General features: G+C 37.9%; 3 protein-coding genes across 4 annotated transcripts; 1 reads left to right on the plus strand and 2 right to left on the minus strand.

Moving 5' to 3' along the window:
• Window positions 1–19,834: 19,834 nt before the first annotated feature.
• On the plus strand, window positions 19,835–21,274 carry LOC137732830 (uncharacterized). The gene is made up of 2 exons (XM_068472091.1): window positions 19,835–20,156; window positions 21,051–21,274. Exons 1-2 carry the CDS (start codon window positions 19,835–19,837, stop codon window positions 21,272–21,274), a joined length of 546 nt encoding a protein of 181 aa, XP_068328192.1.
• A 24,346-nt stretch (window positions 21,275–45,620) lies between these two features.
• LOC137731150 (probable pre-mRNA-splicing factor ATP-dependent RNA helicase DEAH5) lies at window positions 45,621–48,724 on the minus strand. Its single transcript, XM_068470255.1, has one exon. The coding sequence runs from the start codon at window positions 48,686–48,688 to the stop codon at window positions 45,815–45,817; it is 2,874 nt and encodes a 957-aa protein (XP_068326356.1). The 5' UTR covers window positions 48,689–48,724; the 3' UTR covers window positions 45,621–45,814.
• Window positions 48,725–49,585: 861 nt separating this feature from the next.
• On the minus strand, window positions 49,586–56,386 carry LOC137730942 (lysine--tRNA ligase, cytoplasmic-like). Of its 2 annotated transcripts, none has more exons than XM_068469960.1 (17): window positions 56,206–56,386; window positions 55,927–56,002; window positions 55,321–55,389; window positions 55,049–55,211; window positions 54,856–54,958; window positions 53,692–53,777; window positions 52,803–52,915; window positions 52,657–52,719; window positions 52,018–52,143; window positions 51,614–51,896; window positions 51,417–51,513; window positions 51,169–51,328; window positions 50,600–50,743; window positions 50,445–50,513; window positions 50,220–50,363; window positions 50,055–50,106; window positions 49,586–49,932 (listed from the first exon to the last, which is right to left on the minus strand). In XM_068469960.1, exons 1-17 carry the CDS (start codon window positions 56,280–56,282, stop codon window positions 49,925–49,927), a joined length of 1,833 nt encoding a protein of 610 aa, XP_068326061.1. In that variant the 5' UTR covers window positions 56,283–56,386; the 3' UTR covers window positions 49,586–49,924. The 2 variants fall into 2 exon arrangements, with proteins under 2 accessions (XP_068326061.1, XP_068326060.1); XM_068469959.1 differs by having other exon boundaries at window positions 49,594–49,932; window positions 52,797–52,915.
• Window positions 56,387–72,089: the final 15,703 nt, after the last annotated feature.

Genomic DNA, 72,089 nt, shown 5'->3' on the forward strand with positions numbered 1-72,089 from the left:
CCTAAAGATGTATTTATACAAAACAATTTTTTTAGTCATAAAATCTATTGCCAAGGTTGTCACATCTCGACCCGAGCTCGACTCCGTTGTAGCACGATATTATCTGCTTTGGGCCCCGACCACGCCCTCAAGGTTTTGTTTCTGGGAACTTACACGAGCAGAACTTCCCAGTGAGTCACCCATCCTGGAATGCTCTGGCCCATTCTCGCTTAACTTCGAAGTTCCTACGGAACCCGAAGCCAATAAGCTCCCAAAAAGCCTCATGCTAATTGGAGATGGGCATGTACATATAAGGCATAGAGGATCCTCTCCCCTGGGCGAAGTGGGATCTAAGAATCCACCCCCCTTAGGGGCCCGACGTCCTCGTCAGCACACTTCCGGCTAAGGATTGGCTCTTATACCAAATTATCACATGTCGACCCGATCTCCACCACATCCCGGGCTCGACTCTGCTGTAACACGATATTGTCTTCTTTGGGCCCCGACCACGCCCTCACGGTTTTGTTTCTGCGAACTCACATGAGCTAGACTTCCCAGTAGGTCACCCATCTTGGGCATGCTCTGGCCCATTCTCGCTGAACTTTGAAGTTCCTACAGAACCCGAAGTCAATGAGCTCCCAAAAGGCCTCATGCTAATTGGAGGTGGTTATGTACATATAAGGCATAGAAGATCCTCTCCCCTGGGCTATGTGGGATCTAACAAAGGTAGAATAAAATTTCTTTTAAAATAAACAATAAATAACGGCCAAAGACAATCAATACATAAATACTTTGCATGCATATTGAAACTTTACCACTCGGTAAGCAAATCCTATCTACGTCACCTTTGCAATAAGAATCAAAACCTATAAATCTACATTATCTATAAATTCAGTATCAAACTCAAATACATTATCTACACATTCAGTGTCAAACTCATCCACATTACCAATATATAAGGTTCAAATAGAATAACTTTTGTTTAACAGATGATATTATCTACATTAAGGGCGAGGGGGTAGGCTTAGCCTCACAATAATGTGGTTCAAATTCACTTTTGGTAAAAATCGAACCTAAGACCTCTCACTTACAAGTGAAGAATAATACCACTAGACCGTAGTACCAAGTAAATAATCTAATAATTTTTAAACCCAAAAATCAATTTGTTCAACATCAATAACATTAAATTAGAAAAATGATGTTGACGAAAAAAGAGAAATCTAGAGGATAAAATAGGCATGAAACAAAATGAAAAATGAGAACCATAACTATTAACTAACCTTACAAATTCACTATGGTAATTTTTTAATATTAAATGATAGTCAAAAGATGATTGGGTTTTTATTAGGGGATTTATTACTCTAAAAATCTCATTCTACACTCCTCATAAGTATATTTTTCTTTCCAATTATAGAAATCTACTATTCTATATTTTTTATTTTGAGAGATACTTGGCTTCACAAAAATTTGGAGGGATTTTGACCCAAATCATCATGGCAAATTTGCAAGACTTCATGTTTGTAATCGGAACCATTTATATTATATACACATTGTTAAGATAGACAATAGATAGATAGTTTGTAATACTTTTACAGGTTCAACTATTTTGTTTTTATACAGTTTGATGACTCCAACATACTCCACAAATGTCACTTTTTGCTAAATTTAAAGTGCCATGTAGGGATTTTTGCCAACAGAGTTTATAAATTCACTCTACAAACTTAAAGCGTTTCTCCAATCTCTAGATTTAAAAACTCTATAAACTCTATCCCACTCCACAAACTTTTTTTTTCAATTGTTAAAAAATGTCTTCGTCAACTTGTTCCTTAGACCAACTCCAAGGGTTGGGTTAAAACTTAAAATTTGAGTTTTAAACTCCCCCAAAGCTTCTCCAATCATTGGTCTATATAAAGGCTTTGGGTTAAACACTTACTTTTGGGCCAACCCATTGTGGCTATGCTTCTCATTGTGGCTATGCTTCTCATGCGAACCCACAAGACATCAAACATGCTAAGCCTGAACCCATGCCCCCTTTTCTGCCTAAAATTGAAACCCAGTTATGGCAAGGGTTTCTTCCATATCCCTATGGCCTGCAGCTCACTCTTGAGGCCTTTTAGGGCCCTGCCTTTTACTCAAAGCACCCAACCCGAGCCCAATTATTTTTGGGGCATTATTTTCGACCCAAATGCTATTATTTTAGCATTCTAAATAATTTAAACCCATATATGAATATTATTTTTCCTTCTACAACCAACCCCGTATGATCCGATTTATTGAATTAATTAAAAATGAACTGTAGTCCATTCATCTAATGATGAATCCAAAATTATTGACCTGAAGATCACTTTTGGACATTAACAATTCAATAATTTAATTTTATACTTTGAACCATTGACACACTTTCGTAGTAAGGAAGCTCTCACACTTGAGTTCCTGAAGAACCTCAAATCTACTATATTTAAAATTCGTATATTGCATTATGTGTTTCTTACAGGAACCTCTCCTTATGAACTAATTGTTCATAAAACTAAATTGACCTTGTATTTCAAATTTAGTGCCTTTGAAACCTGAAGTTTTCATTCAAAACATACCATATGAAACTTGTAGTTTTCATGCATAAATTAAACCAATACATGTTTATAGAACCTGTATGTTCTACAATATATGTCTATGGCTTACCATATGACTAATCACGTCTTTCCCTCTGTTTTAGGGACATGTCGAAACTTGAATAAGCTCGATTTCTCTGCTCTAGAAGTCTCTAGAAGAAACTATCTAAAGTGCGTTCAAGACGTGAAGCTCTATCTGACTGCAAAGGGTATTAGAGCCACCATCTGACTGCAAACCTGTTGACAAAGCTCAGAAGGCTACTACAATGATCTTCATTCGAAGCCACATCCATGATGCACTGCAGATTGAGTATCTTGCTAAGGAGGACCCACGCACCCTCTGGCTTGCTCTGGCCAACCATTTCGATCACTAGAAAGACATATACTTACCTGAAGCAAGACACGACTGGCAGCATCTTCACTTCCAGGACTTTAAGGTAGCGTTTGGTACGCGGACGGGACGGAACGAATGTTCTATGTTATGTTTAGTACGCGCAGGACAAAACAGGACGGTTGTTCCGTCCAGCGTTTGGTAGCACATGGACGGAACAGAACCAAAAGATTAAAATGGCTAAAATACCCTTGTTCCGTCTGTTGTTTGGTACAATTTTATGCGCAGAACGGGACAAGACTCATTTTTTTCTATTTTTTTAATTTTTTTATAAGTTGTTCAAATTTGAACACTATTATCCATTATTTGTTTTTCTTGGTCCAAATTTTAATAGGTATATGTTGTGTTCCACATGCAAACCCCTTTAAAATTTGTAATTTTTCCCGTTTTCTACACCTCGATTTGAATTTTCACCACAAACCCAAATACCCATAAGATCAGTATCTTTCACTAACTTCATTGAAATTCTTAGCACCTGATCGTATAGGAGACCCATGGTCTGAAGCTCAGAAGGTAGTCTAGCTTTCGCTTCTCTAAAAGTAAAACTTTCACCTAATTTCTTCATTTCAGTAACAACTTTATTCCAACCTTCACTGATAACAGATACAATATTTGCATCACCAGCATTCCTACTCCTCTTCCTCTTCCTAACAGGTTGAGAAGCACTAGATGTAGCAACAGAAGGAGATGGGGTAGGTGAAAGCGGAGGCATCTCAGAAGTCTCACAATCCTCACTTTCCAAACCCATATTTTCAATTGCATCTGCTGCTGATTTAGCCATACTACCCGTGGCTCAGTCTTTCCCAAACACCATACATAACCGTGGATACAACGGGAATGGCTTATGTGGTTTGCAAGATGCATTGGGATGTTTCTACAATAAGAACCCAAAGAAATCAAGGTTAAGACTTTCAAAGCAACTAATTGATAAAGAATAAGAAAAAAAATTTACCTTCACCCACTCCTATAGTATTTCGTCACTATCCACAACAACACATTTTTTCTCATCATCCCAACCAAATCCAGATGTATTCATCATGTCATATGCAGACGAATACTTTTCTTTCAGACGCTTCAATTTGTTTTGTATATGCTTCGACTCTATATTAATGCCAGGAATCTATTCCCTCATCTTGGAGGCAACCGTTACAAAAGTACAACCTTAAAATTACCAGTCTCACACCTAACACCATCAGCAACCATCTCCTCGAGGATGGTAAGTAGTACATCATCCTCATGATCAATCCAATTACGTGTGGTGGCCATATAATCTATCAAAGAAGCCATATATTACATAAGTAACACAAATAAACATAGATATAATGAATAGAAAACCACATTCATGTGTTGTTGTTTCCATTGAAATCTTTAAATTAGAAACACAATCAGATGACAATGACTAAATTTATATTAGTTGTACTAATCAATCCATGATCAATCCAAATCAAAATTATTTATTAGCTTATTAGCTATACAAATTGAAAGCCACCAAATTACCACATCAAAATTATTTATTAAAATTTAGTAACACAAATAAACATATCAAAGAAGCCATAACATCTAGATAACTCCCAATTACCATATTACAATAACAAACATCTCAATAGTCTTGATGTTACGAATTTTCAATTACAACAACTACATTGAGTCCACATCTCAATAAAAGACAATTACAACAACAACCATGTTAACCAATTTTCAAGCCCTCCTTCCTCTCCACTCATCATGTATTTCTCTTGCAAGATCATCCCTCCATTGAGTCCATATCTTGCTTGACTCAACGGTTTCAATGTAGGCTAATACTTCTGGTAAATCTTCCCCTATAGGTAATTCATCAAATGCAAGCCTTGCATTTTCCTCAGGATCAACTACCATATACATTCTGATAAAATTATGAAGTAAACTACATGCGGTGATCATTTGTCCCTGAATCTTGATTGGATAGTGGGAAGGACTTCGTAAGATAGCCCAACGTCGTTTGAGGAAGCCAAAACATCTCTCAATGACATTCCTAGCACGTGAGTGTTTCATATTAAAATATTATTCATGATTCCTAGGTGCACATGAATTGTCTTCCCACTCTTGCAAATGGTATCTAGTGCCTCTATACGGTGCTAGAAAACCCTCACCATTAGTATATCCGGAGTCAACCAAATAGTATGTACCTATATTAGTTGATAATAAATTTTAGTTGTTGGCCAACAAAGGTAAGGAAAAATACTAGGTGCTTGTCTATCTTACCAGTTGGGACCTTGAGACCATTAGCTCTAGTAACAGCGTCACCAAGAACTCTCGAATCAATAGCTGATCCCTTCCAACCGGATAACACATATACAACTTTGAGGTCGTGTGTGCATACGCCTAACACATTAGTTGCTATATGACCCTTCCTTGTTCTATATCTTGGTCTATCGACATCAGGCACAGTGACCCCTATGTATGTTCCATCTAGCGCTCCTAAGCAACCCTAGACAAAAGAAAAACTTATATTAATTAGCAACTACAAATAATTATGTTATGAATGATTATTACCTTAAAGCATTTCCATCTCGATTCCGTGCAATCCTCTGGGATAGGGGTTGGTTTTGCAAACAACACATCTTGCAAACTGAGCAACGCACGCAATACTCTACGGACATACCGACTAATAGTTTCACCAAACCTAATGAATCTAACTTGCATTGACCTATTTTTATTGTGGTGGGCTAATATGTTAACAAAAGTAGATACTTGCTCCTCTATTGTAACATGACCATCCTCTACCAATCCATCACGAGTTTGTAGTAAATCACATAAAATTGCAAATGCATTCCTATCCATTCGCAACTCCCACAAACAGTTAGTATCACTCAATTGCGTGATACGATTTATTTCCTCTCTCCTAACATGGAAGTCTAACAAATGTCCTTTGCTCTAAACTAGCTATTTCCCATTGTCTCTTTTGTTGTTGTCTATACCTCAACAATTGTGCATTCATAGTAAAGACTTGTGCCATTATAATCCAAACGTTCAAAAGAACAAAGAATTGAGTCTCATATTCATCCATACCTTCACATGCAAAAAAACAACACATGAATGAGTGGAGTATCAACATACGCTAAATTCATTTTGGATACTTGGACTTGGTAAAATTAAGCAAACACATACAAGAGCTTCAACACGAAAAAACCCTAGAAACCATCACAGAGCAAAGCACAGCAGGTATATAAACTTGAAAGTGATTTTAAGAAATAATCAATCACATAGGCTAAATGTTAGTCTATTGAAGACTCATCAAATTGTGGAGGTAATAATGATAATATAATGTATAATAAAAAGCATGGCCCAACAACCTATACAACGCAAAATAGTTCACTTGGAGGGTTTGGTTTAGACTAATGAAGTAAGTCATTGCTATAAGGGGTTGTTCGGTGGCTGAGACTGGACAAGATTGGAAATGAGTATGAGCGTGTTCTATGGAATCTCGCTTTTTGAACAAGACTTGAAAGACACAATTTATTAGACTGTTTTCCAGTTTATAAAGTACGGTTAAGCTCATCAAATAATGGTGAGGACAATAGTTTAATTTTGTTAAAAGTAACAATATATAATGTTTATGGACGTTGCTTTCTTAGCCTGAAACCATTGAGCCATATGATCATCATGAACTCAAATGCTCAGTGAGAAACATGACAACAAGGTCCCACACTTTTTGCGAGGGTAATGGTCTACTCAACAACATATCAAAATTTCTCTAACTTCAATTTCTATTCACTTTTCCATCCATCTAAAGAATTATGAACACATAAAACCGATAATAAAATTTTGATCAAAACAAGAAATGGGAACGCCATAGTAAACTGTATAAATGCAACCTACTACTTATATGTCTTCTATAGTAGACAGATTAGAACTAAAGGCTTGGACCATTTTTTAACAAAATACTTTGGAGAAAGAAAAATTCGAATGAGAGCAGTCGCACGCAAATAGAGAGGATTCTCTTTACATCAAACCCCAAACCATCTGATTCATGCAGCTGGGATTTCTATTCCATGGAATGGTAAAATGTCGAACCTAGATCAACAACAAAAATCTTTGTTTCCTCTTAACACATATGGAGAAAACTTCTTATGGACAGATAAACTTGGTTTGAGTGGCACTAAAAATTCACCATGCATAAAAGTGAATATTAATTTTTCAGCCATAAAATAAATCAAAAGCAGTGCTAGCCGCAGAGAAACATAACTGGGAAACATAACTGTGCTGGCCATAAAATGAATCATGGGTGTATATAACGAGGGAAACATAACCGGGGCAATTCATATATGTACGACCCTACATGACCCCCATCCTAAACATGTATAGCATTCCAAACCCAAACTGTTCTGTTATCTATAACAAATAAAAAGTACCCATCTATAGAAAGGAAGAAAATAGAAGGGTGATGGAGTGAAACCTTGAGCAATTTGAGCACGCTGCTTTTGTTTGGTTGACTCTTGATAAGCCTGTTATAGATAACAAACCTTAAGTTTTTGAGAACAAATAAGATATTGATTGCATAACAAAAAAGTTGACATGAGATTTATATTCACATATCTAGCTCAGTTCCTTCTGCGTGGGATTAAGGTTTTACGATTCATCAAATATGCACTTCTCAAAACCTAAAAAGCATTTCTAAATAATGAATAAATATAGCAACAGTAATATGGAACTACAGCAAAAGCAAAACATAAAATTTCCAAATGAATGTTCATGTTTTCCTAAGACCTCATTTGTGATGAGTTAGATATGGTTCTTGTAGAATGTTACAACCTCTTAGTTTTATGGTTAGAATTCAAAACTAAATATTAGGCTTTATAACCAAGTTAGTGGTATTTCCATACAATTTATGAATTGATTCTAAAGCCTTCTTCTTTTATAGCTTCCTCATATACATAGACAACTTTTATGTCTTCCTTTTTAACAATTTTGAAAAGAAAGACAAAGAGTACAGTCAACCAGCATTGTGGAGTTTGTGTTAACAAAAGAGGTTCTTGGTTCAAAGGAAATATTTCCAAACAGAGTTGAACTAACAAACAAGTACTACCACTGCTACATAAGAATGGTTACCAGAAAAATATGAAAAACAACAAAAAGTGCAATAAATACAGATATACAGCACCTGCAAGTTTCCTGTACAAAATGTATGGTTGAAGTTCCTCTTTTCAGCTTTCAACATACCCTTCACATTAACCCCTTGACGCTTTAAGAGTGCTGTAAAAAGAATGAGAAACAACAGAAGTGAGATTTTGCTTGGTTATGATCACAAGAACAATATGCTACAAGCAAGAACAAGAAAAAGAAAAAGAAGAAGAAAAGTCAGAATCAAAACAGTTCAAATTAGGGAAGAAAAAAATAGATACTTTGAACACATTTGAATGACTAAATTAAACAGAGAGAAGAAAAAAACAGAGAGAAAAAATTGAATGACTAAATTAAACAAATTGAAAGAAAAAAAATAGAGAGATAAAGAATAATAATAAGAAGAAGACGACTGGGCAGTGGAAATGTCAACCACATAAAGCCCTTACAGAGAACAAATAAAAAACATTTGAACAATTGGTTTTCACTATAATGCCATCAAATTACAAAGAATTTTTTTTACAAAGAAAGAGAGACCGAGAACTACACAAAAACAAATCGAACCTGGAACAGAGATGCAGAGCTGAAGATGCTACGGAAGAGGATGAGGAGGAAGGTTCGCAGAGCTGCTACACGGAAGAGGACGAGGAGGAAGGTTGCGAAGGGGAGATGCAGAGGTGAAGAGGCTACACGGAAGAAGATGAGGAGGAAGGTTACGAAAGGGAGATGCTAAGGTAAAGAGGAACACAACGGCTGAGAAGAAGAGAAGATAGTTTTTAGGGTTTGTTGTATGATTTTGATGATGTAAATTTTCAAAAAGACAAGGGGCAATTTTGTCTTAAAATGTTGGAAATTTCTGTCCCACGGACGTGGAACAACCCATTCCAGGGGGGAGGTGGAACAAAAAATCATCCAAAACTTGTTATGTGGAAGAACGCGTTCCACTCATTTTAGGCACACCAAACGTGGGACGGAATGCCTCATCCCACTCTGTTCCGCCACGTCCCGCGTACCAAATGCGACCTGAGTCCATAACTGAATACAACTCTGAAGTTTGTAGAATCCGTTCACTGTTGAAATTCTGCAAAGTGGAACTAACCGAATCAGATCTCCTGGAGAAGACCTATTCGACCTTCCATGCCACCAATATTGTCTTGCAGCAACAATATAGGACACAAAAATTCACCAAGTTTTGCGGATTTGATCTCTATTTTACTTCTCATTGAAAAGCAGAACCAGCTTTTGATGAAGAATCATCAATCTCGACCCACTGGCTTGAACACCGCGCCTGAAGCGCATGTGACCAATTCTAGCAGACATAAACGACAAAAAAATCGTCATGGCCTTGGCAATAGGCAGCAAGCCCCACCACGAGCCTAAGGTCAACATAGTGCTGCACCTAAGGGAAGAAATGTGACCTAGCAGCGTCCAGCACTCGCCCCTAAGGCCCTAAACTTCAAGAACAAGGGCAAAGCTCCCGTTTCGCTTTGCACATGTAAAACATTCGAAAGATGCAACTACATCAATAGAGATATCAGATTTTCAGGAAGTGTCAGCTCCTATGGATGAATAGATTAGACATGTTTTTAGGGTGCTTACCCCTAATGGCCGAACCCACTAGGAGTGGCCGGCCCTACCCCCTCCTATTTTTCTAGGTTTATGGTTTAATTTTGAATAATTTTTCTAAGTATTTGGAATAATTTGTTTGGTTTTGGTTGTTTTGAATTATGGATTGTTATTTGAATGGATATTATTTTCTCGAATTGCTTAAGTGAATGAATGGACTTATATTTATGCATGTGACCAATTCAATCAATTTATTTCTAGGTATGTCTAATGGGGAAGTTATTTGTCTAGCAGATAGTGCAACCACACATACCATCTTGCCTGAATGACATTATTTTACTAACTTAATACCCAAGAAAGCTCATTTGACAACTCTCTTAGGTTCATCCAACCTAATTGAAGAATACATAAATGCACGTATCATGTTGTCCAATGGTACTGTCTTAACCATTAAGGAGGCACTACATTCCAGAAGAACGTTGCTGAGTTTTAGAGATATTTGAGATAATCAATATCATATTGAAACCACTGAAGATACTGGTTCTGAATTTCTTTGTATCACTTCATACGAGTATGGCAAGAAACATATTCATGAGAAGTTGGAATGTCTGCCGAGTGGGTTGTACATCACCACCGTTCGTGATATAGAAGCCCACAGTGTAGCTGGTCCTATTCATGAGTTCCAGGACACTTTGTTGCTTTGGCATTACCGTTTGGGACATCCTGGACGTGACATGATGCGCCGTATCCTCAAATCTTCACACGGGCATAAGTTACATCCCTATGTTGGAATTCCGCCATGAAAAACGTGTTCTTTAGGGAAGTTGAATACTCAACCCTCATATACAAAGATTATTCATGACCACCCGCCTTAAATTTCTTCAGAGGATTCAATGAGACATTTGTGGATCTATCCAACCAACCTGCAGACCTTTTAGATACTTTATGGTGTTGGTTGATGCATCGACATGATGGTCATATGTTTGCCTGTTGTCCACACGCAACGCCGCGTTTGCTAAACTCCTAGCTTAAATCATTAAGCTAAGGGCTCACCAACCTGATTATCCGATTAAGTCGATTCAACTAAATAACGCTGGAAAGTTTACGTCACAGACTTTTGACGATTATTGCATGTCAATAAGGATTGATGTGGAACATCTGTTCACACCCAAAATGGCCTGGTAAAAGCTTTCATAAAATGCCTTCAATTGATAGCTCAAACTTTGGTTATGAGAACCAAACTACCGGTATCTGCCTGGGGCTATGCAATATTGCACGCCACTATGTTGGTCCGCCTAAAGCCCACCGCTACCCAACCACATTCATCGTTACAATTAGTTACTGGATACGAGCATGATGTCTCGCATTTACAAGTGTTTGGGTGCATCATTTATGTCCTAATAGAGCCGCCACTAAGTACCAAAATGGATTCTCAGAGAAAAATGGGAATCTATGTCGGTTATGATTCAGCATCAATTGTTCGCTACCTTTACTGCACATTTTCTGCATTGTCACTTTGATGAGACAATCTTCCCGTCGTTAGGCTAACGTTCCTGTAGAATGCCACGAATTGTCGTGGTATGCTCCCACTATGTCTTATTTAAATCCCCACACTGCCCAGTCTGAAACTGAGGTACGTTGAGTTATAAATCTTCAGAGCATTGCTCAAAGTGTGCCGGATGCTTTTAATGATCTAGCAAAGGTGACAAGATCACATATACCAACTGCAAACACACCTGTAAAGATATATGTACCCTGCATACGTTAACAACTAGCTTGGGAAGGTCGGACCATCCCCAAAGGTGGGGAGGCTGCACCTTCTACGTGGCAAGGTACATTGGTAGCCAGCCAATCATTGGCTTTGACCTTGAAGCATCGCAAACCCCTTAGTTTAAAGGATTCACAACCCCGGAAGAGGAAAATGACACCAACTAGTAACCCTAGTTTGAATCCGACCATCGCTTACTTAGCCATTCCAACGCATGAGGTTATTCTAGATTGCAGTGATATTTCAAACGAAACATGTCGGCCTTTCGAGAATCGTGAGATTTTTGTCCATTACACAGTATTAGATGAGGTTTGGAATAGGAATGAGATGATCATCGATGATGCATTTGCGTACTCAGTAGCTACTGACATCATGCTTAGCAATGACATTGAACCACATTCCGTCGATGAATGTCGACGTAAAATCGATTGGTCAAACTAGAAACAAGCAATCTAGGTCGAACTCGATTCGCTCGTGAAACGTAAAGTGTTTGGACCTAAACAAGCAATCCAAGTCGAACTCGATTCGCTCGTGAAACGTAAAGTGTTTGGACCTATCATTCCTACATCACCACATATAAAGCTCGTTGACTACAAATAGATTTTCGTGAGGAAGTGATAGGAGCATATTCATGCGACTTAAATGGCTTGTTCTTGTGCATTTACGTTATGTTTCTTTAGTTATTTTAGTCCTTTATGCTTCTTTTGTGTGTTTTCAGGTTCTAAGGGCAAAGTATGCAAAAGGATGCCTTTTGGAGCCTTTTGGAGCAAATTAGAGATTGGAATGGATATCATATGCTTGGAGCCAAGAGGATGGACGAAATTGAAGACCAAAGGAGACAATTCCCTTATGTCGTGCCAACCACATATCATACACTTCATCACACAACACACCATCACAATCACACAACCAATGCCGTGTAAATCCATTCCACTTCATTGCACATGCATCTTCATAAATCAGCACATGCTCTCACCATTGCCGTGGCCTACCCTCCCTTTTTGTTGTTTTTCACATTCATTTCCAGCACATCCTTGGTGTGCCGTGCATCTCCACAATCCCACTTCATCATTCTAGCTTTCCAACCTAATTCACATGCATTCCATCCTTTAAAACATTGCACATGCACTCATAATCATTCACACCTTGCAGCCACATGCACTCCCTTTAATTAGTTTAACCTAGCTGTCATTCCACATGCACATTCACTCCCATTTCAGATTGCATTCCCATTCACACACCAACAACACCACTCATTAGCCGTGCATTTCATTTCCAACCTAGCAGCATTTCCACATGCATTTCCCTTTCATTTCAGCCAAGCCACATGCACTCCCACTCTTTAATCACATGCACTCCCATTCTTTAATCCAATCCAGCCACTTAATCATTCAACCACATTCACATATCATCCACACAATCTGCCATCATTCACACAAACAAAGCCCTTTGCCGTGCATAACCTTGACAATTCCAACCTAATCCACATGCATTTCCACTCACATGCACTTTAATCATTCAACCATGCAGCCACACATTCACCCACATACACTCTTAAACATTCAAATTCCCATTCACACATCAAAATCTGCCAATGTCGTGAGTTCCCATCCCATTTCCAGCTTTGCACATGCATTCACTTAACCTAGCTGTTTTGCACATGCATTCACTTAACCTAGCTGTCATGTTCCCTCTTCCATCCATTCATCTCCCTATAAAAATCATACACATTCATTCACGCCAGAAATTCATTCCCTCTCTCTAACACTGCCATACTTCACCATTCTTCATATTTTCTGCCCAAAAACACTCCTTGCCTTCCCCTACATCCATCCCTACCCTAAACACATCATTCTACATCATCCATAACCCCCAAAACTCACAAAAACCCCTTGTGCTGCAGCAACTAGAGGATAAGAGGCCTAAACGTTCATACAATTCAAGATTGAGTTGTTGGAATTTTTAGGTGTTCTTCGTTCTTGTTTTCAATGTTTACTTTGTTATTACTCTCTAAGTTTGTTGTAATCATGAGTGGCTAAACCCCTAATTAGTTAGGGGAAAGTTTGAAGCCATGGACATATGTTGGTTATGATTTGATTTACTCCAGTTATGAATTCATGAACTTTAGATGTGGTTTACTTTTCTGTTTTGATTAAGAACTTGTTTATGTATGTGGTTTGAGGGTCAACACTTAATTTGCATGCCTAAACTTGATGCTAGGATATAAGGGAATTTCACCTAATCGTTATGAACTTATATTCATGAGTAGTAAAAATCGCTAGTCACGATTGTGTTTAGTAAACCCTAGGCTGGATTAACATGCGTATTCCATAGTTATGAATGCCTAGTCGATGTTTATGATTTCCGTTGAACTTAATGATCTTTGTTGAATGTCTCTATCATGCGTATTCCATAGTTAGGGACTTTGATTAGGAATAATTTGGTTGTAATGCGTATCCCATTCAATCCAATGAATCTAGGGAAATCTGAAAGTTAATTTAAGCGGACCTAATTAACTTGGAGCTTTGTCATTCATCGTTTGTTGAAGTCATAACTGGGAATCAAATTATATGCATATGTTCATGTGTGGATAAGGAACCCTCTAACTAGCTTTATCATCATTCTATTTCATCAATTTCGTTTTTACAATCTATTTTAATTAGAATCTGTGCATTTAGTTTAATTTCGTCCAAAACTCAATCCCCTTTACTTTATTGTTCAATTTAGTTAGAAATCAATTTAGTTTGTGTTTTGATGCTGTTTTGAGTCTTTTGGTTTGTTTTGGTGTTTTAAAGTTTAGTTTTGCATTCTTTGAGTCTAGTATAGTGTTTTATATTGTGTTTTTACGTTTTTGAGTCAAATCCAAGTGATTAACAATCCCTTCTAATCCCCGGTCCAGAACGATCCCTACTTACATACTTACTACAATTTGACAAAAAGAGGGTTTAATTTGTGTGCGTTTAAATCTTGCATCAGGAAGTGTAATGAGAAGAATGAAATAATGCGATATAAAGCATGTCTCGTAGCGCAAGGCTTCTCTCAGTGCCCTGGGATTGATTACTAGAAGACCGAGCATTATTCAGATAGAATCCTAATGCATCGATCAGACTACACCCAAAAGGTGTTGTGTCGTTTTAATGAGGATAAAGTGAAGCCTTGGAGTACACCCATGGTCGTTTGGACTCTAGATGGTAAACGAGATCCCTTCTGTCCGAATGAGGATAAGGAAGAGATTTTGGAACCCGAAGTTCCTTACCTAAGGGCAATCGAGGCTTTATTGTACTTGGCACAATGCACTAGACTTAACATCTCCTTTGTTGTTAATCTTTTGGCAAGATACAGCAATGCGCCCACACTCAGGCACTAGAATGGTGTTAAAGACATTTTCCGCTACCTCAAGGGTACTATGGATTTGGGCTTGTTTTATATGTGTGAATCTTCAAGTGTTGCCACCCCCTATGGTACTCGGATTGATTCTCGCCTTGTTGGTTACACAGATGCTGGATATCTGTCTGACCCACATAAGGCACGTTCTTAAACAGGTTATGTCTTTACCATTGGAGACATCGCTATATCTTGGAGGTCTACCAAGCAAACGCTACTCGTGACTTCGTCGAACCATACTGAGATTCTCGCCTTCCATGAAGCATCGCGTGAGTGCTTTTGGCTGAGAGAAGTTATGAAGCATATTCGAAGCACTAGTGGTCTTACATCAGTCGTTGACCTTCCTACAACGATCTTTGAAGACAATGCAGCATGTATCGAGCAGTTAAAGAAATGATACATCAAGGGAGACAACACCAAGCACATAGCGCTGAAGTTCTTTTACTCACACCAGCAACAGCAACATCAAAACATTAAAGTCAAGCAAATTCGTTCCCAGGACAACCTGGCTGATCTCTTCACCAAATCATTGCCTAAGTCTACATTTCAGAAGATCCTCCAAGGAATCGGTATGCGTAAATTATCTGAGCTCAATCACTTATAGTTCTCTTATTTAGAAGTTATGTCTAACTTTGGGGAAGTATCTAGAAGCATATGCACATGATCTTAATGTACTCTTTTTACTACAATTAGAAGCATTTTTCCCACTGGGTTTTTGCTACCTGACGAGGTTTTAACTAGGCACCCATCATGGGATGATCATACTCCATTGAGTTCACTACTTTCGTCCTGTTTGACATTTTTAGACATTTTTAGACATTATGCATACTTCTTACTTTTTTCCTTAGACTATGGGTTTTCCCCATTCCTTGGGTTTTATCATAATAAGGTTTTGTGAGTTTTACTATAAATGCATACTTCCTTAAATTGGAGACTCGCGATCACCTATTGTGCCAATGACTTCATCAACTATTCTACCTTATATGTTGAAGATCTGATGCGATAGTTTGTTGAGTATTTACACACTCAAGGGGGAGTGTTGCAGTCATATTTAGAATGAGAATGTGATTGTGTAAATCCTAGGGAATCTAGGAATGTATCTTATATTCCTATTAGAAGTTGATTACCTATTAAATGTTATAATCGTAAAGGGAAAGGTTTTTACCTATCCTACTATTATAAATAAAGGCACAATGGTGTGAATAAAACACACCTCACAATTAAATCACTCTCTCTTCTCTCTAATTGTGGCCGGCCCCCTCTCTCTCTCTCTAAACCCTAGATTGTTCAATCAAATAGGCCTACAACATTCCAAATATTTTGTTGAGCCAAATATCTCTCAAATTTTTCAATCGAAAAATAAACATTATTCACTGATGGACATATTTCAGGACCCTAGTGTTTGCACACCGCCGGGGCGTTAGTTATGTTAAACACAGTTCGCCCGCCGCTAGTAATAATATGCATAGCCAGTTAACGTGGGGAGGTCGATGCTAATAAAAAATAAAACCGCACTCTGGATTGGATATGTTTCTAAAAACCAGGCAGGCACATCACGAGATAGTTGAGCACTTAATTTGTGACCCTTTCATTAGCAAAGGGGTATAAGATTAATTTAGTGCCAACTCCCCACGAATTAGTCATAGCCAATGACAGACAATTTTATGTGACCCTTTGATTAGCGACGCCTCTCTCTCTCTCTCTCTCTCTCTCTCTCTAGATTAGAATATCGTTATATAAAGAAAAATTTATCGGTGATGAGTTGCATCGTCCAGTGTCATATAAAGTTAATTATATAGGTTTTGTGTAAAATATTATATCATTTCTCTCGCAGCACAAGTGATTTCCTGCCCCAAATATCAACACATTTTGACAGCTTTCCAACTGGTTACGCGTTGACAAGTAAGAAGAATGCAGGTGCCTCGAAAGCTATTTAATCACAAAATTGGCCCTTTGGGATCGATAGCTAAATGGTAAACAGTATGGATGTGACATGTCGTTTGTTTTGTCCCTTGGATGCATGATACTCTTTAGTTTGCTGGTCTGCAGGTACATGTGTGAGTACAAATTGTACTATCCAAGTGGCTAACTAGTTGTTTTTACAAAAATAAAAAATAAAAACAAAAAGGTGCCAAACTAACAAATATCAGCCTGCCGACATTTCCTAATAGGTTAATGTTGTACAAAAATTAAACCTTTATTGTAAACATTTCTAGTTTAGGTGTGATTATATAAATATTATTTTAGATTTAATTATAGTTATTCTTTCCTATATGAATTTGCATTCCTTGAGGATGAAAAATTTCTTCTCCCTCTTATTACTATAAATAAAGACATTACGTAAGAGGGAATAACACACACATTCCCTTACGATTCTACAAACACATCTCTCTCTCTCTCCCTCTCTCTCTCCCTCTTCCCTTGCCGCCAACCATCTCCCCTTAGTCAGATAAAATAGGCTACAACACGTTATCAGGACGCTCCTACTGCTGTGCTTAGGAATCTGATCAGGAAGCTTTTCTGCATCAAACCAGTTCGTTCATATCATCACGCAATTAGGTTCTTCCAAAACAACAGTTTTTATCTTGATATTTTTGCAGCCCTGATAGCATGAACATTCACCATAATGTATGACCCAACTTTACGTTTTTTCAAATTTTAGATTCTACATAAATTGTGTTTGCATTATATCTATAATTGTTAAATTATGTGAATTTAATATTTGCCATGAATTGCATCAAATATAAGTAAATGCATTAAATTATTGAATTGTATATACACATAATTGAATTTTATAATCTATAAAAAAAAATAAAAATAAAAAAGGAAAACGCCATCTGGGTTCTTCGAACCCGTGACCCCAAGCAAACATAGAGTATCAAGCTCCTTGAAACCCGACGCCTATGGCGTCCAACCCAGAAAACCCAACTCACTTGCAACGAGATCACGGCCTTACCATGCAATTTTCTAGCAAAAACCGACATGATGTCGTGATTTTTTGAACCAATATCATTGAAATTCCAGAAGAATTTCGTCAAATTTGGGTGAAATTCTAGTTTGAATTTCATAGGTTTCCCTTTTCCCCTGATGTCGAGGTACTCCCTCCGTCCCTCAGAATTTGCTCGTCGTCGAACCCATGACCATGCATCGAGAAATTTCTTCCAAAACATTACTACATACAGCGGTGGTGCCAGCTTTTGTCCCCAGCACCCAGCTCCAGCTGGGGTGTTATTGGCTGAAACCCTAAGCCCAATACTTGGGCTGACCTTCTCGGCCTGCCAAAAAAAAAAATTAAATAAATAAATAAATAAAGTTTTTTTTTTCTAAAATGGGCTCACATTTTATGGTCCAACACCTGGGGCTTGACCCAACACCAGCCCGTAGGGCTATGGTGTCCCAGCATTATGCGCTGCATCAAATTCCAGCTCCACTAGAGTATTTGTGCTCCCCCGTGTCGCTTCAATCATGATCAACCTTAATATGGGCCTCTTTTTGGCCTAGCTCCCTTGCAGCCGGTTTGTTGTTATAGGTCTGTAGCCCACTATCAGTCTTTGGGCTTGATCCACCCAAGCCTATCCTCACCCATTCTTGGGCTTGGGCCGCATGGCTTTTATTTACTCAGCCCATCCACAGGCTTTGGCCCAATTTTTGGGCCCCGAGTTCAATTGCCTAATTATTTTTAGGTCCGATGGGTTTTATATTTTTTCACTGACACTTTAATTTGGCCCGAAGTCCAAATAATTAATTCAATTATAATTTTAGACCTAAAGTTCTATTTGCATATTTTCTTGTTGCATATTTCTGTATATAAATTTGCGTTTGTCCGTAGAAACATATGAACCTGAAGTTCATAATTATTTTGAAACCTGAAGTTTCTATAAACATGCCTTGTTTGAAAACCAAAAGTTTTCATTACAACCATCACCCATGAAAACTCGAAGGTTTTTCATGCGAATTTTAACCAATACATGTCTATTAGAACCTGAATGTTCTACTCCTATGTGAATGGATTGATTCTTTTTCTCCATTGCACTAATCACATCTTGTCCTTTATTTTGTTATAGGAACATGTCAAATTTAAACAACTCGACTTCACCACTTTGGAGGTCTCTAGAAGGAACTACCTCAAGTGGGTCCAAGATGTGAAGATCCACCTCACTGCAAAGAATTTGTGTCCCACCATTAAAGATGAGACGGACAACCCTGATGGCGAAGCTGAGAAAGCCATCGCTATGATCTTCATCTGAAGACATATTCATCTGAAGTTCACTAAGTTCTCAGATTTGATCTCTGTTTTACTTCTCGTTAAAAAATAGAATCAGCTATTGATGAAAAATCATTAAGCTCGACCTACTGGGGCGACTGTTGTGCCTAAAGCACACTATAACACGAACTAACGCCCGAAATGCCAAAAAAGGCGTGGTAAGGGCGGCCAGAAGCCACCCTGTCAAGGTCAACAGAGCCAAGGCCCATCCAAGGGAGGAAACAAAGCCTCGAAGCTCCCTAACCTTGCTCCCAAGGCTAAACCTGAAACCATGGATGTGAACATGTGTTATCGTTTTTGTTCAAAGGACCATTGGTCCTATGTTTGCTGAGCTCCTCAGAAGGTTGTAGCTGAATATCATTCTCGTCGTAAGAAGTTTGAATCAAACTTTATGCAAGTGGACGAACTGGAGAGTTCGAAGACGTAGATTTCTGACTTTCAAGAGGCCGTTACTCCTATGGAAGATTAGAATCTTCGACATAAACTATTTTTTAGTTGAAATAGGACATTAGGGCCAAATTCCACAGTAGTGGCAGAACCCCCTCCTTGTTTTTTTTGTTAATTTTGAACAATTTTCCTTTATGTTTGGATTATTTGTTGGTGATTTGTTTTTGGATATTAAGTTTTTAATTAATTTCCTTCCTTGAATGCTCAAAATTATTTTGAATGGATATTTGTTTTTCAGAACTTTTATGCATGTGACTGATTCAAATTAATTTTTCATTCTAGGTATGCCTAGTAGGAAAGTTAGTTGTCTGACAGATAGTGAAACCATGCACACCGTTTTGCATGAACGCATATTGTTCACTAACTTCATACCTAAGAATGCACCTCTGACAACCCTCTCAAGCCCATCCAACCTGATCAAAGGATACGGTAAGGCACATATAATGTTGTCCAATGATACAATCTTGACCATTGATGAGGCTCTTTATTCTCCACATTCCGAAAGAACATTGTTGAGCTTTAAGGACATTAGAGATAACAATTCCCACGTTGAAACCCACGTAGAAAATGGAGTTGAATTTCTACGCATAACTTCCTACGAATATGGCCAAAAGCGTTTTCTAGAGAAGATGGAGTGTATCCCGAGTGGTCTGTATAATACGACCATACGCCCCATAGAAAGCCACTATGTGGCCAGCCCTACCTCTGGGACCGCACACAAAATTACACTTTGGCATAAACGTTTGGGACATCCTAGACAAATAGCGATGCGTCGTATCCTCAAATCATCACACGAGTATCCACTAAGTTTAGGTTCAATTCAAGGAATTGCATGTCAAACATGTTCTATAGGAAAGCTTATTACTAAGCCTTCTTATGACAAGATTCATTTGAATCCTCCCATTTTTCTACAACAGATTCAGGGGGACATTTGTGGACCAATTCACCTGTTATATGGACCATTTAAATATTTTATGGTTTTGGTTGACGCTTCCACACGTTGGTCACACGTGTGCTTATTGTCCACAAGGAATGTTGCATTCTCCAAACTGTTGGCTCAGGTTATCAAGCTCTGGGCTCACCACCTTGATTATCAAATCAAATCTATTCTATTGGATAGTGCTGGAGAATTCACATCTAAAACTTTTGATAACTATTGCATGTCAATTAGGGTTGAAGTTGAACATCCAGTACCCCATGTTCACACCTAGAACGGCCTGCCAGATGCATTCATTAAATGTTTACAAATGATTGCTCGATCGTTAGTCATATGTACCAAGTTCCCAATCACTGTTTGGGGTCATGTAATATTGCACGTAGCCATGTTGGTCCGCTTGAGGCCTGTTGTGACCCAACCATATAGTGCATTTCAGTTGGTTACTAGATATGACCCTAACATATCGCATCTGCACATTTTTGGTTATGCAGTTTATGTGCTGATTTCACCGCCCTTACGTACAAAAATGGGGCCTTAGCCAATGATGGGAATCTATGTCAAATATGATTCTCCTTTGATTATTCATTACTTTGAACCTATGACAGGCAATTTGTTTACCGTTCATTTCGCGGATTCTCACTTCTATGAGACAGTTTTCCCGTCGTTAGGGGGATATAAGAACGTCAACGTTCCTGATGAACAACACGAATTATTGTGGATGACCCCCACTTTGTCTCATTTAGATCCCCATACTGCTCAGTCTGAAAATGAATTGCAGCACATATTAGATCTTCAAAGCATGCCATATGCTTTCACCGATCTAGCATGAGTGACAATATCACATATTCCAGCTACAAATGTGCCTACAAAGATGGATGTATCAAATGTACGACAGACTTCCCTCTTAGAGGCCCAAGACGCTAACTTTGGTGATCCACGTACACTAGCGGTTAGCCAATCATTTGCCCTTACACAAAAGAATGGCATACCTCTTGGTTTAAAGGATTCACACCCTCGTAAGAGGAAACCCACGGCTCAGGCCCCTGAAGAGTCTACCGTGAATCCGATTGTCGCGTACTCATTCTATCCAACTCATGAGGAAATTCTAGATTACGGAAACGTCCTTGAAGATATGAATCCACCTCCCGAGAATTATGAGATTTCGGTTTATTACGCTAGCTTAGATAATGTGTAGAGTAGAAATGAGATGATCGTCGACAATGCATTAGCATATGTAGTAGCTACTAAGATCATGTTGAGCGATAACATTGAATCCCATTCCGTTGATGACTATCAACGTATAACCGATTGGTCAAACTGGAAACAAGCAATCCAAGTTGAACTTGATTCGCTTGCGAAACGTAAGGTGTTTGGACCTGTAGCTCATACTCCTCCACTTGTGAAGCCCGTTAGCTACAAGTGGGTTTTTGTTCGGAAGCATAGTGAGAAGAACGAAATTGTGCATTACAAAGCTCGCCTTGTTGCACAAGACTTCTCACAACGCTCTGGGATTGATTATGACGAAACTTATTCAGCCGTTATGGATGTGATTACTTTTCGCCTACTTTTCGCTACCTTATTAGTTTGGTAGTTTCCGAAAAACTAAGTATATAGCTGATGAACATAGTAACTGCATATCTCTATGGGGATCTTGATACATAAATCCATATGAAAGTTCCCAAAGAACTTACAATTACTGGATCAAGTATTTCCAAACCCCGAAACACGCTCTCAATTCGGCTGAGGCGTTCACTTTACGGTTTGAAGCAATCCGGAAGAATGTGGTATAACCGTCTAAGTGAGTATTTGACTGGTCAGGGATATATGAACAACGAACTATGCCCTTGTGTGTTCATTAAGAAGTCACATTTCGGTTTTGTGATAGTTCAATGTATGTCAATAACATGAACCTTAGCGAAACTCCTGAAGAGCTCTCAAGAGCTAATGTGCATCTGAAGTCGGAATTTGAGATAAAAGATCTAGGAAAAACTCGATACTATCTCGGTCTCAAGATAGAGCACCGTTCAGATGGAATCTTAGTACATCAAATGAACTACACCCAGAAATGTTGCGCCGCTTTAACGAAGCCTTCGAGTACTCATATGGTCGTTAGATCGCTAGATGCAAAACGAGATCCGTTTCGTTCAAATGAGGATGATGAAGAGATTTTGGAGCCTGAAGTTCCTTATCTAAATGCGATAGGTGCTTTATTGTACTTAGCTCAATGCACTAGACCCGATATCTCATTCGCTGTTAATCTTTTAGCAAGATACAGTAATGTACCAACACGCAGACACTGGACTGATGTTAAAGACATCTTCCATTACCTTAAGGGTACTACTAATTTAGGCTTGTTTAATCCCTACGGATCCTTAAGTGAAGCCGCACCCCCTATTTCTCTAGTCGATTCTCGCCTTATTGGTTATGCTGACACAAGATACTTATCTGATCCGCACAAGGTGCATTCTCAAATAAGTTATGTCTTTACCGTTAAAGGCGCCGCAATCTCTTAGAGGTTAACTAAACAGACCTTAGTTACCATTTCATCTAACCATACTAAAATTCTCGCCTTACATGAAGCAACTCAGGAATGTTTTTGGTTGAACGCAGTTGTGGGCCATATTCGAAGCTCCTGTGATCTTTACCCCTTTGATAATGTTCTGATGATGATTTATGAAGACAACGCAGCATGCATCAAACAGCTCAAGATCAAAGGAGACAACACCAAGACATTGCGCCGAAGTTCTTCTTCTCACATCAACAACAAGAGCATCAGAAGATAAAAGTCACGTAAATCCATTCACAAGACAATTTGGCTGACCTCTTCACCAAATCATTACTGAAGGCGACGTTTTAGAAGCTTGTTCAAGGAATTGGTATGCGTAAAAGTTTTGAGTTGTAACATTGCTAGTTCTCTTTGGAATTGTGTCAAACTCAGAGAGAGTATCTTGAAGAATACTTGCTTGATCTTAATGTACTCTTTTTTCCTATGATTAGGAGCATTTTTTCCCACTCAGTTTTTGCTACCTAACTAGGTTTTAACAAGGCACCCACCTTGGGCTGGTCATATCCATGACGACGTCTTGTAGACATTTCTTTTGACTTTGCATTACTCACACATTTTTCCTTAGACTATGGATTTTGTCCCTACTTGGGTTTTTGCCATAGCCTTAGGTTTTTTTTAGTGAGACTTAATTACTTATGCAAGTTCCTACCTTATTGAGAATAGCATTGTTCCCATAATCAGTGCCAACAAGTCGACTTCCTCAACTTTTGCATGATGCTAAATCTACCTTGAGTATTTACACACTTAAGGGGGAGTGTTGTAAACATTCCTAGTTTAAGTGTGATTGTGTAAATCCTATATAAGATTTTATTCTTGTTATTATTTCCTACATACACATGTATTCCTTAGGGATGAAGGATTTCTTCTCCCTCTTATTACTATAAATAAAGGTACTACGTAGGAGGGAATAACACACATACTTTCCCCTATGATTTTACAAACACATATATCCTCTAATTTCCCTTGCCACCGGCCCTCTCCCCTTAGTCAGATAAAATAGGCTACAACAACCTTATGGCTTCAGTTTTTTTTTTTTTATTTTTTTTTTTTATCACAAAGTCAACTTTCATTAATATAAAAACTAATAGAAGGCCCAAAAAGGACAGGGTAAACAACTACAGGAAAAGTAAAAAGCTCAAGCAAAATAAGAGTAACAACTCAAGATACGACGGGAGGTCCACATAAGCTTAGGCCCGAAGGCAACAAAAAACAGACAATAAAAACCTCTAATCTCTAGCAACAAATACCACGTCACTATTGCCATCACATCCTCAGAGGAAGCCAAACTCCAAACTGAAAAAGTAGACATTAGATCTAATTCTCCTTCATGAGCCCCTGCAAGTATACACAAACAAAGTATCATACGGGTAAAAGGGTGATGTTAAAGGGCTATGTAAAATATCCAACACTAGGCCTCGATGGGGATACGACATATGTATGCAGTTTGGGGGGTGGGGAATAAATGAGGAAAGTATATTTATATTTGGTATCCCATTCTTGATTGAAACCCGCCTTTCCGAGCACATAGAGGGATGAGAATGTAGTATCATGGCTAAGGAGGAAGGAAGACAGAAAGTTAAAAGATAGAAAGCAGTAAAAGTTGGCAAAAGATGCCAGATAAGGGGCTTGAAGTCTAGATCTAAGACAAGCTCAGGGGATAGTTGAGACCCAGCTCAAGGAAAACTGAGATAAACTCAGAAAGAATTGGGAATAAAACAAAAGAAAGAGACTAGAAAGAGGAAAGGAAAAGATAGATGTAGGGAGGGGGATGGAGTAGAGGAAGAAATGGAGAAGCAAAAGAAGAAAAAGGCAAAGGAAGGAAAGAGAGAAGGAGGGGAGGACAAGGGAAGAATGAGACTAGAAAAAGGAGGAAGTAGCAGGTTGTCACCTACCCTGAGCAAGAGCAAAGGGTGGCAACTAAAAGTTGAAGCTGGATGAGCGGTTTGGATCTAGGTTTCTAGAGAGAGAAACTATTAGAGATGGAGAAAATGCGTTTTTTGCTCTTATGGCTTTGTTTGTTTAATGGGAGAGTTGGCATTCATTTCTTTCTTCAAAATGTCTTCAATATGGTAAATAGTCATACTCAAGACAATTTTCTCTAACAAACGAGGCTTATATGTACTACCTCAAAAACAATATCACTGAACATCAAGGCTAGGTAAAAAACTTTGCCTCTAGTTAAAATGATCCTTTTATGAGATTGTTGTAAGAATAACTTTACAAGGATAAAGATTCAATCAATTGAATCACAATTCTCCAAAGCCAAGATAAGAAAATTGTAAATTTATAAGCATGAAACTGACCTGCAGAACTTGCTCCAGATGATGATACCATTGCAACAAGATGAACTTGAAACCTTCTACCCTTTAACAAGACACAATAGCTCTCTCAATCAATAGGACTTGAAATCTTAATGAACGTCTTTTTGTAAGGGCAGTGGCTCAAGATCTATATAGTACTCCCTTAACCATTCCCTATCAGAATAGGTTTAGGATTCAGACTTAACTACTAATACCGAAACACCAGTCCCAAACTAATTTTGGTACTGAGTTCCAATCCCACAAGGTTTATGCAGAACCTCAATGTACTTTTCCTGCAGAAATACTAATACATAATAGCTTACAGATTAGGACTTTTCATATCAATCTTAAACACCATAGTTAGTTCCATATTCATGCTCATAATCTTACAATTGTTAGACCCCTCAACAGGTTAAAGTATATAACTCAAGGATAGGATCGATCCGTATAACCAAAAATGTGGAGAAACATCTAATTCAGTTAGATGTTTTACATTAATGGATTGGACAAATTAGGGGTTTGGTAATTTACCTCTTCAGTCTCTAATCAGGATTCCTCAAATAAGATTATTAATTTATTAGACAGTTGGGTTGTTGAAATAGGTTATTTGAAAACTGTTCAAGTTGCAAAACTTTATATTATGCGCAATTTCCATTCCTTTACATCATTGGAGATTTCAAATCAAATTTGCGACTAATACTACCATCGGGTGGTATATATTCTTTTTTCACTTGTAATGAAAATGTATTAAATTCGATTCACACAATTGACTTGCGGTATCACATTGTAGAAGAGAGAATCATTAACAAAGGGGGAAGGGGGGAAGGAGGGAGGGGAGAGGGGGGTGGGATTGTGATGATGGTGGTAGTGGTGGTTACTTATTAGTAGTGCTTTAAAAAAAAAGTACTAGTGAAATTTAACCGTGTAAATGGAAAAGTGTACTTTGGTGCCAAGAATTGTACCCATTGTGTTCTTTTTTATTCATTTATATTTTCTGAATATGAAAATTACTAATGCAGCTGAAATGGAATTTGTGCTTTTCCAGACGCACAACAATTGTAAATTATAATATCAATCTAGGATAGTCCAATTTTTGTCTGTTCAATGCTTCTTCCACTCTATAACACACACATATATATCTAGCAACTTCATAGCTTGTATCCCACTCGTTTCAAAGATAGTGTCCTCGTATTGACCGTTTTATAATCAAGTATCGACTACATACTTACGTCTAGAGTCTAAATTTTTTGCCCTTTTTTTAATTCACAATATAAGGGTGCAACAAGTCAATATATAGTTACAAACCAATCAATACAATGACACCACTTATATCGCCCCACGAGCAGTGGAGCAGAATCCACTTAGGAAGGCTGTACAAAAATACATGAGAGCTCCTAATTTTATTTTATTTTTAAAATACAACGATATTATTACATTATGAGTTGAACATAAATTGGTTCGAATTCGCTAATAACAATATTTGAACATACAATCTTTCACTTGCAAGGTAAAAAATAATATCACCCGACTGTAATACTAAACGGCTATTAGTATTCCTATTAAAGGCTATAGATGCATTATATAAAGATTGGGGTTTATAACCATAAGGGGACGAGCAAATGAGAACCAAAAAAGGCAAAGACTGAGCAAATGGTATGTTGTCTAATTCCAATCCTATTCCAACTTGGAGCATCTTCACATATACTTACACCCATCCATGTCCCAGTGACTAACTTTTGAGGACAAATTGCAAGTGCAAATTCAACTGGTGTCTCACCTATTATTGCTAATATCCACAACTTTTTTGGCCCACAAGTGCTTTTTGGGCAGTCAAGTTCTTTTTATAGATCATTCCTCATTATTCATATTCTTGAAAAAATGGCTTTTTTGAAAATAATGAGGTAAGACAAGCAGAAAAAGAAACGGCAATATTCTCAGTTGATCTTTCAGTGCACTGATAGGAGCATATTTATGCGATTTTATTATCTTATTTCTTTGCATTTATTTAGTTAATTTCCATTTATTTTGGTAATTTAAGTTATTTTCGTATTATTGTAGGTCCAATTGGCAAAGGTGACAAAAAAGGGCAAAATGGAGCAATTTGGAGCAGTTTTGGACTTGGATTGGATAGCATGCGTGGGGAGCACTTGGGATGGACGTTTTTGGTGGTCAAATGAGGCTAGGAATGTGCTACAATCTGGAAGAATTAGGATTGAGGCTTGGAAGACAAGGAATTAGAAATTAAAAGGAAACCTTATCCAATATTATCTTATCCAACCTTATCCTTAACAAACCTTATGTAATTCTATCATATCCTTATTGTATCTTACCTTATCTCCAGCTGCAAGGGGGATTCCTTATCACATTCAACCATTTCTAATCTGATTTAAGGAGTCCTAAAACACTGCAAACAACTCAATCCTTTTCCACCACAAAGTAGATCGTGCCCTAGAGGTGTGCCGTAGCCTTGGGAGGAGAGGAGGAGCCAAATCTGCCATCTAGGAGAGGGGGTGCCAAATCTACCATTGCTGGAGCTTTTCTGGGTTCTTTATGTCCTTAGTTTTAGTTTCAATGTTTAAATTAGATTGTTTTTATTTAGTTATGACGAACATGTGTAACTAAATTCCTTTTTAGCTAGAGGTGAATTCGAAGCCATGAACATATATTTTTTATATGAATTGATTACATCCAGTTATTGTTTCATAAAACATGAATGCGATTTACTTATCTGTTTTATTAAGAACTTGTTCTTGTGTGTTAATTAAGGGTGCACACTTAGTTTGCATGCAAGGATTTGATGCGAGAATATAAGAAAATTTCACCTAATCGTTATGAACTTATATTTACAAGTAGTAAAAGTCACTATTCATGATTGTGTTAAGTAAATTACTGGCAGGAGGACCATACTTTTCATAATTATGAATGTCTTGTCAATACTTATGATTTTCATAGAACTTAATGATCTTTTATATGTATCTCTATCATGATGTTCATATAGGGAACTTGATAAGAATAATTTGATTGTGTCGCTGAGTCCAATTCAATGAAATTAGAAAAATCTGAGAGTTAATTAATGTTGTTCACGATTAATTTGGGGCATTGTCATTCATGGTTTATAGGAATAATAACTGGAAATCGATTTGTATGCATATGTTTTATGTATGGAGAAAAATCCTCTAACTAGCCTTTCACCCAATTTTCGTCCAAATTCACTTTGTTTCTGCAATTTAGTTGTTTCAGTGCAAAATTCGTCCAAAAACCCCCTTTAGTTCTTATTTGTGTTAGTTTCATCTAGTTTACAGTTTTTAAATCCAGTTTGTGTTGATTAGCATCCCTTCTAATCCCTAGAATCTTACTCATACTACGATTGTATAATTTATATTCTTGAAAAAATGGTTTTTTTGAAAATAATGAGGTATGACAAGCAGAAAAAGAAACGGCAATTTTCTCAGTTGATCCTTCAGTGCACTATAAATGCTTCTTTTTAGGGCAATTGTCTTTGTAGGATACTTGGAATCAAGTCATGAGATTTGTAAATACAACGTGGAAAGTACACAAACTATTCCACGATGCACCTAATTGGCTTTCGGCCTTTTAGCTTTTGTTGCCTGTCTTAGAAGATAGAGATTATTCTCAATGGTGCTACTAAGTATCAGATATTTCGAACTTTTTAATCTTAATTTTTAAGTTTTTAATAAAAGATGATTAGAAGGTTGGAGTATCCGATACTCCTGAATACCAGATAAAATCTCTTGCATTGGCTCTACAATATTTTGCACTTTCTCCTTGCTACGATTTATTTTCTAAAGAACATGTTGGAGAGAGAAAGAATCGAACTTTGAACCTCACATGCAAGAGTAAGTCCTATAAACCAATTGAGGTTAAGCCTTAATGCTTCTACTTGCTGCTTTTAATTCAAAGGTCAAATGATTTTTTTTTTTTTTTTTTTTTAAGTCGAAAGGGTTTTGAGTTTGTTTCTTACTTTCTGTGGCAGCAGAGCAACAAGTATCCAATTACGATGACTGGGCTCACTATAGGAATCTCCATCATCTAAATTAAGGGTTGCTTTAATATTGTGATGATATAATGTGCAATTTTTTTTTTTAAACAAACGAGATTATCTACATTAAGAGAGAAAGTAGTGGGCTTAGCCTCACAATGGGCTAGTAATGATGAAGTTCAAATTCACCTTTGACGATAATCGAACCTATGACCTAATACTAGTAGATTTTACTACTAAGTGACTATATAATGTGCAATTTGATACCCATCAAAATCAGAATTCATGATTAAATGTGCTCATGTCCTTTAAATGACAACATAGCTCTTGAATTTGAAGACATCCAATTTGGATTGGCGGGGGCTGAGACGGACCCAAAGCCCGTGGTGGGCATGGAAAAACTATCGAGGTTCGAGATGTCCGTGGTAAAAAATCGTCCGTGACATTATTTTTGGGTCAAACATAAGATTCATTGATAGAAGGAAACGTTACAAGTGATCAACTTAAATAAAAACTGCTAGTTACCATAGGAAAGAAAGTCCTAAGCAAAGCACATGATCATCGCGACTTATGCTATCTTTGAGCAATCTAGCAAGATGATCTACAATTATTTTTAACTTGTGTTTAAACGTCTCGATCATGCACTTATGATACCTCATGATTCATGTCGTTTCTATCAAACCATATCCTAATCTTAAGGCCTACGCTGGTGTAAGAAATTGGACCAAAATGCATGCTCCATCCCATTAAGTAGGGTGTTTTCTACTCTACAATCTAATTTTTGTTAGGCCATGATTCAATAATGGTCATCGTAATTAACCACCACAGGTTGCTACACGTCTTATATTTGATTCTTGGTGCTAGTGAATCATATGTTGGTGGCCAGGGGGAGGCTGAAATGCCTATGTGAGTCTTCTTATCCCTCAGAAGGGTGAACTACCATGACGAAACCACCAATTGATCCCTTTTCAAAAATAAATAAAAGGTCATTGTAATTGAAAAACAATTAATCAATAAGTGTGGCTGCTAAGAGTACTGGTATTGGCACTGTAATGAATTTCTTGTGTATTCAACAATTTCTATATTTAGAAATAAAAATAGGAGCTCTATTACATATCACTCAATGATGCAAGTGTACCCATTGTGAAGGTTCGTTAAATCCTCAAAATGTAAGATTTAACTGTTGATTTTTCAAACCACTTAGTGGTGCGTACATACCATGAAAGAAAAATTGTAAAATTATATTTATGAGTAGTATATAACATAGGGAAGTATTATTGGCACTCTAAAATTCTCATTCTACACTCCTCACAAGTGTATTTTTCTTTCTAAATATAGAAAATTTGGAGTGTAGAATAAGAAATTTGGAGTGCCAATAACAGTCTTGATCTAAACGAGAGATTTGAAAACAATATTCATCTAGTGGGAGTGATGAGGGTTCTTAGAGCAAAGGCGGGCCTAGGCCTATCCTGATATTTGACAATAAGGAACTTGTGGTGCATTGGTCTGTGCAGTTTGATAGTTCCACCGTTCCATGGGTTCGAAATTTGTTGTCGACAACTTCTTGCTTTGTTTTTATAAAACTAAACTTTATAGTAAGTCTTTTGTTCCACCATATAAAAAGCTAATTCTTTTTTTAGTCTCTTCGTATAAGACAAGTTCTATACAAGTTAAAGTAAAAGTTAATTAATTATATTGAAATTAATGTCTCATGATAATAGTTTTAAATTATGACCTTATATTTTGTTCGAATCTTGCGTTTTTTATTAAAGTTCGAAAAAAGTTTTGTCCATATGATATAATCATCAATACTTTTCATAAAATTTTTGAAGCTCCATCACTATTGTTTCATAAATTTTCCATGCTAATAAAAAAAATGGAAACCTTAAAATTTTCTCCAATTAATTATTTGCTATATTTGGTCTAATTTCTTTTATATGTCTTAAAAGACCCTCCTGAGAAGGGTTTCTGGCTCCGCCACTGGTGGGGGAAGAAGTTGTGGCCAGGAAAAATTTTGGAAAGGAAACTCATGGTTCATCAGAGACTACACTTTCTCTATAAAGTTGTGGCCTTCTTATCATTCACTTGATGACATGGAAGCTGATATAGCCATATACTGGATCTAACCACATGGAATGCCAAGAAATTTTTGTACAATGAAGAATGCTTGGAGCCTGATTGGTGATGTTTTGGAGGTCGAGGATTCTACAAAAAGGGGATTTCGCGGGTTCCTACGATTTAGGGTTCATTTTGATGCACAAAAGCCTCTGCTCACTAGCTTCTCCACTCCATATCCAAGATTGGGTTCCTATACTATTCGGTTAAGGTATGAAGGCCTGAGAATTTTGATAGGATTTTTAGTACCTACATAAAGAAGGTTAAAATCACACAAAATACTTGCAAGAATACAAGGTTGTTGTAGTATATATGCTCATGCAAGGTCATTCTCCACAAGGATTATTTAAATAACTTATGTAAAATCAATTCCTAATTAATTACTTGAAAATGGAAATTGACACACCCCAACCGAAATCAGGGCGTGCTGCCCATAACATGAGGGTGACGTAGCCATGTGCACAGTGCGGAAGCAAAGGATAATAATAAAAGTACAAATAAATAAAAACCAAACTACACACAAAGTAGTTAACACACAAGTGCAAGTGTACGTGTGAAAAAAAAAAAAAAAAAAAAACAATATTCACAAAATATGACCTAATTGAGGCCTATTAGCTTTTGCAATGTACTTTCAGAATTGCCTCTAAGGTGTTGGTGAACCGGCTCAATTTGATCATCCCGCAAATTATATCGCAAACACAAAATGCTCACGAAGATGAAGAAAAAATGGCTTCTTGTTTTTGAAATTGGATATAAGTAAAGTCTATAATAGAATTAAGGGGACTATCTTCATCAAGTCCTCACGATGATGGGGTTCTCATGCAAGTGGATTGAATTGATGATGGGTTGTGCCTCCACGGCATCATATTTGATCCTCATCAATGGTACTTTGTGTTCTTAGATTAAGTCATCCAAAGGCCTGAGGCAGGGTGATCCCCGATCTTCATATTCATTCCTCCTATATGCCGAGAGGGTGTTGGCATTGATTGTAGAAAAGGAAAGAGGGAGACTGATAAAGGGTATCTCGATCTACCATGGGACTTATTTAGTAAACCATTTGCTCTTCGTTGATGACAGCCTTATTTTTTGTCAAGCAGAGTCTGAATGTATACAAAGTAATGAAGTCTTCCCCTTTTATGAATGTGCATTTGGACAAAAATTGAATTTAACCAAAAGCGAGGTGTGTTTTAGTCGGAATATCAAGAAACAAGAGCAAGATAAGCTAGCTTCAATGCTGGGCACCATTCTGGTTGATCGTCATGAAAATTATTTGGGCATGCCAACTTTGGTTGGGAAGAATAGAAGTCGTTGCTTTGGATATATGAAAGAATGGTTTTGGAAAATACTTAAAAGTTGGAAGGGTAAGATCCTTAATGCAGCAGGGAATGAAGTCCTTGTGAAAATTATGGCTCTCTTCATCCCAAATTATACAATGAGTTGTTTCTTACTCCCAAAGCATTTTTGTGATGACTTGAACAACCTCATTGCTTCCTTTTGGTGGAATGGGAATGAAGGGGGAAAAAAACTCCATTAGTGCTCTTGGGACAAAGCTTTGCATCCTTAAGAATGAGGGGGGTACTTAGGTTTTGTAACTTATATACCTTCAATTTGGGCATGTTCGCCAAGCAAGGATGGAGACCCATTACGGAACCTCATACCTTTGTGGCTGAAATTTTGAAGGCGAAATACTATCCTAATGGATCTTTCTTAGAAGCACAACTCAAATCAAGTGCTTCATGTTGTTGGAAGAGCATATGTGCTACTCGAAATATTATTTGCCTTGGCTCAAGATGGCAGGTAGGTGGTGGTAATTCAATTAGAATATAGGATGATCCATGGATTCCAATTCCCTCCTTTTCTTCGACCTTTCTCATCTAAGCATGTGGGTTGTAATTTGGAAACAGTCAATGAACTTATCAATCCTACTAGAGGGTTTGGAATCATAACATGCTTTGATCATTCTTCTCTAATGAAGAAATGGACTATAAGCCTTTGTGCTTCACTGGATCGTCTAATATGGCATTTCGAAAAAAATTGGAAAATTCACGGTTAGGAGTGCATACTATGTGGCTCAGTCGTGGGTTCAACTATCGAACAACAAGGCATCATCTTTATTCAATGCCATATCGAGAATTTGGTCTAAGATTTGGGACACCAACGTTCCCCCAAAGGTTAAGGTGTGCATTTGGAGACTATATAACAATTACATCCCACTCAAGTAAATCTTGTCAAATGCTACATTGCTACTGATTTATCTTTGTGTGATGTGTGATTACCATGGTGAAACTACCATTCATATTGTGAAGGATTGCCCATATGCAAAATGTGCATGGATGACTTCTCACTTGAGGGTTGTGCTGAGGGACCTTAATCATTTTTCCTTCGTGGCTTGGATTGAGGTTATCACTAAAAAGATCTCTCATGTCGACTTCGACCCATTCCTAAGGATTTGTTGGGCTTTGTGAGGAGCAAGAAATGAAAAATTATGGCTTGATAGCTCTAATTCACCAGGCACATGCGCTGCTAGGGCTATTCATCTATGGTATGAGTTTGTCTCTACTAATGTTGTGCAGTCTGGGGGTAGATCTCAGTTGCTAACACCTCCCAAATTGTTATCCCCACCTACTAGATATATCAAGATGAATATTGATGGCTCATGGAACAATGATCGGAGGGTGGTTGGATTTGGAATTATGGTTCAAGGCGATACTGGTAACTTTGTAACGGTGAAGTGCAATTGTTTTTGAGGATGTCTTCCCCCTCCCCCCCCCCCCCCCCCCCCCCCCTTCAAGTAGAAGCTATAGCAGCCAGAGAAGGCTTGATTTGGGCGGTTAATAAAGGTTTTCAAAAAAGTCAATTTGTTAGTGATTTGCTTCATATTGTGGAAACGTCGAGAGATTCCTCTATTAATTTGTCTTTAGTTGGACAAATCGTGGTAGATATCAAGGCATTACTTCTAACAATCTCTAAGGCTACTTTTACCCATACCCACTAACAAGCTAATGCTATCACCCATAGACTTACAAGATTTGGTCTTTCGTGTAATCAAGTGTGTGAATGGTCTGATATCCTTAAATGGCTTTTGTAAGGATCTTTTGTAATGGCTTTTGAATATTGAATCTACCATTGTCCTTAAAAAATAAAAATAAAAATAAAAAAAACAAAAAGTGAAGAATAAACTTATCTTCAAATAGGAAAAGGAACACTGAAGATTGGAATTACAAAGAAGTTAATAAATTGTAATTCAAAATTTGTTAAATTTATTAATGTTTACTCGTAGTTATTGTATATATAGAATATCAAATTTAAAGTTTTAAAAGTTGATTATACTTCTTTTAACCCTCAAAGATTATCCTTTATGACATTTTGACTATACCTTTGCTTTTAGATGAATGGTACTTGGGAATGCTTTTCTATAAAGCACTTTTGTTTATAAGCATTTTTATTAAAAGTCTTTCTATTAGAAGTATGTAGGAAATCTCAATAAAAATTCATGTGCTTCTTAAAAAAGCACTTGAAGTACTTTGAAAAATAAGCTTCTAGAAAGCACTTCTAGGTACTTTTCTAACTCAAAACTGGACCTGGCATTTGTGTCGTGTTTTTTGTGTTCATGTTGTTTTCGTGATATACCCAATATCTTAACGGGTCGTGTCGTGTAACACCCGTTAAAGTAAACGGGTAATATGACTCGACCTATAACCGACCCATTAATATTATCAGGTAAAATGAGCTGACCCATTACTTGTTAAAGAAAATATATTTTAAATGAATAAATAATGAAAATGAAAAAAAAAAAAAAAAAAAAAAAAAAAAAAAGACATCCGTCTTTCAAGTATTACATATTCCAAAATAAGAGCCTAATGAAAAAACATTAGTACATTACTACAAAATACCAAATGTTCAAAGGGAGTTGCGTTTCAAGGTTGAGGAACCTTACATGTTTATATATGCTTTCACATTTTTTAGACTTCTACATTAATGATTATGAATTTTATTTATTTTGAACTTCCTTAAAAATTACTATTCATGAGGGGTTTGTATGGTTTTAAAAATTCAAACGATGATGTACCAAGACTCAAAGCTAGAGGATGTGATCACGAGCATTTTGCATATTTTTTCACATTTTTCGCACTTGTAAATTAATTATTATAATTTTATATTGTGTTTGGTATTTTTTTTTTTTAATTACTTGCTATTTTCATTTTAAAGTGTTTTATAATTTTTTTTAATCTCACTCTTTGCCTATATTATATTATAAAAATAAAGAAATAAAACTTCAATTTTTTTAATTTATATGGAATAATAATACAATAATACATATTTAATATACAATATAAACATATACACTATGGCTATTTTATTTTATAGTAAGTTTTTTAGTAGTTTAGAAAATTAAAATCACCAAAATAACTTTTTCTTAACATGTCGAATCTGGTTACCCTCGTGTCTCCTTCATGTAAACCTATTCTTATCGTGTGTCCTGATAACGATTCGATCAATTATCGTATTGACCTGAAACTTGTTATTTTTGTGTCGTTTACGAGTCATGATAACGGGTCGTGTACATTTTTGCCTATCTGAAATTGCTTTGCACACTTTTTTGTAGTCTTCATACATTCATATTTAATCTTGTTTATTGTTTTCGTTTGATTTTATTCAATTCAAAAATTGAAAATAAAGAGAGGAGTCAAAAAGTCAAAAAGGGTCTGTAAAACTCAAGTCATTGATTCTTACATACACCCATGTCCATCAAATAATCAGCAAAATAAACATGACAGTACAAAGGGAATGCAAAAGCAATTGTCTAGGCCCAAGCCTAATATGGAAGCCCAATTTATATCCGCATGGCAATTTCTAAGGTGCGGACTACTATATGCGGTCTTTGCGTACGGATCAATATAATCCATTAGATTTAATCTCAATGATTGTAAACAAATCAATCAAAGAAAGCTTACAGTGAAACCGAGTTTCTCTTCTGTGCATTTACCTGCCCACTTTGTCCACAAATGTCTTTGCCTCTCCTCTCTCTGCTTCCCTCTCTTTCCTTTTTCGCTTTATCCCGATCCCTCTCCAACTCCAAAACTTGACATCATACTCCATAAATCTGATTGACAAGTTCTAAACATCTTGGTTTTCGTTTACGTCTACGTTTCAATTTTTCATCATCAAAAACCCATTTTAGGGGTTTCTTTTTTTAAAACATGATCTTACAGTGGATTGAAAAAGATGAACGGTTTGAATCATTGACATCATGTTTCAATTTTTAAGGTTAATACAAATGTTGCTCGATGTTCCATAGTGGCTAGAGAGTTTATAAACATCGAACAATAATTGCACGAACCATAAAAATCGAAACCTAATGTCAAAGATTGAAACCATTCATCTTTTTCAATCCACTACAAGATCATCTTTTTTAAAAGAAGCTCCAAAAAACAGTTTCCAGTAATGAAAAATTAAAAGGTAAATGTAAACGACAATTAGACGGTTAAAATTTGTTGTCACGCCCCAAACCCGACGTACGTCGAGAATTGACACATGACGTCACCAAAAATCCATATCTACCATACCCCACCTCCGGGATATGGGCAAGCACAACTCAATAATCGAATCACATAGTTATTTTTCGTATGCTTTATGGCTGCATCTAACCTCCCCGTTAGACTGCCTACGTACCCTAAACAGGGATCAAGCCATTCGTAGTTCGTCATGCACAATAATTGACATATAACACAATCCGTTTAAGTCGAAAGGCATAACGTTTCTCAATCAATCAATAGAACTTGACAAGCATGAAATTTCTTGACTCAGGGTTACATAACAACCCACCTGAAAATCATGATTTCCCTTCCATCTATATATAAATCATTATGTCGCATCATAATACCGCAATTCACAACATATATCATTTCAAAGAACCAACGAAGCACAATACCATTCTCTAGCCACATTTATCAACAAGTCTAATCATAACAATAACCATGATATCCAACATAACAATCCCACATGACAATTAACATTTCCACTTCATCCATCACGTAATTCATCACGTTTTCCACATAAAATCGCATTTCATAGTGTGTAACATAGTTAAGAATTAACAAAGTACACATTATTCTCTAGAAATATTAATCAACTAAAATACTCATGATAACCACACTCATATCCCACGTCATTCCATAATCACATCAATCAATAATGTCAACCATCACATCATCAATAACACATACAACATGTTGAAATGCAAGGCTAGAGCAACACCATTCGATTGAAGACTACTTATTTGAAAGAGGGGATTTTGGACCACCCAACGGACCAAGGCACCAAAGGGGATTCCGGACCATCACTCAACGGAATCCAAACAGAACTAAATTCCAGACCACCAACCGAATTGAATAGAAGTCCAAGAAGCACAACAACGGCTCGAAGGAACAAAACATGATTCAAGTTACCTAATTCATGAAAACTCAACGAACGAAGCAATATCGAGCACAATTCCACATCACAATGGGTTATTGGTCAATTACTAGACCTCACATCTCCCAAGCAATTCAATATGCATTACATTCACATGTCACAACCATTTCCAATACCCAAGTCAATCACATTTAACTTCATCATACCAATCACTATGCTTCCAACAGTATATCTCAATCCATAGCTTGTAACATATCAAGGAATCACGAAGCACAATATTAATATTTAATTACGTTAATCAATCAGTGAGATAACAGATCATTTCACGAATTTAATTAAAGAACTCTACATAATTCCCTACTTGGGTTATGAATAAGAACATGGTGATTCTAATTTGTATTCACAAGATCCATTGTGGTTAATTCCCATTCACTTGAATCTAGGATTCTAAGATAACCTTATGAGAATGAGCAAGAGCAAGGATTCTGGACCACCACTCAACGGAATCGCAGAGTAGAAGGGATTCCGGACCATCACTCAACAGAATCCAAATCAGGATATGATTTCGGACCATCACTCAACGGAATCGCGAAGTAGAAGGGATTCCGGACCATCACTCAACAGAATCCAAACAAGGATACGATTCCGGACCATCACTCAACGGAATCGCAGAGTAGAATGTGTAACACCAATCGATAAAACAAGACATGGATCAAGTTACTCAAGGTACAAAGACTCAACAAAACGAGAATGAATAATGACACGAGGGTTGAAACATGTTTCGAAGCAACGAACCCCATAACAATGGATTAATGGTCCACTACTAGCCCTCGCATTTCATCACATCAATCCAATCATACAATACAAACCATATTTCCAATGCACAAGTCAAATCATACTTACTAAAAATAGATCAATGGCCAGAAATAAAATAACACTTCAATAGAATTCACATTAATTAACATGGGTCTATGGCGTATGCATATATAATTCACATTTCAATATGCAATTCGAATCACTTTTCCACAAATATTACCCCTCCATGAATCAAACCACATTTAATAAAAATAGATCGATGGCCAATTATAAAAGAATCACATTTTAATAGCTTAGTTTGGTTAGTAATGTGTGGTGCTTGTATTTATACTCTTGATTGTACTTTTGTGTTCCGATTAGGCTCTTCAAAGGAACAAAATTAATATTATCTAAGGAAAGTACACTGATTATGGAATCTACCACTCAAATAATATCACTCAATTAGTAGTAAAGAAGATTAGAAAGGAATCTGGAAAAGATAATAGGTGTGGCAAAAAAAAGTACTCCGCTTCTCCATAAAATCTGCAGAAAACAGCATTATTAGACCAAGTTTAGGCTCCCTTTGGAACATTTCAAACTAAACCAAATCATGTGATATTATATGGGTTTTGAAGCTTGTGTTCTGTACTTTAAAAGCATACAAAGTTTGTAGAAAACGGAGCTCTAAATTGGAAGTTATGCCAAAAGGAAAAACGGAGTCTTGAAACTGGAAACCCAATTTTCTGCTGCTGTTTGGCAGCCCACGATCCAAATTTAAACAAGGTTTTGATCAACCAAAACTCAACGAAATTGAGTGAAAACAATTGGGTTATGATCATGAGCATATGTACTTTCAACACACTAAAAATTTTCTCCAAAGGAGCACATAAAAGCCTAGAAATTAAGAGCCAAAGAAGGCTACTCGAAACTTGAGTTTTCTTTGCAAAGAAATCAATTTTCTGCAACTTACGTAACAACCCACTTCCAATTCATATAACAAATCCTAAAATACTTCCAGGTAGTCCAGAAGTCATGTATACAACATCCAAAACTAACATGACTCAAAATTAACAAGAAATTGACCTTTTGAACCAAACCCTTGGTCAAGAAATTTGATCTACACACCCAATCCGAATTACCCAACTCTAATTCATTTTGGACTAGTTCATTGAATGATAGAAACCGTAAATAGAATTAAGAACTCCAATATATCATGGCAATTACAATTCAACTTAAGAAAGTTAAATTCGAAAAATCAAGATAATGAAGTAACAAGGAATTTACCCTTCAAATCTCTGAATCCTTCCTTCACCATCACATTCTCTAACTCCTCTCTCTCTCCGAGTTTGGCCTGAAGAACGAAGGATTTTCTTCCACGGCTATGGAAGAGCCACCTCCTCCCTATTTCTTTTCCTTTCGTTGCAAAGCCAGGAAGAACGTGAAGAACATTCTCCCCCCCCCTCCTCTCCTTCGCAACTCCCTTTTTCCTTCCTCCTCTCCCTCCCCCCCCCCCCCCAGCCATCTGGTCCCTTCTCTTTTTTTTTTTTTTTTTTTTTTTCCTTCTCTCTTTGGTCCGCCCTAACCCTTACATGATTGGGCCTCTCCCTCACAAAGTGGGAAATTATTTAATTAAAAACTATAGTCTAGCAAACGATTTCAAATGTCCGTAACTATACCGTTAAAACTCGGATTTGCAAACGGTTTTTGCCTAGACATTCGTTGCTTCGAGATCTATTTGAAAACATTACTTGTGACCTCGAAAGGTCTACGGATTTTAAATAATTACTTTCCAAACTTCAAACAATTTTAATTAGTTTAATTAAAATCTAAATTCAAACAATTTAAAATAAATGGTCGAGAAATAATATTAAATCTCAATAATACAAATAAGTAGATTATAATAGTGAAATCCAGGAACGGAATTTCACATTTGTCATTAAGGTTCATGGATTATAGTATCGAGTTTTGAAGTTGACTCATTCACAAAATGTGACAGCCTGTCCCGGACTTTTCATACCATAGGGGTGAAATGACGGTTTTGCCCCTAGTATGGTTGTTTCGTTGTGTGGTTGTTTTTGGGTTTTGATTGGTTGATTTTGGACCACACACACACCCACACTCATTTATCTCTCTCTCTCTCTACCCTGTCCCGAGACCCTCTCTCTCTCCCTTTCCTATCTCCTTCGTACGGACAACACCCAAAACCCTTGGAATCTTTACGGATCGAGGAAACAAACTACATATTCGTGCTCGTGAGGTCCTTAGAAGTTAACCATACCCATTTCAGGTAAGGGAACCCTTGTTTTCACGTCGAACCCGAGAGGTGTAAATCGGTGTACTGTTCATGCACAGGTTAATTCTTGTGTTTTTGGGAATTTCAAGCTTGTAGGAAGCTTGGTGAGGTCCATAGGAGGCTCGGGGTGGTTGTTTGAAGGTTTTGGACGTCGGGATTGTGAGTTGCAGGTTTGGCCGGAGTTCGTGGTGTTTTCCCTCGAGATTCCGTTGGTTTTAGTGCTTAAAGTGGTAAGGATTTGTTCCTCTTGTTGTAAGCTTCATTTTGGTACCAATTTTGTGAAATTTGGATGAAAAAAAGAAGGAGATATCAAGTTTTGAAATTTTCCCGGTTTTCCAGCGCCGGTGACGGTGCCGGAGGTTGGCCGGAGAAGATGACGGAATATTCCTAACGGCGTTAACGGAATCAGTTAGATTTAACGGAATATTCCTGACGGCATTAACTGACGCCGTCAGTGTGCCAAGCACGTGCCTGCGCGTGGGCGGCGCGTGCGGTGTCAGAAAATTATTTTAAAAATATGGGGATGTTCATGAGGTTGAGTAGATCACGTTGGTGTATTCATACACCCCATTTGAGCATTGTATGAGAAGTTATTTCGTAATGTTGGTTATGTGCTTTAAAATTTACGTTTTTATAGTTGTTTCGCATATAGGTGAGACCTATCCCGAGGACGAGTGCGATCACTCGAGGCAAGGGGGTTACGACCCTTCTACATACCAGTGAGTGGGCTTTTGGTTTTCCGTATATACCTATATACTTGAGTTTTTCCCAGAAAGTGAAATGAAATGTTTATATGTTTTATATGCCATGCATTATGTTTGCCCGTTTAATTATGCATTATTAGTTGCATGTATATATGTTTGGTGCTGTGGATGCACAGGTAAGTACCATGTAAGTTATAGTTTATGTTTATGTTCAGTAGTGATTTGAGATGCATAGAGAGCTCATAACTTGCACCCCTGGTGTTAGTGCTCCCGCCCAGAGTTGGGTACAGTCCTTCACGTGATGTTCACCTCCCGCACCACACGCTCATCTTGGATCCAAGTTAGGTGCATAGTCATGTCGTACCGACCACTTTAGGTGGTTCTGACTCATAGGTGACCCGCGATTATTCACCCAGTCTTCACGTGATCGTAGCACTTGAGCGTACTTATTTACACCCAGTCCTGTCATACAGACCACTTTAGGTGGTTCCGACTCGTGTACAGGTGTAGTTAGTGAGTTGGAGATTTGAGCTCTAGATTCAGCCGTACAAGTCACGTTAGGTGACTCCGGTTGACATATTACATGGCATTGTTTGGCATTACCTGAGTACTTGCATCTTATTTAGAGGCAGTTGGCATGGCATATTTCTGAGCATGATTTATATATATGTATATATTATATTTTGTGGGAAGTATACAGGTTTTGCGGTGAGGGGTTAGAACTTCGTTTATGAAATGATTTTTGAAAAGTTTTGTTTTTGCCCACTCACGCTTTCTGTTTTGCGCCCCTCCAGGTTCTAGTTTGGCTAGCGCTTTTGGTGGCTCCCCAAAGGATTTTCTCGGCTTATCTGACAGATTATCACCAGTGTAGGACCACCTTCGGGTGTGTTTATTTAGTGTTGTTTCTCCCGGACTGCACTAGGTCTTCCGTGCTCTGAACTTTGTTTTTCACACTTACGCTTGCACATGTATGTTATTTACTTCGTGTATAGCTAGGTTTGTTTTTATTCGTACTTTTATTATTATTTCTTAGCTTCCGCACTGTGCACATGGTTGCGTCACTTCCACGTGATGGCCAGCATGCCCTGATCTCGGTCGGGGTGTGTCACAAAAGTTGTAGGCCATGTCATCAAGTGTTTCTATATTATATTTTTTCTTTCTATATTTTACACTTGTAAATTAATTATGAATAATTTTTTTAAGTCATTGAAAAAACACTATTCAAGAGGGTTTGAAGGGTTTCAAAAGTGCAAATGACAATCTAACCATCGCTAAAGGGTAGAATGTGTGGTCCTAAAGGTTTGCAGATTTTTTCCATTTTTACATTAATTATTATGAATTTTTATTAAATAATTACTCCCCTAAAATACTACTCAAAAGGTTTTGGAGGGTTGTAAAATCCAAACAACGATGAAACAATCGTCAAAGCATAGAGGATGCAATCACGTGTGTTTGCATATTTATTCACATTTTTCACTTGTAAATTAATTATAATGAAAATTTTATCATGCTTTGGTATTATGTAGGAAAATCAAATTATATTAAAAAAGCTCATAATAATTAATTAATAAATGTGAAAAAGAAATATGCAAATGCTCATGAAACTTATACAATATTATGTAACATCATAACACCAAGTACTGAACGATGTTACAATTTATCATCCAAAATTGGTATTTTATTATGATGACTTGTGAGACTTGTGACATGTTATGATCATCCAGATTAAACTTATCTATGAAGTCAGTCATTTAGTACGATTTAAAAATGCTAACTTGGTCTATTGTTTAAATTAGCGCGTACATCTTTACCTTTCACAAACTTTCATAACAAATAATATTTAGCCTTAAATTTCATAACGATCCACTACAAAACCAAGCTGTATAGCCTCAATTCATCACTGCTAATACAACTAACACATTCCAAATCTCACAACATTGGGATCAAAATGTCACCGTTCATCATTGTTAAATATCACTGCTACAAGTTCGTTCTTGTTGAATGCAGCCATCCAACTACTATGATCCTTCAGCGCCCAATGTTGGATTTTTGAAAGCCGAGAAACCCCTTGTTCCGAACAAAACTTTTGCTCCCTTCTGAAACGGAGCCATTTCAAAGAAACGACTTTCAGTGGAGGTGCAAGAGCATGGATACAGTATTTCTCTGCAAATATCTATTACAAAAACATGTCCTCAATATTCACCAGACAGTTGTTGCAGTGAATATTGTCTGTGTGCAGATCGAAGTCGAACCAAGAAGAAGAGAAAAAAAAAACATTATACCGAATGGACAAGATGGAAAATGAAACAAAAAATGTAAAGAAATTGAAAGACTAATAAAATAAGATTGTGACCAAAGTCTCATCACAGCAAACATACAGGATGCAATATTCGTCCACTTACCCTTCCTGTGAACAATATTGACACAATACCAGACAGGCCAAGACCACCTGCAAGCATGTAACTAGACAGAAGAAAGTTCTACATCAATTTGCACATACACCACAATTAACTACCAATTTATGCTCATACACCAAAATTGACTACAAAAATGACTGAATTCGACTTCCTCAGGCCAACTCCCTTCCTCTTCCCCTAATGCACCGCCAGCTCCCTTCCACTTCCTCAGGCTTTCCCAGAAATTTTCCCAAGTTTTACCCCTGAACTTTACCGGTATTGAGAAACACTCAAACACCCGGTTCCACCGATACACTCAGCTCATCTCCTCCGTCCGCTTTAGGTCCGCACCTTAGAAACGCCCATATCCACATAGGTACCGCCTAGGCGCTAGGCCACAATCCACTACTTGACTAGCGCCTGTTGTCTTTTAGAACATTTTGTGCACCAGATCAAGCGCTAAATTCTTCATGTAACAGGTTAATCATCACTTCTTATCTATAACTCACATCACGCATGTTACGTCATGTGAGAGATAATCAAGTGCAAATTATTACATGTATTCGATTATTTATCACTTCATCTTTGATTTATGTCTTACACCTCGTGAATCACGCTTGAGATGAATAAGATGAGATATATATAAAACTGGATGATATATTAGTCAATAGTAAGACCTAGGTAGATCCCCAGAGTATTTTATAACCCCCATTTTACCTTCTAGAGTCTCATGATTAGCAACATAAGATGGCTACAAAACAAAATGAAAATATTATGTTGTTTAACTGCGTCTGTAAAACATATTACTTGAGTAAACGCATCATAACGTATGGAGATGGAGACTGAACTTTGTCAAGAGAGAGCGACTGCGCAAGTAGAAGTAGCAGCCTCACTCATTGATAATTTGATATCATGCAGAGTCGATATATAAAACCTGCAGTTGGCAGTCGGAGAATCACTGCAGACAGTCCTTTCTGGCACTCCACGAACGAAAGATGATCGTGCACTTGTTCTGTAAAAACATAAAGTGAGAAATGTTGCTGGCACTCCACAAACGAATGATGATCGTGCACTTGTTCTGTTCAAACATAAACAGAGAAATGTTAATCACTGTAAAAATTGATGATCTTTATGAACCAGAGCAATCAAGGAACATTAATCCGAAAGTCGAGGCAAGATTATTATCAGAGCTAAGAATCAATTTTCCACTTAAGACAGACTTGTGCAAACATTCATTCAAATTGGAAATAACAGAAGCAGATTAGCACAACTAGACGCTTGTACTCAGATGTATAAAGCAAATCATATACAAGTTTTTTGATCCAGTAGAATTGTATCGCTTCCAAGATGTCCGTCTGAAAAATCATTAATACTAAAACCAAAATCCAACATAAATGTAAATAACGCTGTAGCACAAAAATCCGGTTAAACGTCAAAACACAATCTTAGAATCTCAACCTCAATGCAGCCAACTTCTGCAAACCAGCAACAACCATAATGTACTTACATATCAATGCAACAAATTGTGATTCAGCTTTAAGGTTCAGCAAGATGCGATAAGTCAACTAGTTCCACAACAAGACAGAAAGAGATAAGTAAACTAGATTGATAAATGACCGATAAGTAAGCAAATCATACATGTGTATAATCCGTGGAAAGTAAATATTGTAGCATAAAAACCCGAAGGCACAATTTTGGCAGGAATATATATCTGCATGAGGTGGTGAAATATATCTACACGAGGTGGCCGCACACAAGAGCTGTAAAATTTCTTATCTATACATAATCAAGCACGCCTTCTGCTCAGGCGCCATGAGTTGGGCTCATGATATCTGTCATACGGTGGTTCAGTACGTTCTTGATGTTTGCCGTTGCTCATCTTAGTAGGATTTGCCGCCTTAAAGAATCTTGGAACCTGCTCCATCAGCCACTTGGGTTCTATGGCACTGACCTCACGCATGTACTCCTTCGTGGTCATCACGAGCTCATTGTAGATGACCCAAGCTGGTTGTCTCTGGAAAAGAACGCTGCTCGGGTGGATATAAACTTGCTGATTATCGACTAAGGTTCTATAACCCTCCTTTGGATCCTTTCTTGCTACTCTGAAGAAGCATCCAGCAATTATTGCCTTTCTGACCATTACGACATTTCTTCCTGCACTTACAACCTCTAATTCATACTTGTCCATGACAGTAAGAAGCTGTTTCCTGATATCCCTTGCCCTGCTCAATGACCGAAACTGTAAAAAGTTCTCAGAACACCAGGGTTTAGAAAAATCCTTGGCTTTCCAAGCCTCGTAAACAGTGAGTAAAGTCAGATGGTCTCCCTCAGGCTGGAAAAACTTGGCCTTCTTTTGATCTGCTTGGCTTTGTTTTTCTCTAGGCCTGTAGAAGATATTTCCCGCCTGAAGCATGGCAATGATTGTCACAATCTCATCACTGCATCCAAGGTTCGCACTGGCAAGCAGCATTTTCGACAAAGGTGGATCCAGAGGCAACAATGCCATTCTACTACCCAATTTGGTCAGTAACCCCTCCTCATCCAAAGCTCCTAGACTTTGCAGCTGTTTCATGGCAGACTCGAGCACTTGGGATGACGGTGGATCCATAAAATCAAAAGATTTGAGATCGTGTATCCCCATTGCTTTCATCATAAGTGTAGTATGCACAAGATTTGTTCTTAGGATTTCTGGAACTGTGGTAGGAGACATCTCATTGTGAAAAGCGCTCTCAGTGTAAAGGCGGTAACATTCCCCTGCTCCTGTCCGCCCAGCGCGCCCAGCTCGTTGTTTGGCTGATGCTTGAGAAATTGGAGTTACAACCAGTAAATCAATCCCAAGCTTTGGGTTAAATACATTTTTCTTTGCAAATCCCGGATCAATTACGTAGTATATCCCATCAATGGTCAAAGAGGCTTCAGCAATATTGGTAGCAACAACCACTTTTCTCTTCCCTGAAGGAGCAGGCTTGAATATCTTTGATTGCTCTGCACTCGGTTGGGCACCATAAGCTGGTAGAATAATCAATTCTGGAGCTTCTCTACCGAGTACTTTCATCCTTTCATACAAAGACTGACAAGCAAATTGAATCTCCTCCTCACCCGTCAGGAACACAAGTATGTCACCTTCGGGTTTAGTCAAGTGAAGTTGCAGAACAGTCAATATAGCTGCATCCAAGTAATCACTTTCTGGCTGTTTCGAGTACATTAATTCTACCGGATAAGTTCTACCAGGAATCGTAAATATCTGACAATGAAAGAAATAATCTGAAAACTTCACTGCATCCAATGTGGCAGAGGTAACAATCAAGCGAAGATCAGGTCGCCTTTCAACAAGTTGCTTCAGCAATCCGAAAAGAACGTCAGTGGAGACTGTTCTTTCATGAGCTTCATCAAGGATGATCACGGAGTACTGAGACAGGTTTTTATCACTCAAAATTTCCCTTAAAAGTATCCCCTCGGTCATGTACTTGATCACAGTATCCGGTCCAGTGCAATCATCAAATCGTACAGAGTACCCAACTTCCTCCCCTAATCGACAACCAAATTCCTCAGCAACTCTCTTGGCCACAGACGTGGCTGCAACTCTTCGCGGTTGAGTGCAACCGATTTTTCCCCTTGTGGTGTAACCTGCTTCAGCAAGATATTGAGTTATCTGCGTAGTTTTACCCGAACCAGTCTCACCAATGACAACAAGAACCCGATTTGCTTTCACAGCCTGAATCAGTTCTTTCTTCAACCTGTAAACTGGTAAGCTCTGGCGCTGTTCGCAAAGAGAAAGGCTTGAACTCTGCCCAAGATCCAGGGCTCCTTCGTAAGCACGCTTGTTCCGCTCGTGTCTGTCATAACCGGAAAAGCGAGCAGCAGTAGCACCCAGAAGCTCTTGTGCAAAATGCCTCTCACCCCTTCCCGGCATAGGGTCTTCCCAAGCGCGATTCAAATCCTTTGGAGCTGCATTGAGCCTCATGTTCTCTTCCACTCTTGTTATTTCTCTACTCTCCTTTTGCAGCGCTGATCGAAGAGCTGCTGCACGACTCAATGACCCGTTGGGATTCGGCACAATCCTAACCGGTGACATATCAATCGAGTATCCACTCTGCCCTTCCAAAAGTAGTAATTGCTCCTCATCAAACTCGGTCTCATGCTCTTCTTCCCCAAAACCCTCTTCTCGAAATTGCAATTCGTGTCCATCACGCATTGCAGCACCCGAAACGCCGGAGGCAATCAGCTGCTTCATCTCCCATCTCTCCTGCTCATCCTCTTCCGAATCCGAATACCTCCTTCTACATTGGTACCCGATCCTAACATCGTCATCGTCATCCCTCTGCCTCTTGCTCCTCTGAATCCCTTCAAGTCCTTCCTCAATGGCGGCAGGGTTCTTGTTCTTGTGAGAGTGAGAGGGGTTTCCCTTTGGAGGAAGAATAGCGTGGATGATCTTCAACAAGGAACGGCTGAGATATTCCGGCATGTCCGCACCCTTTTCTTTTAAGGTTGCCTGGAAGTCGTCGACAACGTCGGAGTTGCGACCTGTCTCGGCTATGAACTCGGCCAAGACTCTGTCGGATATGCCGAGGTTAGCTTCGAGTTCAGAACAAATGTTGGAGACCAGCGAAAGGTATTGGAGCTTGTTGAACGCTGACCCTTCTTCCATGGAAACAGGCATAAGAGGTCGGTTGACCTGGAGCGCCCAGCTTTTATTTTTCCCCTATCAAACTCAAATCAAACACGAACATCCAACGTAATTACATAAAATTGTGTATTTTTTCTCAAAAAGAAAAAAAAAATAAAAAAATTGATGTGCTTGTCGATTCTCATTTTATGTTATTTTTTTATTTTTTGTCAAATGATATTTCATTATTAGAGTAAACTCCCCATAGATCCCTTGAAGTAAATTAGCTTTGATTTCCCTTCTAAATTTTTTAATTGGATAATTAAGAACTCAAACTAATTTCTTTTAACCGACTTTCCCTACTGTAAATTTTTTATTCATTTCATCCAAATTTCTGTTAAATAGAAGCATGTGCACATATGAGGGTAGTTCAATCGCTTTGTTCTTTAAAATAATTGAAAACTCTAGATTTCTAAAATGTCGACCTATGCAAAATCTATGTTATTTTATAGCTTTTATATTTGAAGGTCTAGCCAGCTGACCATTTTTTCCTCAAAAGAGTCATTTAACATTAATTTAGATAAAATCTATAAAAAACTAATGGTAAGGAAAAATCGACCAAAAAAATAGTTTGTCCTTGATTTTGCAATTAAAAAGTTTTGAGGGGAAATAAGCAGTTTACCCTCATTATTAGGATGTGGTAGAAAATGAGGATGTGAGAGATGTAGGGTTAAAGACTAGACCGTATCGCCCAAATTTTTACTACGAATTCGTTATCCTTGACAGACTTTACCTATGAAATAAAGTTTTTCTTTATTTTTAATGAAAAATAACAAATAAAGGTGTAGTGAATAGTACCAGAAAAAGGTAAAAATGTGATTTTTCGTTAAAAATAAACAATACCGAAAGTGTTTCGTTAAAACTCCCATGAAATAATGATAGCAAATGAAGGAACCAAACCAACAGATGATGGTAAGAGTAAAAAAAAACATATGGGGCAAATGTGATCGATGAAACTATTGTACGTGACGAGACGAGAGCAACTTTTTGCTTTTAAGTCGTAACAAATACTCATTCAAAAGAAACTAACAAATACTCATTTAAGTCGTAATAAATATTAGTCGCATTTACTAATGAATGGTCGGACAGTTATAGATCTACCCAAAAACACTTAAGATATGACAGTAAAAATCAAACCAAAAAGGTACACCAGGGCATTGATAAGACCACCGCTTCGAGTCCGATGAATGCCACAAAAATCGATTGATGCGTCCCAATAATCTCAGGCGCCTAAATGGCTGAACAATGTCAAAAGAACAACAGTTAGAGATCCAAATGTGCTTACACAAAACGCACAAACAATACACAAGAAGGTTTTATAAATTTATTCGAGGAAAGTTATTTCAAAAGTAGTTAGTACCTTTAGCAGAAGGCTCATCCTGTGGTTTCATGGCCGGGAAGAGTAGAACTTCCTGTCCAACCACAAACAATACGCAGTGAGAAACTGCTCACACGTAACAAATACAAGATGAGAGAGAGAGAGAGAGAGAGAGAGAGAGAGAGACACACACACACACACACAAACCTTAATATTCTGTGAATCAGTTAGCCACATACAGAGCCGGTCAACGCCCAAACCCCAACCACCAGTTGGAGGTAACCCATACTCAAGAGCTCTGCAAAATGTTTCGTCCAGAGCCATTGCTTCATCATCACCTGATTGTCGGTCCTGAACTCAAATCCATATATCATTAGAAAACTTTCCAAACAGTTTTCAGTAAGATACCATAACTAAACAATTAAGTGATACCTTGAGTTGATCAGCAAATCGTTGGCGTTGTACCACAGGATCATTCAATTCTGTGTATGCATTGGCAAGCTGGAAAGCAAATGAAAATAGTTTAATGACAAAGAAAAAGGTAGTCAATGAAGAAATCATTCAAATCTTCAAGTTGGTAAGCATACTTCATGCTTGTTGACAAACAATTCAAAACGTTCAGTCAGCCCAGGTTTCGATCGATGCCACTTTGCTAAAGGACTCATTATCTCAGGATGGTTAATGATGAACGCGGGATTTACACACGTCTCTTCCAAAAAGTGCCCCACAAGCTGCAAAAATAGAAAATGAACCAAAAAGTAAAAACTGATGATCAAGTCATTTTCCATACCCATCACACATTAAGATTCCAAGCAAATGACTAGGTTTTTTCTTAACTGACAAATGGAAAGAAAATATATAGACATCTATAAGACCTTTTGATAATTCGCCAAGCAATAACTGACAAATGCAAACAAACCCCAGAGCAGAACAGATGCAATGACGCAAAGAGTCATGGGAGTTTTTATGAACAAAAAAATGTCATATCAGAAAATATTATAACTGAAAATTGTCATCAACACCAGAGATTTGAGAAAAGCATAACATTGCATTGATTACAATGCCAGTCCCTGCCATAACATAAAACCAGAGGTAGTATCCTGATTCATGTACTTGATTTTAAAGAATATATGGGAGGAAGAAGAAAATGAGTTACCTTGTCCAACAAACGAGTTGTTGTTTCAGGAGGGGAACATTTGATATCAAATTTCTTGCACGCATCCTTAAGATATTGGTTAGCTTCTGCACTGGAGAGATTCTCTGGATTTATGTTGAGACCTGCAATCTTATTTAATTCCTCAACCATGTCGATCCTTCTGCAGCAGTAACAGTTAAAACCACCAGATAAGTTTTTTAAAACATGTTTAAGCTGTAACATGCATGACCAAAATACAGTTTACAGACCTGAAAGGAGGAGTAAAGTCAATCTCAATTGGATCCTTGTCGAGCCCATTCGAATGATACTTGATTTTATATCCACCAGTTAGTTCCTTGACCATGCCTATTTTAGACTTAATATATTAGCAAACAAATCCAAGTACTCTCAACAAGGAAAGGGATAAGGTAATCTATCTTCAAGACATGCATCATTTGAGCCATACCACTCAACATTTCCTCAGTCAGCGTCATCAAGTCACTGTAGTCTGCATAAGCCATATAGAATTCACAGGTAGTGAACTCAGGATTATGAGTCAAATCAATGCCCTCATTTCTAAATTGTTTTCCAATCTCATAAACACGATCCAGGCCACCAACAACTAGCTGCTTGAGATAGAGTTCAGGTGCAATGCGCATGAAAAGCTTCATGTCAAGTTCATTGTGATAAGTCACAAAAGGACGGGCAGCCGCTCCACCAGCAATCATATTCATCATAGGAGTTTCGACCTGAGGGTGGGAGAATGTAGAAGCAAATGACAGATAGGAAAGACGCCAAAACGTAAGAGACTACCAACAAACAAACATGAAGATGCCCTGAATACAAAAGGCAACCTGAAGAAAGACAAACCTCTAAGAAGTCCAGATTGTCCAGGAACCTTCTAATATACTGAATGACCTTAAATCTGGTCTTGAATATTTGTCGAACCTCATTAGTCAATATTAGATCCAAATAACGTTGACGATAGCGAGTTTCCTACCAAGAAAGACAATTAACATGTAAAACAATAGAAAATGAACCACATAAAATCTTGAGAATATAAAGGGAATAATGTAGTATGACTATTTACATTTAAAAAAAAATAGTAATAACCAACTCAAAAATTGATCAAACAAAACAGAAACAAGGAAAAAGGGTGGAACAAGACAATAGAGTAGACAACCAAAAACCTAATAGAGAAACGGGGGTACAAAGTTGATCTGGTAATTAACTCCAACACTTCAAAAAACTAAGTATGTCTACATGATTAAACTTTCAAAACAAAGGTCAATACCTAAAGGACCAGAAATATATTTTCCTGAGTTTATAAAAAGAAATACATCAAGTTGCTGTAGCATAAGATTTATAAACAGAAATCAATAATGCAAAAACAAGAACGCGTGTTTTAGATAGATATAAATCATTAGTAATTCCAACCCAAAACTTTAATCTTAGTGTGTTCAAAGCTTAGCAAAAAATAATTGTAAACGTATTTTTTTCAATTGATACCTGGTCTTTTAAAATGTATGCTTCAGGATTCCTGGGACTTCCTGGGATCCATCGATCAGTTTTCTGCAGAAGTGTACGTAGTCGTGTCATGAAAAGAGCCCAGGCAGCATAAACAAAGTCAAGACACAATAATTGCTCACCTTTACATTAGCACTATCAGAAGCAGGACCAGGTTTCTGCCTTGGCATCATATGAAGACAATGTGATAACACTATAAATGATCTTGGGAAAATGCTCAACTCCCCCCTCTTAGTCTTTCCTGTGAGATAAAAAAAGATAAACAAAACAGAAGACTGTATAATTCAGAACAACTAAAAGGATCATAATCCGAAACAATGCAAAATCCAGCAGATCATGCATCATTAGATGCCTAAGGACATGTTACATCAAAAGGCCCCATTGAATTAGGGAGAAACCACAAAAGCTAAAAAGCAGATGTTCTAAGTTGATAATGGCAGAAAGGTCAGAACGATGTCATGCACATGACCGGCCTATACTGACAAAATGAATTTTCGGGACCCTAAAATTAAAGCCTCAGTCAACTAGACTGGAGAGCAGGAAAGCCAAACTTTTTATAACATTAAGAGAGTGAGATAACTTGAAAGTTGTTTTGCATGAAATTTTCATTAGATCCACAACCAGTCAGACAAATAGAAAATCCACAATGTGTGCAAGCACAAGAATCTTGTAACTCTGGCTTATGAGTATGAGATTAAAGAAAATCTGCAATATAATATGGCAAAAATGCAAAGACTAGGAACCCAGCAACCTTGTAATTTTTTTCGCTTTCATTGTAGCTTTTGAACCTTCTCCCTTATCATTTTTTTAACCAACAAACGTTTTCAAAACACACAAACATGGAAATGGCTAATCGAATTGATCAATAATCTACAAAACATAAAGCAACTAAATCCTTCCACTGATTGACCACACAGTGCATACCAATTCAGCAGTCTGTTTTTCTTATAATCATATCATTCAAAAATAAATAACCATAACTAACATGTAAAGGGTAAATAAACAGCTAATACAAACCTGGAAACCCAGTAATACCGACAATATCACCACGCTTAACACTAGAATGGAACTTGGAAAATTCAGATTCATCCAACTCTGATTTTCTGCATGAAAAACAAAGTCCTTGTAAAATTGACAAACTAAATAAACCCAAGAAAGGGGATGTACTACTATAACTCAACCACATCTAATGAGAAGCAAAAAGCTTGCATCTACCTAAGCAGGGATAAATCCAGAATTTCCATGGGAATCGCCATCCAGCAATCCTTTAAGACAATAATCAGATTTCTAATTTATGCAAGACTAATTTCACTATATCATGTGATCACAGAATTTCAATTTCATAGAATTGGGAAATTAGCTGGAAGACGACTAGAAGAGAAAGGATGGATAGAATCAGTGGCTATTATTTGCACACAAAAATAAGTATTTGACATAAAATGCAATGGCAGAAAAAGTGGCTTATTACATTGTCCTAGCTACTACATTTTGATGTAAAATGCAATGGCAGAAAAAGTGGCTTATTACATTGTCCTAGCTACTACATTTTGATGTATTATATTCATTTAACACATGAAAAGAAACACAGAATTAGAAATGAAGATAGTAAGCCACACAAGTTCTTTATTGACCAAACTACCAAATGTCCAACAACACTTGATAGAGTATAATCAACAAACCATCACTTTTTTGTAGCCAAGTTAAATTTTCCACATAGTAATGACAAAGCTGAAACAAGTTTACCATTTCTTTCATTTCTTACAGAACTACAAAACAAGATACTGGGGAAAAAAAGAGAGAAGAATAAGAAGATAGTAAATATTCAATGTGGTCGTAACTAAAAGAGTGTAATTGGACAACAACACAAACATAAAACTGTCTTAAAATTGACATTCATCCTTCTGCATTGAAATTCTTTATTTTTCATTAAGTTTAATCTCGCATAATATTGTCTTAAAAAGAACATTCATCCTGTTGCTAATTAATCAATTAGTTATTGAACAGCATCAGATAGTTTGTAGTTTTTAGTCCTTCTGAGTTCTAACAAAGAGAATTAAAAAACACACTGGCCTCCAACTAAGTGAGCATATTTCCCAATAGGGAATTAAACCACACTTCAACAAAAAGAGGAAAAGAACTGTTAGAAATGCACAAAGAATAGGAGCTAGAACAGTTTTATACCTTAAATCAGCCATGACTTGGACCTTCTCACCATCAGGTCCTCCACCATGTAAGTCATAAAAGAAAAGTTTTGAGCTAGACGATCTTTTACTCATGATTCGCCCTTGCATAGGAGTAAATTATTCAAATCAGCCAAACTAAAATGAAAGTGACAGATGATACCATATAAATATTAGCCCGTAAATTTATATACCAGCCAATGAAACACTGATATCCTCAAGATGCTCCCCATCGCTTAAGCCTGCATACTTCTCTACACATTCACGCACGGTGATTGAACAAGAGAATTTGTGAGGATATGGATTTTTATCTGCCTTCTGGGTAGCAAGATGCTTCAGTCTGTTTTCATAGTATTGCTGCAAAAGAACAAATAGTCATGATGCTCAGGTCATAGTTAGGTAAGATTTGAATTCACACCACAGATTTAGATGGAAAAACTATATTACAACACAAATTAGAAAGTACCGTTGGATCCATTTCGTCATCTTCAGTTGCTACATCTTTCTTAACTTGCGAGCTCGCCACGGCAGCAGCCTGCAAGATAATATCAAATTTATTTCATATAAAGATTCCCTAATCAAATACGGTAAGCACTTTCCTAGACAATAAGCAATTACACACTATCATTCAAGTGTATCCAGATTTCAAGTGACAATTTAGTACCAATTCACACTAAACATATTGCTTTTATGGATCAACAAAACACCAAATATATTTGGGTTAATGAGAAACCAAAACTTATATAGGCAACAAACGTATCAGATTGATTAGCATAGCATTAATACAAATTCGTGAAAAAAGTGAAAAAAACATTATGATGTATCATGACTTTGCGGTATCAACTCATTTCCAGGGTCAAAATTTGATTTTATAAAACAAATTAATAACCAAAATATACTGAATAAACGCAAAAAACACTACTTGCGTAAAACTAGATAAAATACTTAGTCAAATTCGGATAAGAAAACTGATTACGATGTTCACGCCCATTATCTATCAATATACGTGACGGAACCTGCCATCACTCGATAACCAAAGAAAGAAATAACAGCATTGTAAGACAATAGGTACCTGCTTGGTCTTCTCCTCCTCTTTCCGGCGCCTTTCTTCTTCCCTTTGCTTGTTCTTCAACTCCTTCTTCCGTGCACTGTAAGCACCCCACACAAAATTCAACACAATCAAAACCAAAAAATAAAAATTAACAGCTTTCGCAGCTAAAACACAAAAACCATTTGGACTAAAAACAAAATAAGAAATAAACATAGCCGGAATTGGACTGGACATCTTTAATCGGTTCACACACAATCTTTTATTTTCCCAGGAACCAAACAGGGGTTAATCGGGACGTACTTTTTGCTCATAGCTCCTTCCGATTCCAATGTCAAATCTGCGACCGCTTTCGCCATTTTTTCGGGTGTGCCTGCCATTGTAGCGATTCAGTACTAGAGCGGAGACCGTTGAGTGAGAGGAGGCTTTTCTGGGGTTTTCGTGTTGCAATGGATGGGAGCTAGCTAGGGTTTGCAAATGGGTATTAAAACATTTGAATCCATTATATGGGCCGGTCGGGTCGGGATAAGGTCGGGTCTGTGATGGGTCAGTGTCAATACTTTCTTTTATATTGGGTCAATGATGCACTGATTTTTCCTTCCCTCTTTCCGAACTTGCCGTCCAAGTTTCACTTTTGAATATTTTGTTTTTTACATTATCTTCAAAGGGAATGTCAAAATTGTCACATAAGCATACAACAGTCAAAAATAGCAATAAACTCTCTTCAAACGAGCCTTCATTTTCTTAAGTGACGTTGAGTCATTTAAAGGCAAAGCCTTTTGCAATCAAATTTGACAGCATATGTCAAATTTATTAAATGATATTTTAATAAATTAATATAATAAATGTTGTTATATTTTTGAAATATTTGATTGGTTGTTTTAATCAATGGACTCCACAAAAAGATAAAAAATTTATTAAGTGACATTATTATTTGACATATCGGGTGGAGCAAAATATTGTACAAAATGTCAAATTACCACATAAGTTATCAACTATCATTTTGATATTTAAAATTTGACATCTTTTTTGGAGATACTCTTAGGTGAACCTTTTGATCAAGGTTGGAAAAGATGTTGTACACTAGTTAGGTAGCGAGTTGGACTTGTATTGAGAATTTGAAAAAGTTAAAACTTAAAACTTAAGCTATCATGACATTGCCATCATCACAATCTAATACAGCAAAAAAAAGAAAAACCCAAAACTAGAAAACCAAATTCGAAAGTTTACTAATTCATATATGGGTTCTTTTTTAATAAGGAAAACTAATGAAAAAGGTTTAAAAACTTCGAGTTTTAATGAAAATGACAAAAAGGTATTGTAAGTGAATAGTAGCAGGATTGACTTTTTAGAGTGTGATTTTTCGTTAAAATGAATAATACCGGGAGCTTTTTTTAAAGCTCCCTTTATAATAAGTTACCCAAAACACCCTTTAACTTAATTAAAAAAATTAAAAACAATGGAACCGTGTAACAACTAGTCTCTAATTTTACGATTTTATTAATTTTAAAGTAGTGAATGGATGAAAATACCCTTAGATGCGAGATTGTTGACTTTCATTGACCATCATTTCGCAATGCGTATGAGCTATTATTTTACCCTAACCTCGAAGTACTCGACGGTACGAACGCGTAGATACAGACGGAATCAAATTTGGAGTTACGATAAAGATCTTACGGAACTTTGAATCCGAAAAATATTTTTGAGAAAATTACTATTTTATATTTTATATTTTTATATTAGGGTAAATGACAAAAAAACTACCTCAACTATTGGTCTGACGACACTTTCATACCTCATTTTTTTTTTTTAAATGACAATGTTTACCTCATCTTATGAATTTGTGCCAATGTCAAACCTTCATTAGTTTTTCTATTACTTTTTATGTTAAATGCTAACGTGGTTAGAGGCAGGACCCACTCACTAATCCAATTGGATTAAAAATAATTAAATTTCAAAAATTAAAAATAATTAAAAATAAAAAAACTAAACAAATAGAAAATGCCTAGGGATGCGGGCATTCCTTTCTTCCACCCGCACCAACCCTTCTCTCTCTCTCTTCTCTTTATCTTCTCTCGCATCTCTCTCCCATTCTAACTCCCTCTTCTCTCTGCAACCACCGGCACCGACCAACCCTTCTCTCTCTCTTCTCTTTATCTTCTCCTGCATCTCTCTCCCACTCTAAATCCCTCTTCTCTCTGCAACCAACGGCACCAAGGAGGAGAGTAGCAGAGAGAGGGAAGAGAAGAAGGGTCTGAATGCGAAGAGAGCGGAGGTGGAAAGGAGAGGAGTGTAACAACCCGTCCCCAATTAGTATGATTTTTATAGTTTTAAAAAGTGAATTTATGAAAATGCCCTTCAAGGCAAAGTGTTGACTTTTGTTGACTACCATGTCGTGTCACGTAAGGTTCATTTTCTTGGCGTATACTTGTAGTACTCATTGCTACGGACATGTGGGGCATAAACGGATTGTGATTTGGAGTTATAACGAATGAGATATTAACGTTTAAAGTCAGGGCATTTTAGTAAATTAATTATTTCTAGAAAGCTCCAGATTTTTGGAGCTTAATCTGGAGAGCCACGTGTGTGGCCCTAATTAAAAGAAAGAAAAGATGGGCGGTGGAGATGGAGTATAAAGGAGAGAAATGAGGAAGGAACCAGACTAATCAGGAAAGGAGAGATGATAGGGTGACCAATCAGAGAAGAGAGAAAGGAGGGAATGGAGGGAGGAGAAGAAGGAGGGGAACCAAATCGGTTCCCCTTGACCCGACAACCTTACTTGACCCGGTTGGTTTTTCCGGCGTAATTCATCAAATTTCCGATGAATTGAGAGAATCTACGCTCACTAATCATCATTATGTTACTCCCTCTTCGGTTTTCCACCTAAATTCGAGAGGAATTGGCCTTGTTTCCCAATGAACTTGCATCGAGGGTGTCTCGAGTCATGGCAACAGAACCCTTCGTTTTTGTATGCCCTTCCGTCGACCACTACAATCCTCCAGCTTCTCTTGAGCCCGGTAACAAGACCCAAATAAGATTTGGGACGTCGAAGCACCAGAAAGGAAGAATCGAGGTTCACCCATTTTAGGAATTCGGTGGGTTTTCGTGAAATTAGGGCATTTCCCGGCCAAATTGGCCTTAGTCAAAGGTATGGAAGTTGTTCTAATCACTAAGATCTTCATTTCAGTGAAGTTTGAGAGTTTTTAGAAATAGTTGAATTTTTCGGCGAGTCGGGGCAGCCAACTGCCACCTGTGGCGGTGCGTGCGGCGGCGTGTGGGCCGAAACGTCCCCTGACCTTTCGAGGCTAAATTTGAATACACTAATTCCATTGGTGAAGTCTGATTGAGGAATTTCCGTCATTTGAATGTAGTTTCATTAAGGTCTGCGCTTGATTATTATAGGAATCGATGATCCGACCATTGGATCGTCACCAAACTTTGATACACTATAATATGTAATATTTGAAGATGTTAGAAACTTACGGATCGGAAATCCGATGTGCGGATCTTCTCAAATAGGATATGTAAGTTATATGTTAGATTGATAAGAATTCTAAGACATGATTTGATAATTGTTCTAGGCGCCAATCGTTCGTGACGCCTTGATGTTTGTGCTAGGGAGTTGTAAAGCGGACTCCAGGTGAGTGGGCTTTTGGTTTTCTATATATACGTATATATGTTTTTCATTTTCCCATAAATGGTTTTAAATGGAATTACGTTTTTAAGTGCCATGTCATGCTTGCATTTCATTTTATTATATGCATTGGTATGTATATGCATACTATTGTATGACGCTGCAGAGGCCAGGTAAGTTTCAGGTGAGTACTGTATGATGTTAATGGTTGCATTGGTTATGGTTATACGTAGAGGCATGTAGAGTTCATTATCCTGCACCCCAGTGTTAATGCTCCCGCCCGTGGCCAAGGCACAATCCTTCACGTGATGTTCACCCCCCACACCGCACGCTTACCTTGGATCCAAGTTTGGTGCACAGCCCTGTCGTTCAGACCACAATAAGTGGTTCCGACTCGTGGGTGACCCGCGATTATTACTTGAGCGTACTTATTTACACCCATCCCTGTCGTACAGACCACAATATGTGGTTCCAACTCTTGTGCAGGCATATTTAATGAGCTATAGGTTCAGCCATATAGGTCATGTTAGGTGACTCCAGCTAGCATATCATTTTACATTGATTTATTTCACCTGACTTACTTATTTCATTACTGAGATACTTAACATAGCATATACTCGGTTTTCACTACTCTTGAGCATGATTTCTATATAAGTATGTATTATTATTTTTTGGGAAATTATACTGGTTTTACGGAAAGGGGTTATACAAGTTTTACGGATCGAAAATCCGATGTACGGATCTTCCCGAATAGGATTTATAAGTTATATGTTATATTGATAAGAATTCTAAGACATGATTTGATAATTGTTCTAGGCACCGATTGTTCGTGACGCCTTGATGTTTGTGCTAGGGAGTTGTAGCGTGGACTCCAGGTGAGTGGGCTTTTGGTTTTCTATATATACGTATATATGTTTTTTATTTTCCCAGAAATGGTTTTAAATGGAATTACATTTTTAAGTGTCATGTCATGCTTGCATTTCATTTTATTATATGCATTGGTATGTATATGAATACTATTATATGACGCTGCGGAGGCTAGGTAAGTTTCAGGTAAGTACTGTATGATGTTAGTGGTTGCATTGGTTATGGCTATACGTAAAGGCATGTAGAGCTCATTATCCTGCACCTCGGTGTTAGTGCTCCCACTCGTGGCCAAGGCACAATCCTTCACGTGATGTTCACCCCCCCCGCACCGCACGCTTACCTTGGATCCAAGTTTGGTGCACAACCCTGTTGTATAGACCACAATAGGTGGTTCTGACTCGTGGGTGACCCGCGATTATTCACACCTTCACGTGATCATAGCACTTGAGCGTACTTATTTACACTCAACCTTGTCGTACAGACCACAATAGGTGGTTCTGACTCGTGTGCAGGCATATTTAATGAGCTATAGGTTCAGCCGTACATGTCACGTTAGGTGACTCCGGCTGGCATATTATTTTACATTGATTTATTTCACCTGACTTACTTATTTCATTGCTGAGATACTTGACATGGCATATACTCGATTTTCACTAATCTTGAGCATGATTTCTATATACGTATGTATTATTATTTTCTGAGAAATTATATGGGTTTTACGGTGAGGGGTTATAATGTTTTCAAAATGTTTTTATTAAAAACTTTATCTTCAGGGCCACTTAACCTTGTTTTTGCGCCCCTCCAGGTTTTAGCTGTTGAAAGTTCGTATCGACGAGGATTTGTGGCAAATCTCAGTATAGGTGGCTACCTCTGAGGGTATGATCCTTACCCACACTACTGTACCTTACTTGTGCTACGACGTTGCGTGTGAAATGGGTTCATTCCCGCTCACAGCGCACTCTTGTCTTTAGGCACTTTTAGATTTAAATTTATTCACATTTTCCTCATCATTATACTTTATGGCTTCTTCACCTTCTAGGTGTCGGCTAGCATAGCTCGATTCGGAGTCCTAGTGGACCTTCTGGGTCGGGTTGTGTCAAGGAGGGTCTTGACGGTCGAGAGGACGAGAAAGGTCGGAGGAGGGACTGGGTGGAGAAAAGGTAGGAGGGTGATGGGTGTGTGGAAGGGGAAGAAAATCTGGGTGTGGGTTTGGTATTTTTGTTTTTTTATTTTTTTTTTGGTGTGGGTTCTAGGTGTCGGCTTGAATTTTTTTTGTTTGTTCAGTGGGGTGGTGAAGATGGACGAAGAAATGCGGCGATGGGGTGGTGAAGGAAGGTTTGGTATGGAGGGACTAGAGGAGGGATAGGTTGAGTTGGGGGCACGGGGAAGGGTTTGGTGGATGTCAAAGAGAAAAAGAAAAAGGGTTGGTGCGGGTGGAAGGGAAGGTCGGATCTCGTAGGCCCTTTTTTTTTTTTTTTAGTTTTTTTTTTTAATTTTTTTTAATTTTTGAATATTTAATTATTAAAAATAATGTATTTTATAATTTTTTTAATCCAGTTGGATTAGTGAGTGGGTCATGTCTTTGGCCATGTCATCATTTAACAGAAAAACTGACGAATGTCTGACATTGGCACAAATTCGTAAGATGATGTATGACATTGTCATTTTTAAAAATGAGGTATGAAAGTATCGTCAGACCAATAATTGATGTAATTTTTTGTAATATACCTTTTATATTATTATTTTAATATTTATGATTTGATATTTTAAATATTTTAATAATTTATTTTTGGCTGTGGGGCCCACACATCTCAAAACTCTCCACTTTTTCCCTACCATGTGTCTTTCATCCCTTTTCCCTCAATCTCTCTCGTCCCTTTAATCTCTCTCAGCTCTTTGTTACCCTCTCACTCACCCTCCCTCTCTAAGAACCACAACATACCACCACCGCCACACCATCACCACTCTGGCAAGCACCATCACAAACCCCACCTGACCACCTACGTCATGAACTTTGAACCCTGGACTAGACACCCTCTCTCCCCTTTCTCTGCACAGTGGCGCTGCCATTGTTCACAAAAATTCCTCTGGCGAATGTAAGTCTCAAAAACCCCCATGATCTTCGTAGATAGAGTTTATGAGTACGATTAAGATGTTTTTTAGATGTTCTAGTGTTGTTTGGACGCAGAAATACCTTAGGGAAGCTTCCCCAGTTTTCTGGTGAAGAACCCGTGTGTTTGAAGGCTATTGCCGGCCAACTTCGACCACAACTCAGCCTCTTTTTGGTATGAATCTCTTCTCTTCACTTGAAGCTTCATTTCCATAGGTAGAACGTCAATTTTGGTTAAGAATCGAGCTCGAACGGAGCTCAGGAAGTTTCTCGACCAAACTTAGCCCAGTCTGGCCTTCTTCTTCATTGGGTTCGGCCGACCCATGAGCCCAAACAGGTCAACCCGACCTGGGAGGGAAAAAAAGGGCCTAAGCCCAAACCTGGCCCAAGCCCAACCCAATTCCGAAGTGGGCTCATAATACTGTTGGAATATTCCCTAGAATATTCCTAAAATATTCCTAGAATTTTCAAAATTTTCTCGGAAACCTTCCTAGGTTAATTTTGATGCCACGAGTCTGTTTTTGACATCCATTTAGTGAAATTTTGAAGTTTTAATGTAGTTGACTGGCTTGGTGTTTTTGACATCCATTTAGTGAAATTTTGAAGTTTTAATGTAGTTGACTGGCTTGGCGTCTCGGTTAATTTTTTGAGTTTACCATTGACTTTCCCGTTGACTTTTTACAAAATTTGCCCCGAACCCCCCTTAGGGTAATTCGACTCCTGATTCCAAATCCGCCCTCTATTTTTCCAAATTCAATCATTTTAGTACGATTTTACTAATTGTTCCCTTTATGTGCTCAGGTGCATTTGTTAGTGGCGATCCCATCCTCCCTAGTTCGAACAGTTCGTCGGCGACGGAGTATCTGTGAGTGGACCCCTTCTTAAATTGCATGATTTTTTTTATTCAATGCTAGGCTTGCATTCACGAAAAGCATGATTTCATGATTTTTACATTATATGCATTATTTATGATTTATCGAATTTACGTTTTATGAAACATTATCAATTATTAGATCTACGCTTACAAAATATTACGAATTTACAAATATGTTTTATTATGAATTTGTGAATATGGTTTATAATAATAATTTGAGCTAGAACGCTCCTATGGATTTATGATATGATGCTTGGAGCTTTTGAGGTCCGATGATTTGATACAAGAAATGTGATTTATGTTTTATGTGCTTGCTTAGTGGGTAATCATACAACACATACACACAACCTAAGTATGTATACGTCTATGGCCATAGGACACAGTTGATGAGTAGTGAGATATTTATGACATACTCCCAGCTTCACTAGCGAAACTAGTGTCAGCTAGCTTCACTAACCACGGCTAGTGTCGGTGTGTTATGTTATGTTTCTTTTATGGCGTAACCCAGAGTCGTACAACTTTACCTTTGGGTGATGGGACTTACCATATTTCTTTACTGGTGTAACCTAGTGTCGTACAGCTTCACCCTCGGGTGATGATTATGCCTTCAGGCGACTACGATACCCCTAGTTGAGTACTTTATTATTTTGGATTTACGAAGGTTTTATGGATTTGCCTTCAGGCGACTATGTTATCATTACTGATCACTGTTTCATACATACATGTTTTAGATGTTTTCATGCCACGTTAGGGTTTTCAGAAAAACGTAGTACGTGGTATTATATATATATATATGTGTGTGTGTGTGTGTGTGTGTGTGTGTGTTTTCAAAACAGGGGTTAGTATGTTCAAAAGAAAAACGGTTTTACTTAGTATTATTATTATAAACTTTCGTCCACTCACCCTTTTGTTTTGCGCCCCTTCAAGACTTATAATCGAGGCATATGATCTCGGTTTTGAGGCACACCCGCATCAGTAGCTTCGAGTTCCCCTCTTGGTGTAAGATCCACTTTCTTTGTAATCTCATTATTTTATAATATTTCTTTCATACTATTCTTGATTAGTTGTATGCTCTGAACACGTTCCTGCATCCGCATTTCATTATATTTAAAATTACTTATTTTATTTACGTTTGTTCTTTCTTTATAACTTGCATGCATGTTAAAATGGCTTCATCACCCTCGAGTGTAGGCACGTGCCATCCTGGTAATTGAGGGATATTGGGATTCGAGTGTGTCAAACCGCCTTGCCCTCCTAGGCAACTTCCTAACCCCTACCCAATTTTTCTCCACGTATTGGCTTAAATCACATCGATCCTTCACCGCCCAGGCTGATTGGGGCGTTTGTTTGCCCTCACTAAACTTCTTTGGATTAGACTGGTTAGCTAGGATTGCTAGCCGATGTTTGATGCGAACAAGGATTACCATTAATGAGACTACGTCGGACTCGCACCGACTAAGTCTTTCACTAGGTAGTCTTAGCAAGGACCCCCATTATGTATGGGCTTACTAGTCCCGTCCCCAAACTTGCTCCATTTGCCCACTGCATTGTCTACATGTTGCGTTGCCTGCAAGCATTCTTCTACAACACCCTTTAATCACTACCCATATCTAAAACAAAGCTCCACCCACTGCCGAAACCTCAAAATCCAACCACCAAAATTTAAAAAGAAAATAACGCGAAAAAATAACAACAACAAAATTCAAAATCCACCCATTGCCAAAAAATTCTAAGATGGTTTTGCAGGCAAAGAAGCCAACGCATGTATCAAAGGGAAGAGAGAGATCTGAAAATTTTTGGGAAAAAAATGACAAGGAAGGTGGAGATGCTTAACGGCAGCAAGAGGGTGAAGAGGATGAGCTTGTTTTGAAGGATTTGCGATGAGCTTTACACCTCTATTTTTGTAGAAAAAAGAGGGAAGAAGGAAGAAATGGAACGGAGCCAGGGGTAGAAGAAAAGAAAAGATGCTTCGAGAGGGGTAGTCTCTCAGGAGTAAGACCAACTCCAATGGTGGGCTAAAAGCCAAATTACCCCCCAAAATTTCTCCCAAATCGCACTCCAACCCAAGGGGAAATTTTGAGCTAAATGCTAAATGCTAAACCAATGCCAAATTCCCCCCGAAATTTAGCCCAGAAATCGGGGTGGACTCTACCCAATATTTATCGGAATTTAATTTTTTTTAGATTAAAATGTTCATAAAATTAATTTACGATAGTCTACATATTTATTTATTTTTTTTAAATTTAATTTAACAAAAAAAATAGCCTAAATTCATTCTTTAATAATCCCGGGCTAAAATTTTAGGGTAGAATGGTTGAAGTAGAAAAGCTGTTTTTGGGCTAAAAGCTAAATTTTTCGGGCTAAAAAATTTGACTTTTAGCCCAACCATTGGAGATGGTCTAAGAAAGTAAAAGGTGAATAAATAATAATTATGCATTAAATAATATAAAATAATATATATATACACACACATATTAAAAATATAAAATATTATTATGTATGCATTAATTAATACAATATTATAGTTCGTTAATTATCCTGCTTTTTAGTCCGATATTGCACCAAACGCTTCACTAAGTTAGTCCAGTTTAGTTTAGTCTAAGCCAGTCCAGCTTAGTCCCTGAAGCTAGTCCAGTCCGAGATAGTCCGGTGCAACAAACGCACTACGTTCTTGACATTTATCGCCCAGCCCAAAATTGACTATACAAGTTGATTCTATTGTCTAATACTTCTACGCAAATAAAAGATTCACTCCTCCTGTATCCCATTATAACATTTTAAACCAATAACGCGAGTCTTGTAGAAAAGTAGGCCTAGCAAACAGGTTGTGTTTGTCGTGTTCGTGTATTTTCGTGTAACATCTGTCATCTTAACGGATCGTGTCATGTTACACCCGTTATCTTAACGGGTCCTTAATAGGTCGGGTCACTTTGCCCAACGGGTAAAGTGACCCAACCCGTTATGACCCATTAAGAAAAATATTTTTTTTTCTTCTTAAATTTGCACATACCATACATTGCCATATAAATATTACTTCAAAACATTAAAACACATTTGTCGTTTAAGTACTACATCTACACTCGAAAATAAGAGCCTAATAAAAAAAATCCATACACTACTAGTCTATTACAAAATATTAAATGTACAAGGATATGCAAAATGAAAGAGTTTTTGTTTTCAAGGTTGTGAAGCCTTTCTCAAAAGTTTAAATCTTGCCAATGGAACTCAAAACTTGCATGTTATTCCTTTTACAAAATTCTCAATTTTCATCGATCATCATGAGGAAATTGTATTGGAACTTTGGCTTGATCTATTTGACACACCCCGATCGAGATCAAGGCGTGTTGGCCGTCACGCGGAGGTGACGTAACCATGTGCACAGTGCGGAAGCTAATAAAATAATAATGGAAATAGTAATGCGAATAAATAAAAACTGGTTTTACACAAGGTAATAATAAGTGCAAGCGTAAGTGTGACGCAAAGTTCATAGCATAACGCCTAAAGCAGTCCAAAAGAAAATGATGCGACAACAGTACACCTGAAGGTGGCCCTACGCTGGTGATCGTCTGTCAGAAATGCCGGTAAAGTCCTCAGGGAAACCACCAAACCTGCTAATCAACTAGAACCTGGAGGGGCGCAAAACAAAAGCGTGAGTGGGCAAAACAAAGCTTTTCGAAAACCATTTAACAAATAAGTTCTAACCCCTCGCCGTAAAACCTGTATACTTCCCAGAAAATAGACATATAGATATATATATAAATACCAATCATGCTCCAGGATATGCCATGCCAAATCTCAAAATGAAATGCAAGTGCTCAGGTAGAGATCATATCAACATCATATAGTCTGGCAGCCGGAGTCACCTAACGTGACCTGTACGGCTGAATCTAGAGATCAAATCTCAATCTCAGTAACTAAACCTGCACACGAGTCGGAACCACCTAATGTGGTCTGTACAACAGGCCTGGGTGTAACATGTATATACGCTCGAGTGCTACAATCACGTGAAGGCTGGGCGAATGATCGCGGGTCACCTACGAGTTGGAACTACCTAATGTGGTCTGTACGACAGGATTGTGCACCTAACTTGGATCCAAGCTGAGCGTGTGGTGCGGGAGGTGAACATCACGTGAAAGACTGTGCCCTACTCTGGGCGGTAGCACTAACACCGGGGTGCAGGTTATGAGCTCTCTAGCATCTCAAACCACTACTGAAAGTAAATATGAATAACACTTACCTGGCACTTACCTGTGCGTCCGCAGCACCCAATATGCATATGTATATATATATACGACTGATAATGCAACTAACGATGCACAAACAACGATAATATAATGCATGGCATATGACAAATAACAATTCAAACCAATTTCTGGGAAAATATATAAGTATATAAGTATATACGGAAAACCAAAAGCCCACTCACTGGTATGTGGAAGGGTCGTAACCCCCCTGCCTCGAGTAACCACGCTCGTCCTCGGGATAGGTATCACCTATATGCAAAACAACTACAAAAACGTTAATTTTAAAGCACATAACCAAACTTTTAGAAATAACTTCTCATACAATGCTCAAATGGGGTGTATGAATACACCAACGTGATCTACTCAACCTCAGGAACATCCCCATATTTTTAAAATAATTTTTAACTGTCGACCCCCACGCGCCGGCCACGCGCAGGCACGTGCCTGGCACGCTGACGGCATCAACTGACGGCGTTAGGAATATTCCGTTATCTATAACGGTTTCTGTCAACGGCGTCAGGAATATTCCATCAGATTTGACGGAATATTCTGTCGTCTGGAGCCTCCGGCGCCGGAAAACTGGGAATTTTTCAAATCGTCCTATCTTCTTCGTTTTTCAACCAAATTTCACGAAATTGGTACCAAAATGAAGCTTACAACGAGAGGAACACAATCATACCACTTTCAAGTGCTAAAATCCACAAAATCTCACCTGGAAAATCACCCCAACTCCGGCCAACCTCGAAACTTGTGATCTCGACGTCCAAAACCTTCAAACGAACCACCCCAAGCCTCTTAGGAACCTCACCAAGCTTCCTACAAGCTTGAAATTCTCTAAAACGTGAGAAATCACGTGTGCATGAACAGTACCAAAATCGGGCATCGTGAGTTCGACGTGAAAACGAAGGTATTCCCACCTGAAAAAGGTATGGTTGGACTCCTACAAGCCTCACGAGCATGAATAAGGTCTTGGTTTCCTCGATCTGTGGAGGTTTAATGGGTGTGTGGGTGTGTCCGTACATTTCAAAAGAAATGGGAAGGAATGAGGCTCGGGACAGGGGAGTACAGGGTAAGGGAATGGATGTGGGTGCAGGTTATGGTGTGTGGCCTAAAACATGCCAACAAGGAACCCAAAACAACCACAAAACGCAAAGAAAACGAACTAGGGGCAAAACTGTCTTTTCACACGTACGTTTTTTAAATTCTTGGGACGGGCTGTCACACTATTGCCTTCAAGAGTTATGTTGATAATGTTTTCAGTAAGGTTTTACACGTTAGAACTCTCTTCTGCATAAACTAAGTATAGAAAAACCAAACATTAAAAATCATTCAAGTTATGAGTAGTTTACCAAAATAATTATGAAAAGAAATAAAACAGTAGTACTATACCATATAAAAATATATTAGCCTCCAACCTAATGCACAATGGACGGCTGAGATTAAATCTCAGCCGATCCAATGGTCACCAATTTTTTAGATTTAATTTAATATATATATATATATATATAATTTGTCACAACCCGGCCCGAGCCCCCACCACATCCTGAGCTTGACTCTATCGTAGCACGATATTGTCCGCTTTGGGCCCCGACCACGCCATCACGATTTTGTTTCTGGGAACTCACGCGAGAACTTCCCAGTGGGTCACCTATCATGGGATTACTCTCTCGCGCTACTCTCTTAACTTCGGAGTTCCGATGAAACCCAAAGTCAGTGACCTCCCAAAAGGCCTCGTGCTAGGTAGAGATGGGAATATACATATAAGACTTACAGGATCCACTCCCCTGGGCGATGTGGGATGTTACAATCCACCCCCCTTAGGGCCCGACGTTCTCGTCAGCACACACGCGACCAGGGTTAGGCTCTGATCGGCCAGCACGCCTTGATTTCAGTCGGGATGTGTCAGAATTATTATAGTTTTTAGGGGTATAAAATTGTTAAATTAATATATATATATATATATATATATATAATTATTATAGTATCTTTTTAGGGTTATAACATTTTTAAATTAATATTTTGCTTATCGTGTATCGTGTTACCCATGTATATACCCGAACCAACCCGTTATCTTAACAGGTGCTTATCGGGTTAACCGATAAGGACCCGATTCATTATCATGTCGACCCAAACACCTGTTAATTTCATGTCATGTCGAGTTATTGGGTCGTGTCAAGAATTGCCAGGCCTATATAAAAGTGATTTTGTCACTTATCTTTTAGAACTTGCCTGTCCATGTTTCTCTTTTCTTCTTTTCTCCCTCTTAAGAATTACGTTCTATGCAAATTTTATTTCCAAAATTTTAAGTCTCATTATATTTATTTATTTTTGTTTGGAAATTGTTACATTAGTATTTGTTTTTTTTTTTAAGGGAGACTACAATTATCCATCATTTCTGAGCTCAAAGAGGTTATGAGAAATTTCACTCTGCTCGTGACTACAGTCAAGCAGACTCACCAACTCGAAGCATCGAACCCTAGACCTCCCACATTTTTTTGTTTATTGAGAAGCCACAGTCCGCGCCCTTACTACTGGGTCACTTGATGTGGTTTACATTAATCTTTGTTTACCTAAAGTCATTTGTCAATTTACAAAATTACTATTAGGTTCTAAACATTTTTGCAAGCTACTAACAAATTAATACATACGATAAATTTCACATATGACTTTCTAGACGTGCTGGCCTCTGCAGCACAGTCACACCAAATGCAGGCTAGGTTGTATTATGTTTCATCCACTTCAGATTGATTCCATAAGTTGAGTTTTTTGTTGCATATGTCTCAATGAATAGAAGAATTCCTCCTCCGGTATGCCGCCATAACATTATAAGTCAATAACTCGATGTCATCAACGGTGTAGCCACCCACAAGGCTAAGGTGGGCTATAGCTCAAGTAGGTTTTCTATAAGCTATGTATGCTCTTATTTTTACTTCTCACACACCTCTGTCTATTTTCGATTGTTCAAATATAATGAGTTGGAGATGATCACTGACAAAAAATTAATAAGGCTATGTTGGAAGTAAAAATGGGTTTGTAATAGAACTATTCTTTTGTAAACTCATGCTTATAGCTTACTCAATTTCAATAGAAATTATTACTTAATGTATATTTTATAGAGGATAGGTAATAAATAAGACGTTTTATGCTAAAAATTATAAATTAGTTCTACCTTCAATCTCCCTTTATCCTATTCTTTAAAGAAAAAGACCATTTACCCTATGTGTTTCTTACTCAAGAAAAGAAAAATAATTTCTTTAAATCCACAATTAAATCATTATCTCTGCAATTGTCACATCCCGGCCCGGGGCGGAACCACTTCCTGGGCCCGACTCCACCGTAGCACGATATTGTTCGCTTTGGGCCCTGACCACGCCCTCACGGTTTTGTTTCTAGGAACTCACACGAGAACTTCCCGATGGGTCACCCATCCTGGGAATGCTCTCGCGCGCTACTCGCTTAACTTCAGAGTTCCCATGGAACCCGAAGCTAGTGAGCTCCCAAAAGGCCTCGTGCTAGGTAGGGATGGGAATATACATTTAAGGATCACTCCCCTGGGTGATGTGGGATGTCACAATCCACCCCCCTTAGGGGCCCGACGTCCTCGTCAGCACACACACGACCAGGGTTAGGCTCTGATACCAATTTGTCACATCCCGGCCCGGGGCGGAACCACTTCTCGGGCCCGACTCCACCGTAGCACGATATTGTCAGCTTTGGGCCCCGACCACGTCCTCACGGTTTTGTTTCTAGGAACTCACACAAGAACTTCCCGATGGGTCACCCATCCTGGGAATGCTCTCGCGCGCTACTCGCATAACTTCAAAGTTCCCATGGAACCCGAAGCCAGTGAGCTCCCAAAAGGCCTCGTGCTAGGTAGGGATGTGAATATACATTTAAGGATCACTCCCTTGGACGATGTGGGATGTCACAACAATTCCTTAATTTCTGTTGCGATTTTCCAATAAATGTCACCTTTGCTACTTTCTTAATTTCTTCATTATTTACTTATTCTTGATTTAATTAGTAGGTTAATTATTTATATGGTCCTTGAATTCATCGGCTAGGGTTATGATTTTGAGCAGTGTTCTAAAATGCGGCCTAGGCGCTAGATGGCGGTGCTTCGCCATGATTATCCCGAAATCATTTACTAAATCGGTAAAGTTATTAGGCTGCGTAAGTCGGACGCCTAGGCAGGCTAAATGGTCGCTGGGCAGGCTAGATGGAAGTTAGACGGTCTGGGTGGCCTAGGAAAATACGATTGCCTAACCAGAAGCAGGTAGACACTGGAAAATCTGGGCGCTATGCGTCTCGCCATCTACTCTAGGTGTGATGATGGTCTACGAGAGAGAGAGAGAGAGAGTATGAATCTGCAATTGCAGATATGGTGGTAAGTATACGACATCAATGGTTTTTGCTTAGCAGCTTAGGGTTTTTTTTTTTTTTGAAAGTGAATCAGTG

Source organism: Pyrus communis, chromosome 4 (genome assembly GCF_963583255.1).
Source record: "Pyrus communis chromosome 4, drPyrComm1.1, whole genome shotgun sequence".
Classification (NCBI taxonomy): Eukaryota; Viridiplantae; Streptophyta; class Magnoliopsida; order Rosales; family Rosaceae; genus Pyrus; species Pyrus communis.

What these genes read in the sequence shown, in the direction of transcription:
- LOC137730942 (XM_068469959.1), bottom strand. Translation starts at nt 56,282, where the DNA reads ATGGCAGGCACACCCGAAAAAATGGCGAAAGCGGTCGCAGATTTGACA. An exon ending in GAAGGAGCTATGAGCAAAAA is followed by an intron (nt 56,003 to 56,205) that starts GTACGTCCCGAT and finishes GGGTGCTTACAG; the next exon opens with TGCACGGAAGAAGGAGTTGA. An exon ending in CAAGTCATGGCTGATTTAAG is followed by an intron (nt 53,778 to 54,855) that starts GTATAAAACTGT and finishes TTTTTCATGCAG; the next exon opens with AAAATCAGAGTTGGATGAAT.
- LOC137732830 (XM_068472091.1), top strand. Translation starts at nt 19,835, where the DNA reads ATGCACACCGTTTTGCATGAACGCATATTGTTCACTAACTTCATACCT. An exon ending in GATGGAGTGTATCCCGAGTG is followed by an intron (nt 20,157 to 21,050) that starts GTCTGTATAATA and finishes AACCTATGACAG; the next exon opens with GCAATTTGTTTACCGTTCAT.
- LOC137731150 (XM_068470255.1), bottom strand. Translation starts at nt 48,688, where the DNA reads ATGCCTGTTTCCATGGAAGAAGGGTCAGCGTTCAACAAGCTCCAATAC.